Source organism: Cydia fagiglandana, chromosome 20 (assembly GCF_963556715.1).
Source record: "Cydia fagiglandana chromosome 20, ilCydFagi1.1, whole genome shotgun sequence".
Classification (NCBI taxonomy): domain Eukaryota; kingdom Metazoa; phylum Arthropoda; class Insecta; order Lepidoptera; family Tortricidae; genus Cydia; species Cydia fagiglandana.
Window position 1 is genome coordinate 10061273 of NC_085951.1, and position 60948 is coordinate 10122220.

The window sequence follows — 60948 nt, forward strand, 5'->3', positions numbered from 1 at the left end:
GATAAAATTAAAAAACAAAGTTTTGAAAACTATATCGTGTTACATATCAAAAGAAAGAGCTCATTTTGAGAATCTCAAATATATTTTTCTTATAAATTTACGATAAAAAGTTTAGAAGTTATTCAAGAAAATAGACAAAAAATGACCATTCCCCCCCCTCTATCTCCGAAACTACTGGGTCTAAAATTCTGAAAAAAATACACATAATAGTCCTTTACCTAAAGATGACAGGAAAACCTATCAGAAATCTAGAGTCAAGCGTGAGTCAGATTTAAGAACAAAAATGCGGTTAACGTATTTTAGGGACACAGCCGCAATGGTTTAAGTGAAACGTGATGTAGACAGCTATTGCGAAGGCCCTGGGCCGATATCCGCATAAGGCCGAAGGCCCGAAGCGTCCCAAAGAGGCGTGCCTTTAGCTTCAAGCGTGAGTCGGACTGAAGACAAAAAATGCGACTAGGCTGTATCTGGCACATAGCCGCAATGGTACTTGTAGTACAGTAAACAGCAGAAGTTGCTAAGCGGGCGAGGTATTCAAAATTACCTTGACATACTCTTATTGTCTTAACTATAAAGTCGCGTCCAGATCATTTTAAACCACTCGCCCGCTTAGCAACTTCTGCTGCTGACTGTACTGATTGATTAGGTTACTATTGTTACGTGTTTTAAAAAGCACTAGGTATACAGGGTGGCTAAAAAATAAACTAAGTGTATTCCCGTTGCCAACGTGCAAACCTGAAATCGCGAAGAAAAATTTGGCTGTTTCATACATTTTGGCTGGTCCGTTTTCTATGGGAGGATACTTCATTTTTCGCGATTTCGGGGTTGGTCCCATACTAAAAGTTGCTCAGTATAATCCCAAAACCTCCCTGGCTACGGGAATACACTTATTTTTTGGCCACCCTGTAGGTATTATCTCTCTTCGGCCTTCGCTTTTAAAACACTTTCGGAAGTTGTAGGAAGCGCGACCCGTCGGACGCTTGAGTTTTCAGCTCTACACATTTGCACACTTTTCAAGACGTTTCATTCACGTCACGTTTCACGTACAAAAAAAATTTAGAAAATTGTGTGATGTACGGAACCCTTGAAACGCAAGTCCGACTCGCACTTGACCAGTTTTTTTTTTCTTATAAGAGTTTGGCTTTTGGTACTAACGGACATGGACGCAAAATTGAAACCCATTCAAACTTATAAAAGTATGAAATTTTTGAAGGTATAGCTTAAGAACTGGGCCTTCTTTAGTGCAGGTACCTTGTTTACATTCATGACACCACCGGCTATTCAGACTAAAGGTGATATTCGGATAGCAACTGCAGCTGCATTACTCTGGCGGCATTACCGCTGCAGTGTGGATGCCGCTGCGATTATGACATTCCGTCATTCATTTTATCAAAGAAATTGACAGATACAGCGCCCGCGCCTTAATCGCAGCAATAATATCACAAGAATAATTCAGCTGCTATCTGAATGGTACCTTAACCTAGAAGACCGTTGACTAGATCACTGCTTATAATCTGTATCCGAAATGTACCCACCTGGTCGCGTTGATTTTATCGGCCTGGTTAAGAAACAGTAACCGTGTGATCTATTTTACTCGTCTGAAGCGCTTTTTCCCAATTCCGAGCGGCAAACAGTCCTAAATCAGCCAAGGACCAGCCACGTTACGACTATCATGGTACGAACAAAGATTTATTGGAACTAAATTTAGTTCAAACGAAATGCCCTGGGCATCGGCAATGCTGTCAGAACAATAGGTTTAAATTGGTGATTTAGGCCTTGGCCTGACTATGATCCTTTGAAGTTGCTGGTGAATTGAAATAGGCCAAGTTCGTACTGGCAAAATGTTTTGAACAATTGACCGAACGAGAGACGAGATCCCCGAGATATTTAATACGAGATCTTCGTTTCAGCTGGGACATAAAAGATTTCATAACCGAATATTGGAAACTCGAATAACCGGTTACGGTTATTTTCGGTTATTTATTTATGACTTAAATTATATGTTTTTATTTATCATCTAATGACTAAAAAATCCTGCCTTTTTCGGCTGTGAAGCCTGTGACTATATTTTTTATCATTCGTATACTTTAATAATGAAAATATACCAAATTTACTTCATCATCATCATCATCATCATCTCAGCCATAAGACGTCCACTGCTGAACATACAACATGCCTTTTTTGGGGAGTTAATGCCATAATCGCCACGCTTGGCAGGCGGGTTTGCGATCGCAGTCGAGTACACCGAATTTGAGGGACGCTGCCGCCCGTCCACCGGTGGCCTTGGACGTGGTTTAAGGAAATTTACTTCCCTTATTATGAAATATTTTTATTTATCACGTCCAAGGTCATATTTCGCATTATCTATATTTTGTGGGTTTTATTAAAAAACGAAGACTTAATATTATACTCACATTCCCTAATACTTTACCTTTATTTTCGTAATTTTTTAATTACTTTATTGTAAAATTATATTTTTTTGTTGAAAATAACCGTAACCGATTATAACATTTATAACCGATACCTATTCGGTTATTTTTCAGGCATAACCGTAACCGAAACCGGTTATGAAGTTCGGCCGGTTATTGCATTATATCTCTGCACTTTATCGTCCACGCCAGTCATTGTCTATCATCGCCTCACTGGGATTATCGCAATAATCAACCGCATTTCTCGTTAGTGTGGCCCCGGCATAAAAACAAAATAATGTAGCGTTTTAAAGACACTCTATTGTTGACGAAATCGCTAATAGCTATTTTTGCGTTTTTCGAGCGGACACGCGTACGCAACTGGCATGGTGAGACATCGGTCAACGTCTGCGTCTACCCTCTTTGTTCACTATGGTCGAGTAAAAACATGTATATTATTTTATTTTTCTCCAAGTTTTAACACTTGCTCTCTTCAGTCTTCATAAGTAGGCGTGTAAAGAGCTTTGATGCGAGTTTAATTTATTTTTATGAGTAAACCTGCTCCAGTATTTATGTGTTACTTGGTGTTACGTAAGGTGCTGTCAGTCTGTTATCGGCGTATGTATACTTTATAATGTAAGGGTTATTATCCTACAAATAGGTAGTATAAATATGAAAAACTGTTGATGTATGTTACTCCATCGTGATAAACGGCTGAAAAGATTTGAATGAAAGGCATATTATAACATAATCTGGTTTTCCTGATGCAAAGGCTGTCCATCGCAATCCGACGCGGCAACGCAGCGAGCGTGATGGGTAGGTACCTTTACGTCGCGGGCAGCCTGGGACGGGTTTCAGTAGGTAATTTATTTATGATTTGACGTACCTAAGCACTAGTTTTTACGAAAGCGACTGCCATCTGACCTTCCAACCCAGCAACTGGCAAATATCAAATGATATTTCGTACATAAGTTCCGAAAAACTCATTGGTACGAGCCGGGGTTTGAACCCGCGACTTTCGGATTGAAAGTCCCACGCTCTTACCGCTAGGCCACCAAGCGCTTCTTCCGTCGAACCAATATAGAAAAAATTGTTTATGTTGAAAAAGTGTTGTGTTTTTCAATTTACGTTTTGTTTAGAAAACGCGGCATATGAAATTTTTTATCAACGAAATAATCGCCTACGCCTATAATGGATCTCCCACTATTTCCCGCCCGGTCATCGTCCACCCCCCGCGCGGCACAAAAACGCCAATGACGATAATTCTCTGACCACCAAAAAGAAAGCAGACACCATGATGAGCATTGCCCATGTCCATTCATCACTCGATTTAGAACGTCCTCTTGCGGAAGTCGTACTAAGTAGATGTAAATATAGATCTGTCAGCGCGCCTGTTTTTAGGCCGATAATTTTGGCACAGTTGGGTGTGTTCGATTTTTCGCTATTAATCATTTATTGGCTAGTTTGTGACGCATTTTTTATACCACTTCGTCCACCACATCCACGTCGTCATTGTAGTGACCAACAAGATACCACAATATGGCCCGCCTGATGGTAAGCAGTCACGCAAGCAGTACGAGTAATTAGGGTTCCGTACCCAAAGGGTAAAACGGGACCCTATTACTAAGACTTCGCTGTCCGTCCGTCCGTCTGTCACCAGGCTGTATCTCACGAACCGTGATAGCTAGACAGTTGAAATTTTCACAGATGATGTATTTCTGTTGCCGCTATAACAACAAATACTAAAAACAGAATAAAATAAAGATTTAAATGGGGCTCCCATACAACAAACGTGATTTTTGACCAAAGTTAAGCAACGTCGGGAGGGGTCAGTACTTGGATGGGTGACCGTTTTTTTTTTTTTGCTTTTTTTTGTTTTTTTTTGCATTATGGTACGGAACCCTTCGTGCGCGAGTCCGACTCGCACTTGCCCGGTTTTTTTAATAAATTACCTAATGGTTTTGGTGGCTAAGAACCTAATGGTTCTAGAGTCTAGGGTGTAAGGAAAAACACCCAGCCTACTGAAGAGGCGGTGATAGAAAGCGGCCGATGGCATCATGTCATGTTTAATAGTTATTCTTCAGAGGTTTGGTTATTGTTTATATTGGGGTATATTTTCATTGGCCATGAAAATAAACACCAAAACTCCAATCATGAAATCAGCAACAGAACTGACGTGTAAAACCTTCTTATCTTACTTAACTTAGCGCTTTCAAGGATCCCCTTGACATGCTTATACCTGGAATTATCTACATCTTATAGGATTAGCTCTATTCACTGTTTTCATTTATCAAAGAGAAACTGGAGGCACCTACTTAAATAATTGATGGTATTTACATGAGATCTCAAGAACCTTAGATTATAATTATTATCAAAACAATGTAGCTATTCTCGTGGTTTTGAAAACACATGCCAAAATCTGCCTTTGTCAACCAGACAACAACTAGTGGTACTGGAAATTAACTATTTTATGGCTCCTCTACACGATGGGCCAACGCCGGCCACTCCAAAGGACGCAGCCATGCGGTAGAATGAGATAGTAATATCACTTTCTGGTACCTTGTTGTACATTTTGCTGCATTTGTCACCCTCTTTTCACTCTCTCCTCTCATCTACTCAAAGGTTAACTGGAAGAGATCCCTCAAAGGGATAAGTTCGCCTTTGTACTTCTTGCTAATTGTATGTTATTTTTAATATGTCTTTTTGTACAATAAAGAGTTTACTACTACTACTACTACTACTACACTTGCGTCCCTTGGAGTGGCCGGCATTGGCCCATCGTGTAGAGGAGCCATTAGAATTAGCGTAACCTTTTCATTACTTTCAACACTCTCTCGAAACTAAAGCGTCGTCAGTTTCTTACGCCTCTCTTTGATTACGTATCATATTGCTAAGTGCATAAGCTCTAAAATAGAGTGCGTATTATGAAGCTTGAGAAGTTTATAGCTTTTGGGTATTCGTATACCTAGGGGCCCGATTCGGATTTTGAAATAGACATCTATTAGATACCTTTTAGACATCACCAAGATACGATAACGATATGTTTAAGATCTAACCTGTCAAATTTGACATTTGCGCGATTCTGGAGATACTCTTGAACGATTTCCACAAGATACCTAATGACTTAGAGATCCAATTCACATCTAATAGATTATCTTTATTCTATCTAACGTGACATTGGTTGCCCGAATTGCGCTGCAAAAGAGAACTAGAGATATCTAAACTATAACGTATCTAGAATGGATCTAGTACGTGTCGTCTCTTGTGAAAATCTTGAAGTTCGAATACGGCAGTAGGTTAATGCAATAACCCTGTGTTAGTAAACATTTCAGCGTATAAAATGCGTTGTTAGCGTGGTTAAATGTCAAGGCTAAAATTGTTTTGGGTAACGCATCAAAGTTTCAAAGTGTTTCGGGCAGTGGCGGATTTCCCATAAGGCACAGTAGGCCCGGGCCTAGGGCGGCGAGATATTAGGGGCGGCAAAAAATTCGCTGATGATAACAAATAATAACTCAAAATTAAGCCAGGCAACGAATTATCAAAAAAAGGTACCTATAGAGGGAAATGCTTTAAACACAATTTTTGACTTTGTACCTAACTTTATTTGGACTATCTAGGTGAACATATCAAAAGTGTGTCAAAAGTCCCCGGCCGTAGCCCTTGAGCCGGGCGAAGAGAGAGGTTTGAAGGTTATTTAATTACATTTTTCAGTTTTTCGCTTATATCTCGGAAACTATGCGTTCTAACGACATGATCATTATACAAAATGAAAGTTGGTTAAATTTGCTACAAGCTACAATTTTTACGATATCTGGAGGGCCCTCCACACAAATACAAATACAAATACAAATACAAATATTTATTGATAACACCAATGTTACATGTCAAAGGAATTAGGTATACATTGTATAACTATAACATAATTATGTTGTTACATAATTTAAATTAATCATTAATTATCAGAAAATAATCCAATGTCAATAGTAATTTATTACATAATTTATGTGCATGGTAACTCAAAAAAGTCTCCCACGCTGTACAAAGTTAAATCAAGCAGCCACTTGCGTAGCCTAGTTCTAAATGCTGCGGTGGAAGCTGCATCTCGGATATACTGAGGTAGCCTATTGTACACCGGCGGGCCCATTATGTACACTTGTGCGCGAATCGCGGCGCGAAGCCGCGAACGCGAGTGTGGCGTCGATTTCGCATATTGTTGACGCCTTCGCAGTTTCGCACCTTGTTCCCCGTTTATAGGTTCCGTACCTCAAAAGGAAAAAACGGAACCCTTATACTCGAGCGTCTGGCTGTCCGTCTGTCACAGCCTATTTTCTCAGAAACTGCTGGACCAATTAAGTTGAAATTTGGCACACATATGTAAGTTTGTGACCCAAAGATGGGCGTGTAACGTAAATAAATGAATTTTAAATATGAAGGCCATTTTTGGGAGGTAAATGAGAAAATTTAAAAATAAAGTTTTCCAAACTATATCGTGATACATATCAAATCAAAGAGCTCATTGTAAGAATCTCAAATATATTTTTTTTTAATTTTAGGATAAATAGTTTAGCAGTTATTCAAGAAAAGAGGCAAAAAAAACGTTTTTCTTTAGTTTCTTTTTTAGATTTTTTGAATGTTTTTGTAGGTCAATGTTATTGGTAAAACTGTCACTTAAAATTAATAAGTATTTGCTTATTATTTCGTAAAAACTATGTTCCTATGATCATGTCACAAGTACGTATAGTTTCTGAGATATAATAAGCGAAAAACCGAAAAATGTGACCTTCAAACCAAACCCCCCTACTTTTGATATCCACCTCCTATAATGAGTCCACAAAAAAGTTACTAAGTAAACAATGTGTCCCAAGCATTTCCCTCTATAATATATCTTTTCGTTGCCTGATCTAAATGTAGTCAATATGATGGGTGCTGATGCTGAGACAGGGGCGGCTACAAAGCTTGGGGCCTAGGGCGGCAAAGACTGCAAATCCGCCACTGGTTTCGGGTAATGCAGTTTTGATTATTTGGTGAAAAGGGCAGACTAATTATAGTTTGTCAAAGACCTGTCTCCTTTCAAACAGACGGAGAGAATCATACTATCTTTGTCTTACACCAGTAATATCACCCAAAAGAAAAGGATGTTTTTAGTTCTTATTTACCTACTGACAAATTTGGTTTGAACAAACTATTTTGCGCCGCGCTATGCAAGCAATCGAAAAGCCAAGATACCGCGTAGTACTAGTGTTACTACTGCCACAGAATATATAATAGTGCCAGGTACAGAAGACTCACTTTCTAACAAAACGCGTCTGTTACGATCAGCACAGATATAGATATGGCCGCTATAGTCCGTTTTTTTTAGCATTAGAAAGAACTTCGCAGAAGTTCGCTTGTGATTCTAAATCTGGTACTTTTAGCGGTAACAATTTGAAGTAAATTATATGTATTGACCATGCTACATTAGATAATTCAATAATTAGTAACAATTAACAAGCCTGATAAAAACTGCACGCTTGCTTCTGCGGAGTTATTTCTAATGCTAAAAAAAACGAACTACAGATGGTGACAGCGCCACGCGCGGCTTATGGCTTTCCCCAAAATTGGGGTCGAACGGATATACTTTTAGCTACCTGTAGCAAATCGACGAAATCGCGGAGTGAGCCACGCCTGCTACTGCAGTATTGCGGTGCGACATTGCTGCCTGCTGTGTTACTGCCACAAATCTCACAACTCTGGCCAGCAACATTGATTTTAACATTTTGCAATGCAATGCAAGTTGAAGTCTATAAGGACTCCCAGCACAATAAATGGCAATACGTCAAAATCGGGTCATTTTCTGGCCCTGCTTCCAAAACTGATGAATCTAAGTTCAACTCCAGGTAAGGTGATTTATTATAGAAACAGAAAAAACGATATAGTACCTACATCCACATCTAATAATGACATTACTTGTGGGCGAACTAAAATGTGTACCTATAACACGTACGAAAATGAAACAGCACAAAACTGATTTTCCAATGAGCCCAAAATGAGGTGAAAAATAAATATTACTGATTTTAGTACATCAGTTGATTGAACATGAAAACAATAAGTTTCTAATTTATAAGTAGCCTAAAGTAACTATAATGACCTAGACTTATCTAGATCTCCAGTCACACAACTCACAAAAGAAACTGTAGTCGACTTTCTATTTTTAAATTCAAATTTGAATTTCGAATGATCCTGCGGACCGTTTTGTGCTAAATGCAGTTGCCAGTGCGATGTTGACACATTTCAAACTGAATTTTGTTTTATTTAGCAGATGCTAAGCAGGCCTAGCTTTTGTTTACTCTTAAGATGTACAATATACAGGGTGTTATAAAAATTGTACCGTTTTACTTAGAATTTTTTTTTTGGAAACACGGAGACGAATTTTTTTTTTGGAAACGCGGTAAAACTTCAGAATAAGGATACTAAAAACATTGACGGCATTTTTACACCACTAGGGTGACAAACAATAACCTATAGGTACTCTGTTCCAGTAGGACCTTAACAGAATGTAAACGAACAATAGGTACCACGGAGTGGGTAAAAAATTTCGTATAATTTCAAGGATGTTAGCGAATAGCGAACACCAGCGCCACACTGCGCACATAGCCAATAGACTCTCGTGTAGAATTTTATTGTAAGTAATGTGTTGTATAGCAGTACCTACAGACACATTTGGTCGAACAATGTTTGAATGACCTTGATTTTCCGCTCGCAGCCCCGCCGATCGCGTGAGTCCAGGCCGCAGCCTAACACAAATGCATAAAAACATTCACTGATGAATTTTTGTTCATAAAAACGGCGATTTAAAGTCAAATCGTTGCGAACGTCAAAACGTATAATTTAAATAAAGTACCAAGTACCTTTAATCTATGTATTATCATTGCAACAATTCGGTTTAATTCTAAAGTCAATCTTAATCCAACTGTATAAGGTCCAAAATCAAATAAAATTTGTTTTTCTGAAGAATTTTATAAGGGCAACCTATAGAATAATCGAAATGTATTAGGAGCGGACGGTTTGAATCATAAGTTTGAAGTTAGAATTAGGAATTATAGAACGGCATGTTTTGATTCTAAATTCGAAATTTGAAATTCTATTGACCGTTATTCCAATGTGGCCGAGGTTTAACGTCAGCTATTCAGTTATCCAGTAAATTCTGTAACTAATATTCTTCTCAAGGATTGAATTATCATAGCATCAATGACATCAGAGTAAGTAGGTAGGGACATAGTTACAGTTGTGTAGGTATTTACCTGTTATTTTCAGTAGGTACCTAAGTATTAGGTATAACACTTTAAACTCTCGCGTTTTGTACACATATTTAATTACACAAACAGGTCTACCGCGATATAATTTCATTGTTTTTACCTTAAATTCCGACGTTTCAGCTGAGTTGCACCAGCTGTGGTTGCGGAATTTAAGGTAAAAACAATGAAATTATATCGCGATAAACCCGTTTGTGTAATAATTACACTTATATTTAATTAATACTTATATTTTATTATTAAACATAAGGATTAGGTATATGTTAAAGAAGGTAATACTTATTTGTATATTTTTATTTGGACGCTCTTTCATCTCATGTTTGCCTATTAATATCAGCTGTAATGTTGCTTCAAACATCGTGGTAGGTATATAGGTACGTTTTTTGTTAAATTTAAGCCTGAATTGCTTTACTTATAATTGTACTTTTCTTTAAGTACCTATATTGTACTTAAACAAATAGGTACTTGGTTATAGACCCGGCTAGATATTTATAAAGGCGGGAATGCCTGGAATAAAGGTTGAATTATAAGCCTTAGCTTGATTCTGATTTTACATCTTGTTATGGTTTTGATACGACCTTATACGACCGTCTTGGTGATTTGGGGCGCATTTGACGCACACGACTTTCACTTCATTTTGCATGTAACAATCAGTGTAAGCGATCTTTAAGGTTAAGACAAAACAGGAGCTGAGTTTTAAACATTTAAGGTAAATATACCCGTCTCGCTAACGGAAGCGGATCCTAAAGCTAGAGCGATAAGAACAAAACGAAAAAACCTCCCCTAAAACTTAACCAATCGTAACTAAATTTGGAAATCTAAATGATTATAAAATTATCTGTGTCGGACCGATTTGTTTTTTCGGTTAATTGATATCAGTTTTAAATAATACGCCTCTCATTGCGGCATAGTCAATGAGGCCATTTTGGCCATTTTTGAAGGGCTCTAGCGCGTTAAAAAACAAAAATATCATAACAAAAATAAAAAAAAGCATAACGGTCCGACACAGATATTGACAATATTCATCTTTGTTGAAAAAATCATTGCTAGTATCAAAACCCACGGAGGAAACAGTCGAGTACGTTTGTATTGAGAAATGACTACTCCTGTTGGCTCTTAAAGCCGTATCAAAATCTTAACAAGTTGAATCTGGCTCCTGATAAGCGCCAATAACACCACTTACTGCGCAGTCGTGTTAAAATAATGGTTACGACCCAAAAATAACGTTTCAGTTCAGTCACATAAATATTTGATGAAACCCACGATTGTTTTCTAATCGGATGCTTGCCAAAATCCCTTTTAAAATGTGACAAGTGGTGTTGGTGAGTGTTTCACTAAATGTCATGTCAATTACGGGATCCATTTACCTAAAAACAAAAACAGGAAGGGTTAAATATACAAGAAACTGTTTTAGTGTCCAGCCAGGGAGATAATAATTATGATCAGACAATAAAAGTTTTTGTTGTTTAATGCAGTTTTGTTTCTTTTTAAAAATAAAGGAATGTCTCCTTTAAGTAAAATGAGCCAGCTTAAGGATTTAAGGTAGTTTCCCTCCAGGGCCCGACTTATCTTTCCACACTGTATATTTCTGAATACCACGGCCGCAAGTAAATCCCTGTGTAACAAATGACAGTTCGATATAAAATTTGCTGTAATGAGATAAACTACGGCACGCGTTACACGTGTAGGTATCATTTGTAGCAATCAATCATCTCCAGACTGTCTCCACCCAGATAATAAGTACTTATTCCAGCAAAATTTCAACCCTCCTGGTGCGATAAATACCAATAACTCCTTGGGACCGCAATTTTAATGTCACGTGTAGATATTTTCATTGAAAATTTATATCTATGAATAAACGAAAATCATCTCAGCTCGTGTACGCCTACGTAAACATTGCTGTGCAATTATGTGCAGGCGTTCAAAATAAATTTATTTTTTACGTTACTACATGCGTAGGTAGATAAGTACGGTCTAGGTGGTTAACTTAATAACATCTATCTATCAATATCAAATTGATCCCATGTCATAAGAATAATGATCTCTTACCGTTTTTTCCTATAAATGATTTCCAAGTGCTTAAAAAAGTGATTTTTAATAGTCATTACCTAGTCATTAAAAGCAAAAATTTTGCAATATAGCCGTGGGTTGGTGTCAAGTAAGACTGACTTCGTTAAGATAATATATGTGTTTCTCATTTATCGCGGGATAACGAAAACACAAGTGTAAATATTTAAAGTTGTATATTTTAAGCAGCAGCAGCAGGCACCTATAGGTAAGTATATTGGTTCCACATAAGTTTAAAAGACACCAAATAAAACCACGTAAGATTATTGTTAGATTTTATTGTAAAATCACACCGAACTGAAAAATGCTTAAAAATGATAAGTATTTCGAGTGATGTAGAATTACGTAGATATTTTCTGAACAGCTCTTGTTTTATGGGTATTACAATCAGCCTGCAACAAAACACAATATTTAATTACATACAAACATACGCGTCAAACTGAGAACCTCCTTTTTAAGGAGGCGGTTAAAAACTAATGTAAGTTCCAAGCTAAAGAGTCTAGTTAGTTTACATAAAAAACATTTAGAACGTAAGAAGAAAAACGTCCACCCCGCACACAGAAGATGGCTAATGACTCCGGGAAATGGCTATCGATTTATAGAGCAACGTTACCTATATGTCGATGGCCGATCGTAAAATCAGGCATATCGTGAAATTCCTAGGCATATCGTGAAAATCTTTGTCTTGTTTCCTGGGACGGTATTTCTGGGCAGTTTCTCAAGCAACCTAACGAACCCATCCTACCTATATATTGCTTTAATGTGACTATCGTCAAAACATTACACAGGAACATTACGATCTGCCTGATCTTACAATCGGCCGCCGACATATACACCGACACGGCGCCTTAAATGAGTCCTCGCCTGAGCGGTACGGGGGCGACGGGGTAGGACGACTAAGGGTGGCGGGGAAGGTACGAGCGGCAGGGGTACGGCGCCCTCGTCGCCCCCGTACCGCGCAAGCGAGGACTCATTTGACCCTTAAATGCATAGTGTTGCCAAATGTCTACAAACCATTAGACAGCTCACAGTTTTAAAATAAAAATGTTTAGGTACGTTCTTGAACTCACCTTTATACCAAACGTCAAGTAATAGGGTGATGATTTAAGGGTTAAATTTACGCAATATTTTAATTTATAAAAATTACATTCGCTTTAAGACGAAAAGTCGGCAAACTTGGAAAAATCCACAAGTTGATATTTTTAGTATGTGATTTTGAACAGTTTTTTCGGGGTATGTAATTATTTTATATTTAAAATAGGTATATCACAAATAGTGTACCTTTCTAATGGTAGTAAAAAAAATCATTTATATATTACTGAAAATTATATATTTACATAAATATGATTTAGGCAATTCAACTTCTAACACTGATTTCGCAGTGAAAATCGAAGTTATATTTTTTTTTACTATTTTTCATAGAATCGGCAAACAATTATGTGATACATATATAAATTTCGGGCGAAAAGAAAAAATCATGCATTTAAGGGTTAAGCGGTCGGTCTATAGTTAGTGTCCTATACTATCCTTATAATTTAATAAATAGTACCTGAGCCTCCAGCACCCGCGCCCGCTCCTGCGTTGCCTCCTACCCCGGCGCCGAAACTGAAACCGGCCCCAGCACTAGCTCCTCCTGTAGGTCAAACAACAAAATGAAAAAACCGGCCAAGTAAGAGTCGGACTCGCGCACGAAGAGTTCTGTACCATAATGCAAAAGGCAAAAAAAAACGGTCACCCATCCAAGTACTGACCTCGCCCGACGTTGCTTAACCTCGGTCAAAAATCACGTTTGTTGTATGGGAGCCCCACTTAAATCTTTATTTTATTCTGTTTTTAGTATTTGTATAGCGGCAACAGAAATACATCATCTGTGAAAATTTCAACTGTCTAGCAATCACGGTTCGTGAGATACAGCCTGGTGACAGACGGACGGACGGACGGACAGCAGTCTTAGTAATAGGGTCCCGTTTTACCCTTTGGGTACGGAACCCTAAAAACCGGCCAAGTGCGAGTCGGACTCGCTCACCGAGGGTTCCGTACTTTTTAATATTTGTTGTTATAGCGGCATCATCTGTGAAAATTTCAACTGTCTAGCTATAACGCTATTCGTCTCGCCAGTAGCAGTGGTGGTGGTAAAACTGCAATGGTCAAAGCGTTTTCACATTTATTGATACAAAATCGAATGTTGGATAGATGTAATATGTAGGTATATAAAATATATTAATCATTTATGAAATGAGACATACTCATACAGAAGCTAAGTCAAAAAGCGTTTTGCTACTAATATGACTGTCTCTATATATGGAACGTGGGCTCCGTCACTTCCGTCAGGCGTGGCTCACTCCGCGATTTCGTCGCTTTGCAACAGGTAGGTAGCTAAAAGTACATCCGTTCCACACCAATTTTGGTGGCTAGCCATAAGCCGCGCGTGGCGCTGTTGCCACCTAGCGGCCATATCTGTCCTGATCACAACTGACAGTGTTAGAGAGTGAGTCCTCTGTACCTATTAGTACTATTATTTATTCTGTGGCTCCGTGTAATTTTGCAACAGTAAAAAGTTACAAAAAAAGTTGACAATAGTTATTACATACCTCCAGCTCCTGCATTTCCACCAGTACCGGCACCTGCAAGAAAAATTATAAATTTTATTATTGCTTTCTGATACTTGGACTCATTATAGTTGTTTTAACTGCCCCAATAATTAATGTTTTTAGGTACCTATTAATGCTGAAAAAAAAATAACATAATTTTTTTTGTGCTGGTTCAGTATTAGAAGTCACGTTGCTGGCTAATTGTATACTTAAATGTAGGTACCTTAGTAGGTATAGCCTATCTATTGGAAAAATAGTAAAAATACGCATTAAAAATCATCAGAAACACGAAATGTCATAAAACTATCACTACACCTTATAAAACAAAGTCCCCCGCCGCGTCTGTCTGTATGTAAATAAGTATGTATGAATGTATTCGCGATAAACTCTTAACGGCTGAACGGATTTTCATGCATTAATTTTTGTAAGTATTGCAATGTTTTGCACTAACTTGAGCTATTGTAAGTGTATGCGTAATATTGAATACCGTCGCCGAACTGACCTGAAGATGATGACTGCGGTGCTTGTTGGCTCTGGAACAGAAAAAAAGTGAATAATAAAAAAAGTAAATAATAAAGTAAGTAATGCAGAAGGCGGTAATTTTGGACACGGCGCGTATAGTACGTCGGTTCATCACTCTGCGGCCCTGACCACCGGCAGCTTGGGCCCTGCCCCGCTGCTGGCGGCACCCTAGGTTAGGTTTTTTATAATGTGTTTATATGTATTTTTTATTGTTTTGTAAGTGTTTATATTTTACTTTTATATTCATATTATAAATGACCTAGCCTAAGAAGAAAGATAAATAAAGAAAATATTAAAGTAAGTAAAAAAAACATATGTTCGTCCTTGTTCTCTTTAGATCTTTCCTATCCTTACATGTCGGTGGATCAAAGTTTAAGCGACCAGATGAGAAGGGAGATTTTTAAATTTCGATCGCTCGATTTCGGCACCCACGAAAATAGGTGGAAAACGGCGAAATGTAATTTTTTTAAATACGAGAATCAATAGAAATTGGGAATCTAGTGGTAATGACCAGTCGTTTTCAATTCGATTAGTAAAATTTAAAAAATACCGTTAACTGGAACATAATATACCATGCCAAACCACTAGTGTGCGTAAAGAACCATACCCAAAGGTATCATACTACATTCATTGAATGCTGGCTATAAGAATTTGTTTGTCTTCCCCATACATTAGAACACAACTTGACCGAATCACTATAAACAGGGCCGTCTTTAACTATGTTGGGGCTCTTGGGCACATACAGGGTTGCCAACTTAGTGGTTTTACCACTAAATTTAGGGGGAAATAAACCAGCTAGGGGTTTTATTAAGGGGCTAAATATTTTTAGTGGTTTTTTTAGGGTTTTTATTTTGAGTAGAATAGTGCGGCAAATTTGAAAAAATGTAGGTGCGAAGAGATATCGTCTCATAGAAAATTTGAATTTCGTGCCTCTTTCTACTGACAAGATTTTCTTGACCATCTATGTATAACGTTCATATGTATGATCATTATGAAAATCTATAATAATTTCTTTTATTTTTTATTTAGTGGGTTTTCCAAAATAATAGTACAGTTTTAGAGGTTTTTAAGTTGAGCTCAGGGGTAAAAAAAAATTGGAGTTGGCAACCCTGGGCACATAAGAATTTGGGGCCCTTTTGGAAAGTAAAGAAAGTGAACTGAAGTAACATTTTTCTACCATGATCTACTATTTACTATGGGTAATTATTAATTAAATATACTGTTAAGTGTTAAGCCCCCTGCCTGAGGTTGGGGGCTCTGGGCCCGGGCCCCGTGGGCCCTTATGGTAAAGACGGTAGGTACTGCCTATAAACATAGAACAGCGATAATATTTTATACTTACTCCGCCAATCAGCAGCACAGCTACGAACAGCACCAAGAAAGATTTGAACATGTTGACAGTTAGCTTTGTCACGTTGGATTGACACAAGGATCGACGCACGCGTCCACATTTTATACCGCCCGCAGGGTTATTCCCAACTCAGCCGGCCTGGGCCTTATTACAATGGTAAAGAATACATTTTCTATTAAACGATTAAATGTACTGGGAATGACGCGATTACAGTGATGATTAGTATTTAATAGTCGCACAATTTTACGCTTACTTGCGTTTAAATTGTTGTTTACTATTTTTAAGGTCTCGGAAATTTTGATAATGAGATGATTTGGAATATGTTTAAATGAAATGGTATACTTATCTAAAAACCGACCATGTGCGTGTAGATGTAGCCTCCTGGGGGTTCCGTCTATCATAGAATTTTGACATTTCTTACAGGATTTACAGGGTACAGTCAACTGTAAAAATATGGGTGCACAAATCATCTCAAAAAGATGTCCCATAGCTCTTATGTCAGTGAATTAAGAATTATGGGACATATTTTTGAATAAGTTGGCTACATACATATTTTTACAGTTGACTGTACTACAATAGTTATTTTTAATACAGTTGCTCAAAAAGTGCTACTTTACGTAGCTGTTTAGCGTGCGGAAAGTTGGTTATCTCGAACTAGTGCTTTTTACTTTTCCAATTTTTTAAAATTTAATCTTGTTCCAATTCACGACTACTTATTGATGAGTGTTAATATTAGTTTCCTTTAAACGTCGTAATCAGCATAAAAACCTACCGTTATGTAAGAATACGAAAAATAATACATATTTCATATTTAATTACTTACCTCTTCATCATTATAACACGTTTATTTTTTAATATTCAATATTGAAAATTCCGTTCTTAATAAGTTGACTGAATGGAACGGAATAGCTGCCAAACGCCCATAGATATAATATACTTAAAGACGACGTCTAACCGAGCTGTCACTGTGACCACTTTTGTTTAGTGTACGATTAACAATGTTTTTCTTATTTTTTCGCAACTGTATTAAAAAACGACGTTCGATACACGTGCGGAAATGTCATTCTTCACTCGTCCCGAGTCTTGCCACTCGCCTGCGGCTCGTGGCAAGATATCTCGGTACTCGTGAAGTAATGACATACCTTCCGCACTAGCATCGAAATGTACTATTACAATACAAGTTCGGAAAGTAGTGAAATTCGCAATGAGCACTTTCCGTGCCTATGTCGAAAGTTTAAAGGGCCATATTATGTACTGTTATAGTCACACGTGATGTGCGTAGGTATAGGTAATTCGCAACTCGTGACTATTTATCGCCACTCGTTGCGAATTTCCTACTTTCCGCACTTGTACTTATCGTAAATAACTATTAACCAACTGCAAAAATAAAACATAGGAGCTATTAAAATGCATATCATTACAATGTAGGTACTCCGTTATCCCCTTCATATCTCAGTTTTACAAGTCAAATCCTTCATAATTTCAGGATTTTCTTCACAGCACAGAACTTGGCACCCATATAGATCTCAATTCTTTTGTCAGGCAGTCAACAACGACACAAAATCTTAATATTGAACTTGGCTCTCATTTCACAATTGTTTTTGTTGGGATTTTATTATGCTACAACCTTGAAGATCGCTCGCTCGTGGTGTATTCGAAGTGAAGCGAAAGTTCTCTGTGAGATGAGTCAATCAAAACCGTGTCAAAACCACAACAAATTCTTAAATTAGAAGAGATCTCGTCTCGTTTTCCCGCGTTTTATGGCGGTAATTTTCTTTGTATACCTAACAATTCCGTTTACAATAACAACAACACGTGACATAAATATCAACATTAAGCCCGCAATTTAAAATAAAATTTGTAGTTAACTCTAATAATGACGACTATCATCTAAAAATAGCGTAACATGTTTGTTTACATCATACTAGAGCTAGCCTATATTTTCCTTTTTTACGACCGTAAAACCACCCAACTGTTCAATACTTAAGCACCTGACCCATTTTATTTAAGGCCCAGTGCTTTTGAAAAGCCCACTTTTTAAAAGTTTTTATTTGACTTGCAGTGTACCTATATAACTGTTTGTATGGGTCAAACTTGCAAGTTGAATTTGAAGAAAATTTAATTTTGCAGATTCTGAAAACCGGGAAGTTTACGAAAAAGCTGAAAATTTGCATACATATATATATGTAAGTCGGTCGGGTGATAATACTACTCTTTGGACAAGACAATGCAATATTATGGTACAATCAACTGTAAAAATATGGGTGTAGCCAACTTATTCAAAAATATGTCCCACAGTCCTTAATTCACTGACATAAGAGCTATGGAACATATTTTTGAGACGATTATATTTTTACAGTTGACCGTACCATCAAGCTGATCTGATGATAGGGTGCTCCCTATTGTTATAGGAGGCGATCAGATTAAGAACAAACCGTCAAAAAATGAAACTACTTTTATGAAATAAACTCCTTTAATTACAGTCCTACTATTAACATACATATATCTATATACACAACACAACACATCTTCACGGCTTTAGCGGCGGCCAAAATAATGTCACCTCGTTGTGCGCTGATTCTGGCAGCCATTTTAGATACTCGTCAAGCAAATCTGAAACCAAACAATATAATAATTAAGCGATAAAATCAACCTTAAAAGGCCCACTTTTTTATTATTACCCTGCAAACCAACGTAACCCGACTACCAAAGATATATAACTCCGTATAAGATTAATAAAGTCTAAGAAAAACCTGCCCCCGAAATCAAAGTATGCTCGAAAGGATTGCGCCATTTTAACATATGAGTGAAAGAACAAAGATCATAGTCAAATGGCGTTCTAAAAGTTTAAATCCTGTGTCGAAAGAAGGCAATAAATTTACTGTGACTACAAAATTTACTTCGACAAAACGACTCTATACTAAATTTTCTTTGCGTCTATGGTCGAGGGAGGAGAGAGTAAAGAGCCCGCGTATTTCTTGAGCTTAGGGCCATAGTTGGTTTAATGGTACTTCTAATTCTACTTACAATGATTGCTCTGCTCTTCCCACATATTTAACAGCACCTCTTTGTGTTCCACTCTTCAGCATTATCTTCGTACGCGGCTGCAGCGTGGCCCAGCTCTTCACCACGGTGGAGGGAGGGGACAGTAAAGAGCCGGCGTATTCCTTGAGCTTAGGACCATAGTTGGTTTTACGGTACTTCTAATTCTACTTACAATTGCTCTGCTCTTCCCACATATTGAACAGCGCCTCTCTGTGCCCCACTCTCTTCATAATAAGCGCCTTTAGCATTATCTCCGTACGCGGCTGTAGCTTGGCCCAGCTCTTCACCATGGTGGAGGGAGGGGAGAGTAAAGAGCCGGCGTATTTCTTGAGCTTAGGGCCATAGTTGGTTATACGGTACTTCTAATTCTACTTACAATTGCTCTGCTCTTCCCACATATTGAACAGCGCCTCTCTGTGTCCTACTCTCTTCATAATGAGCGCCTTCAGCAATATCTCCGTACGCGGCTGCAGCTTGGCCCAGCTCTTCACCATGGTGGAGGGAGGGGAGAGTAAAGAGCCGGCGTATTTCTTGAGCTTGGGTACTACAGTGCCCTCTAGGAGGAAACGGGCGAACCACCTGCAGAAGAAACGAGCGTTTGAACGTTTTGAGAGAACATATTAGTTAATGGTAGATATTCTTCACGTTTAGTCTGATACGCTGCTTTTGATGCTGACTGTACCATCTCCCACACTGTTAACTGACAGTTCGTAAACCTTATTACAAAAGGCATAAGGACCACCGATGGACAGTTAAGAGTGTTGCTATTTGGACAACTGTGTCACTAACTGATTTCTGACTTTGTGACCCGCCATATAACGTTTACCAAAGACATATGTAACTTCGTATAAGATGAATAAAGTCTAAGAAAGTCTAACCCCCTTATTCATAAACGTTTACTAAAGTTATCAAGCCGATAATAATCGTTTGTCCCTTTCCGACGTATTGGTATGATGGAAAGGGACAAACGATTATTATCGGCTTGTCAACTTTAGTAAACGTTTATGAATAAAGGGGTAAGAAAAAAACGTGCCTCGGAAATCAAGAAAAAGTCATTCTCGGCTAGATGGCGTGACGACACCGTTTCATATTTAACAATTTTAACACATAGATATCAGTGAATGAACATGGGTCAAAATGATATAAAAATAATAAAATCATTAATCTATATATATTCGTTTTTTTGATAATTTATACGTATACGTATTTATTTTGAATTTTAGTCGTGTGTCAATAGATGGCAGTAAATTTACAGTGACTACAACATTTACTATGACAGGACCCCTCTATACTATCTATTCTTTTTGCGTTTACATAATAAATCATAATTATTTTACTTTTTAAATCAATTTAATGCCAATGACGTAATAAATGTGAAAAGGTTTCACAGCTGGTCAGCAACCAAGTTGTTCGAACGTACACAGAGTTAGACCAAGATAAGACTGCAATGATTTTGATAGCACACGCAGTGCAAGTGTTATTTATACGTCATAATAATTTCATAGAAGTATGCCGTTTAAAATAACACTTGCACTGCGTGTACTATCAAAATCGTTGCAGACTTTTCTTAGTCTAACTCTACCCCATTTCTAATAGTTGTAGTGGTGAATGTCCTGGTTACGTTAAAATACAATTCTTATATAGATTTTAATGCTTTTAATACAATAGATCAGCGGTCGGCAACCTTTTAGCAGCCACGAGCCACATAGTAGTTAACGGGGGTGACGCGGGCCGTACTTTGTTAATATTTATGACTTTATGAGACATCGTCGTTTGTCACTATTACATACAAAATAGCCAAGGCGGCACTCGGATCGCAAGTGACAGTTTCACGAGCCGCATGCGGCCCGCGGGCCGCAGGTTGCCGACCGCTGCAACAGATGGTGCTATTAAAATTTTCTCGAATTTTCAAGAACGTAACTACCGTAAACGTAGCTTATTATTATACCTGTATCTCTCGATTTTGTCCGGAAAGTCTATTTCGACCACGGGTAGTTCCCAGCCAGCCTTACCGAAGGTGCCTTTGAAGTGGCACTTCACTCGGCCGGACTTGTCATCGAATCTGGGCTCCGGGTCCGTGAGAGGATCCCCTGTCCTTAGCGCTACCATCCGTCCGGGTTTCCCCGGATTTGTTCTAGTCCAAAGACCGTCCGAGGGGCTTTCAAAGAGTGTCCGGGGAAATCTCGGGCACTTTTATTGTGAGGAAACACCTTATTGAATTAAATTATTTACCCGCTATTGTGTACAAAGTAGGTAAAAACCGTATAAATACACGTCCAGGGAAAAAATGCGATTTACCCCAAATGTCCGGGTTTTTTTAGTCCGGGTCCGGCAACTTTAGAGATGCCAGCACCTGTCCTGTGGGAGGTAATATAAATGTTTGTAGTTACCTGTATCTCTCGATTTTGTCCGGAAAGTCTATTTCGACCACGGGTAGTTCCCAGACAGCTCTGCCGAAGGTTCCGTTGAAGTGGCACTTCACTCGGCCGCACTTGTCATCGAATCTGGGCTCCGAGTCCGTGAGAGGATCCCCTGTCCTTAGAGCTACCATCCATCCGGGTTTCCCCGGATCTGTCCTAGCTTGGAGCACGTTCGAAGGGGTTTTCAAAGGGTGTCCGGGAAAAACTCGGACACTTTTATTGTGAGGAAACACCTTATTGAATTAAATTATTTACCCGCATTATTGTGTACAAAGTAGGTAAAAACCGTATAAATACACGTCCAGGGAAAAAATGCGATTTACCCCAAATGTCCGGGTTTTTTTAGTCCGGGTCCGGCAACTTTAGAGATGGCAGCACCTGTCCTGTGGGAGGTAATATAAATGTTTGTAGTTACCTGTATCTCTCGATTTTGTCCGGAAAGTCTATTTCGACCACGGGTAGTTCCCAGCCAGCCTTGCCGAAGGTGCCTTTGAAATGGCACTTCACTCGGCCGGACTTGTCATCGAATCTGGGCTCCGGGTCCGTGAGAGGATCGCCTGTGAAACACAAGAAGAAATAATTTCGTCCGCGATTTCGTCGCTTTGCTACAGGTAGCTAAAAGTACATCCGTTCCCCAATTTTGGGGAAAGCCATAAGCCACGCGTGGCGCTGTCGCCACCTAGCGGCCATATCTGTCATGATCGTAACAGACGCGTTTTATTAGAGAGTGAGTCTTGTGTAACTAGTACTATTATTTATTCTGTGACGTCAGTAAAAACAGCTCTTACCAAGGTTACACAGCTGCGGCACATAGCTCGGGAGCCACTCCGGTTCTATAGCCGTAACGTTCTTCATCACCATTTTCCGCTTATCCTCGCCTCCAGTTTCGTATAGCTCCTGATACACCACCCATTCAGGGATGGTGCGGCGAAGTATGGACTCTGAATGGAGGTGGACCGGCTCTTCAAGGTCGCCGCAGTGGTATGCGTATTTGAATTTGCGCTTGTCTTCGCCTGGAAAAAGTGAAAACTATGTAAAACGATTTTTTTTATATAAATATTTATAAACTCCTTTACTAGCCAGACTAATCGATGTGATTTTTAACCTCATAAGTCCCCGCGTACGTGTATAAGTACAAATCAAATTCGAGTTATGAACTCTTATAGAAATAAAAGAAAGTTCCAAATTCAAAAACGCTAAAATTGACTTGGGTTTTACGAAGATAAAGGACATTTTCCATTCTTACCAAGTTATGAATATTTATTTACTTAAAATGTGAAACAAAGGAAAATCAACGCTATTTCCTAAATAATTTGATTTAAATTTCAATAGCTTGCACCGAGTATGGTGGGCAGGACGAGGCTAGGTAGCTATCAGCTCGGCAAAGGCCCCTTCAGTCATCTCCTATTAAGGTGAGAGTGGTGGCCAAAGAGCCAGCAACGCAACCTAGCTTAGGACTGTTAGGGCTACTTTCACCATTCAGTAACCGGTTAAACCTGGAGTTATCATGGTTACCAGTACAATTAGACACTGGGTTAACGGTTTAACCGGTTAACCCCGGGTTAATGCTAACTCACTTAGCAGCAGTTGTCGTAGTAAGAGGCGTCTATCATCTGCTGGAGCCCTGCTAAGGTCTACATACATAGATCTACAAGCACGTCTAGAAAAACATACCTTCCTTCACCTCATCAAGTCCAATCTTCCTCCCTACTTGGTCTACAATTCCACTGAGTAACAGTTGTCGTAGTAACCGCGCCTGCCTATCATCTGGTGGAACCATGCCAAGGTCTACATACATAGATCTACAAGCACATCTAGAAAAACATACCTTCCTTCACTTCATCAAGTCCAATCTTCCTCCCTACTTGGTCTCCAAGTCCACTGAGTAACAGTTGTCGTAGTAACCGCGCCTGCCTATCATCTGGTGGAACCATGCCAAGGTCTACATACATAGATCTACAAGCACGTCTAGAAAAACATACCTTCCTTCACCTCATCAAGTCCAATCTTCCTCCCTACTTGGTCTACAATTCCACTGAGTAACAGTTGTCGTAGTAACCGCGCCTGCCTATCATCTGGTGGAACCATGCCAAGGTCTACATACATAGATCTACAAGCACATCTAGAAAAACATACCTTCCTTCACTTCATCAAGTCCAATCTTCCTCCCTACTTGGTCTCCAAGTCCACTGAGTAACAGTTGTCGTAGTAACCGCGCCTGCCTATCATCTGGTGGAACCATGCCAAGGTCTACATACATAGATCTACAAGCACGTCTAGAAAAACATACCTTCCTTCACCTCATCAAGTCCAATCTTCCTCCCTACTTGGTCTCCAAGTCCACTGAGTAACAGTTGTCGTAGCAATCTCGCTTGCCTATCATCTGGTGGCGCCATCTTAGGGTCTACGGATACGTCTACGTTGGCTACGCTGAGATTGATCTCTGAGGTCAACTGTTTGCGAAGTTTGCGGATTTCTTTGATGGCCTGGAAGTAAAGAATTATTTAAAACTCACAAAAAAAATTAAGAAATATAAAAAAAAGAAGTGGTGATGCTAGAAGTATTATTTTAGGGGAGTCGGTTCTTTTTAGGGTTCCGTACCTCAAAAGAGAAAAAACGGAACACTTATCACTCGTGCGTCTGTCTGTCAGTTTTTTGTATTCTCATGTTTGTGAATGTCATGAATGTTTTTTTTCTAAGGCAGTAGCCGAATTAAAGTATGAGGTTGCCGGACAACCGAAACTGTTTTCACGAGGCGAACGACCCACTGTGATTGCACCATATTTTGACATAAGGGCTGATTGAGACGGCGCTAAAACTCGTACGCGATTTTAGTTACATTGCGGCCTGTTACATTACGGAGTATTGAAACTCGCATGCGAACTCGCAGCGTCTAAATGAGCCCTAATCGACCTTGTGGAGAAGACTCACCTTCTCTCTGAGTCCGTGTTTGGCACAGAAAAGTTCCTCTTCGCCATTGGAGTGGGCGTGTTCCGCCGCGCCCACAGCCCGCAGCAGCACGCCCGGGTCGCCGAGTAGCTGCAAGTTGCCAGTCGCCGGCCAGTTGTCCGGTTTACCTGACATCACCTGAGGAACCATTTATTATATTAAAGGAAAAAAATAAAATTTTATTAAATTTAACGCACCTATATTCATCTCAAAATTCAAAGTCGCTCAACGAGCTATCGAGAGGGCTATGCTCGGAGTTTCTCTAGCGTGATCGAATCAGAAATGAGGCGATCCATAAACGAACTAAAGTCACCGACATAGCCCACCGGATTAGCAATCTGAAGTGGCAATGGGCAGGCCACATTGCGCGCAGAGAAGATGGCCGATGAGGTCGAAAAGTGCTCGAGTGGAGTCCACGGACTAGCAAGCGCAGCGTAGGACGTCCACCCACAAGATGGACGGACGACTTTGTTAAGGCCGCCGGAAGACGCTGGATGCGGGTCGCTTCCAACCGGTACGAATGGAGGTCCAAGGGAGAGGCCTATGTTCAGCAGTGGACGTCTTATGGCTGAGATGATGATGATGATGATGATGATGATATTCTTGCTCAAATACTAAACGTTTCGTTATTTTTTAAATAAAAATTACTAAATATGTAATATTTTACGTGTTTTAAGAACCTAATCTTGACATCCACTTCCGCGTCTTTCGCGCTTTCGTATAAAAATCTGCATCCGCAACATCCCTGGTTGACACTGTTGACTGTTATTTACAATTAAAAACCGGTCAAGTGCGAGTCGGACTCGCCCACCGAGGGTTCCGTACTTTTTAGTATTTGTTGTAATAGCGGCAACAGAAATACATCATCTGTGAAAATTTCAACTGTCTAGCTATCACGGTTCGTGAGATACAGCCTGGTGACAGACGGACGGACGGACGGACAGCAGAGTCTTAGCAATAGGGTCCCGTTTTATCCTTTGGGTACGGAACCCTAAAAACGCAGTAAGTATGTAACTGCTTACCTCAGGCACGGTAAGTGCGGACACTAGCAGAATAGTGTACGGCAGGAGATTCTGTTGGTGGCTTAACGCCAGCATTTTACCGTAGCGGGGGAGTATCGGGAAAGCAGACACCGCCTTACCAAGAGGCGTCACTTTTAGCACCTGAAAACCAAATAGTAAGTAAGTAAGTAAGTAAATATTCTTTTCTCCAATATGCTCGGAAATGTTCACCTTACTGTAGCAAAAATAGTACGGGAAGTTCTTCGTTAATGTCAAACTCTAACTAAAAAACAGCAAACTATCGCTGTCCTGTTCTAGCGGACGGGAAGTAAAAAAACACTACAGTAATAACTTATTACTGTAGTGTTTTTTACTTTTAATAATAAAAAACGCAAACAGCCAATTATTATTGCCGCGAGCCGCTTCTACACGACCCGATCAGCTATAATTTCACGTGTATGATCGTGCGAATACTGCTTAATAAAATCAAAGATTATTTTTATATATTTTTTAAATCTCATCCGTGTTCATAAAGCTTACATAGTTTGTCAAAGGACTTTCTCATTTCAAACATAGACAAAGAGAATCATACTATCTTTGTCTTACACTAGTACTAGCACCCAAAAGAAAAGGATGGGTGTAGTTTTCCTGGTTCTTACTGACTGAAAAGTTGGTTTGACAAACTATATTGCGCAATTATATTGAATGAACGAATATTGAATGGTACTGAATGGCAGAATAAGTTTGTGCCTTTAACTTTTAAAAATTAATTAAAGAGGGAAATTGTTTTTGACATTTTGGATGTGAAGGTTTGATTTGAGTGATGCTTGATGCTTAAATAATAATTATTTTAGCTTATTTCCTCGCATGTTTGGAGAAAAGCACTATATATGCCTCGGCAGGAATAGCAATTCGTGGATTCGGCTTCGCGTCGTCCGACAAAATCGAAACTCATCCGCGAATTGCCCTTTCCCGGCCTCTGCAATAATGTACTATTTCTCAAAAATGGACGGCAAAGTCGACTTCGCCGTCTAAATAATAGGTCGCGAAGCGCTTAGTTTATGGTCAGTCAAAAATTAAAAAGTTAAAAACATTGCAGTCTCGATTTTGGGACTGCAATGTTGCATACAAATTCCATTATTTGTCGAGTTCCAAACTTTTTAAAAGTTGAAATGGCCATATCAAATGAAGGCACATCAGGCCCACTAAACAGCCAAACAGATGATTAGTACCGCGACTATTTAGTTGTCTCAAATAGGTTGGCGTATTTTCGGTAGAAAAATACACTTCTATTTTTTTTATTAAATAATAAAAAGGCGGCAAGGGCTTTCTTCTGCGAAAATATATACCGTAACAATGTTGGTTTTGTAAAATATTTCTATGATATTTATATTGCTTGCACCATTTTTGAGAAAAGCACTATATATGACTCGGCTGGAAGGCTACTTGCTGGCTTCGGATTCCATTAAACGGACTCCCAAGGTCGTCCGTTTAAAACGAATCCTCAGCCTGCAAGTAGCTACTTCCGAGCCTCGACAATAATGTACTATTATTGCACCAATAATCATACATCTTACATACATGTAAAATTACAAAGAAATTTTAGTGGAACAATAGAACCCGGTAACAACAGGCAGTCTTATCGCTAAAAAGCGATCTCTTCCAGACAACCTTTGGGTAGTATAGGTAGAGTAAGAATAAATATCTGAGAGACCGAGCTTTGATCGGACCACATGTAAAAACTCAAAAATGCGCGTTTTCCCAGAAATAAGACCTAGCTACTTAACTAGATCGATTTGTCGCCCCCGAAAACCCCCATATTCCATCGAAATCGTTAGAGTCGTTTCCGAGATCCCCGAAAAATATAAATATACAGTATGTATCTGAACGAAAAGCAATTACCCACACCCGTTAATGTTTAGGTCATACTGAGCAACTTTTACTATGGGACCAACCCCGAAATCGCGAAAAGAAAATTGACTTTCCCATAGGATATTTCAACATCAGACCAGCAAAATGTATGAAGCATCCAATTTTTTTTCCGTGTTTTCGGGGTCGGTCCCATAGTAATAGTAGCTCAGTATGACCTATAACGTTAACGGGTTTGAGTAATTGCTTTTCGTTCAGATACATACTGTATATATATAATATATGAATTGCACTCGTTTAACGCATTCACTGCCAGGGGGCGTGGCCTAGGAACAAACTTGTATGGCGGTGAACGCACACGTGCGTCGGGGGCAGTGAATGTGTTAAAGGTATAAGATTACGCAAAACACTCACTTCTTCACCGTCTTTCCTCTTGGTGTCCACCTTCTCCAGAATACCCAGCACCTCCAGCCGTTTCTCCGCCAATCGGAGTTGCATTCTGTCTGGCGCTGTTGGGAACGGGAAGTTCACCACCTGTTGAGTTGAAAGATATTTTTAATCTTAAAATCAATCTTAGATTCGACGCGCCAGGCGCTTGCGCCAGTTGAATGGTCGTACACACTAACCCCCTTATTCATAAACGTTTACTAAAGTTGACAAGCCGATAATAATCGTTTGTCCCTTTCCATCATACTAATACGTCGGAAAGGGACAAACGATTATTATCGCCTTCTTAACTTTAGTAAACGTTTATGAATAAGGGGGTAAATCTTTCGACGAAATGGAACATCCATAGAACGCCTAGTTGTTAGGGCATGCTCCCGAGAATTCCCGGTTCTCATATTCCCGGGAATTCCCGGGAATTTTATAGTGTCAAAAGAACCGGTACTGAAGACCCGGTACCGGTACTTCCCGGTTCTCATCATATTACTATTTATTCCCATTTCAATAGTAGTTAATATTTTAGTACTTTAACTCGGGACATTATATAAATTTTAATAATGGTGCTATGAAATGGGAGACACCAATAACCCGACAAACTAACCTAGTAAAGTAGGCTTTCGTGCAGGCAGGCCGTGCCGTCATAGTGCTGAGTGCATCGACTACGCTACGGCCGTGTGGCTCGGCCCAGGCGGAGGCAAAGTGTGCCGGTTAATTTCGTAAAATAGATTCGAACGCCAATTAAGTGTTTGTTTATAATAAAATAAGTCATTTATTAATTTTTATGCAATTATTTATATGAAAATAAGTCATTCATAAAGATTGTACGCTAACACAAACAATTTTATAAAGTAATCAAAAGATGCCTTGAGAACCGGGAAGAACCGGGATTCCCGGTTCCGGCCATGCCCAGAACCGGGAAATGAAATTCTTGGTACCGGGACCGGTACTGCATGCCCTACTAGTTGTGCAAGGAAGAGTGGGAGGGGACAGGGCTAGAGGAAGATCGCCAATTTTTTTTTTTTTTTTTATTATGAATGGGCTTACTCATGGCCACAGACTAGCCGAGGCGTAGACGTGGCCTACGATGGAGCGAGCTCGCCCAGAAGGTGCCTGTTCACTCTTGATTTGAAGGTTGCCGGGTTATAAGAACACGGAAATAGGCAATGAGATGGAACGACCAAATCAAAGCCAGTGTGTCGGCCACAGTAAGCGAATGCTCACGGAAAGCAGCTCTACGGGAGGAATGGCGACGTGTCGTTAAACAAGTCGCTCTAAAGTCTACATAATGGCCACGACCACTCTGTCAAGAGGTAAAGAAAAAGAAGAAGACGCTGATTCGGACAGGAACATCATTATCATCATCATCTCTTAGCCGTTTTCGGCTACAGCGACTGCTATGCTACAGCTGAGAGCGTCGCTGGTGCGCTCTCAGGTGACTGACGTAGCCAATCATTGCAGCAAATCATCATCATCATCACCATCAGCAACATCATCATCATCGCCTCACCTTGTCAATGCCCATGCACTTCATCTGCAGCAGCAGGTCGTCGACCGGCCTGCGGCACAGGTCCGGCGGGTGCTGGTCGGGGCAGTCGTGCTGGAAGACGGCCGAGCTGTACAGCCGGTACGCGTGGCCGGCCGCCGTGCGGCCCGCGCGGCCCGAGCGCTGACACGCGGAGGCCTGCGACGTCCAGACGACGCGCCAGGCGCTTGCGCCAGTTGAGTGGTCGTACACGCTAAAATAAAAAATATATAAGTATACGTAATATACTATAGTTTAAATAAAATAAATATCAGGGGTCATCTTAATCTTAAACAGATCAACCTAGCCCCAAACTAAGCAAAGCTTATAATATGGGCACAGACAAAACATCTTCCAGACTGAGCATAGTCGCGCTATCCCCTCTGCCACGCATATGATAATTTTACTCCATGCTCGGGTCTAAAGTGTCTTTGTGTGACGTACGTGTCTTTGAACGGACCAATCACAGCACGGGACTTCGCTCACCTCGTCCCACGCACCCCCGCATTTTTGGCATCATCGGTTGCATGAAATAATTGCTCTAAACTCGGTCTAGAGGATTCCTAGTCTATGAATATGGGTGACGATATACATTACTTTTATAGATAAATACATACTTATATATGACACCGTAAGATTGTGAACCCGTTAGTTTACAATCTAACGTAGGTTAGATTGTAATCTCCCTACCGTCAATGTATAATTTAATTAGCGAGATTATAAACTGACGAGTGTTTATAATTTTACGGTGACACGTGCATAGACAAAAAACCATGACTCGAACCCAGGACCATCGGCTTCACAGACAGGGTGACTACCCACTAAGCCAGACCGATCGTCTAGTTTAGCCCTGGACTGTCTCATTTCAAAAATAGACAGCGAGAATCATACTGTCTTAGTCGTACGCTAGTACAGTCAGCAGCAGATATACCTGAGCGGGCAAGGTGTCCAAGAAATAATATACACTTCAATCGTCACAAAAATAAGGACATCTAAGATGTCATTTTCACGTAGGCTTTCAGTTCGTCACAAATACCTTAACTTCTGAGTTTTTCTTTAACACATATGTACACCCTTATTTAATCACAATGACAATAACGGTTAAAAAGTCAGTGGTAACTAAGCAATCAAATTCAAGCTGCTGTCATTAATACCTACACGCACTGCCAATCATGTACGTCAGCAGCCAGGGTGCCACCAGTTGCTAAGCAGTTGTTATTTCAATGGTAACTAAGCATCAACATTTTATCTGTTTAACTTTAAAATAAATACTGTAGCACTACGAATTGACACCTCCTTTCTTAAAGAAGTATTTTATCGTTAAGTGTCAAACTTATACAATAAATAAGTAGGTTCTACTAGAATGATCGGTTTTTTTTTATTTTAACTGTCATATGCGGCTGTTCTTCCAAACCGTTGATCATATTATATACCTATGTTAATATATTTATTTAGCCCACTTATTGTAGTAAAATATACTATACAGGGTGGCCCATTTAGATCGGCCAGTATGGGAAAATCTGATACTATAAGATATACACCGATCTCTTCTTAGGAATCATGTCATGTGCATGTCATCGATTTTAGTAACACGAAAAACTGCATTCATACATTAAAAAAATGTGTACTCAGCTCGGGAATCGAACCCCGAACGTTTTGAAAAATAAAACTAAGACTATTTCTATTTAGATATCGATTGTGTAGGTCTTAAGCATTAAATGTTACTATGAAACATGATGTCTGAAATTAATAAAATGCATTGTTTTCATATCCTTTAATTTAATTTAGTCAGTTTTCGAAGAGACCAGCATTTTTAGGGTTCCGTACCCAAAGGGTAAAACGGGACTCTATTACTAAGACTCTGCTGTCCGTCCGTCTGTCCATCCATCCGTCCGTCCGTCCGTCTGTCACCAGGCTGTATCTCAGGAACCGTGATAGCTAGACAGTTGAAATTTTCACAAATGATGTATTTCTGTTGCCGCTATTATAAGTAACAAGAAATACTAAAAACAGAATAAAATAAAGATTTAAGTAAGGGGCTCCCATACAATAAACGTGATTTTTGAGTAGTAAATATCAAATGGCATTCCGCACAGGAGTAATCTAAGTAACGCCCACTGCGGGTTCAAACCTACAACGTCCTGATAGAAAGTCGTACATACGCTACATGTGACATTATCTTCAAAAATTATATAAACTAATGCGAAATTAACATAAAACCAGAAGACACAAATTAATAATAGAAATGAAACCCAAAAAAAAACAAAAAGCTGTAATATCTCTAGGTGCGTACGACTGAGATTTGAACCCGCGGTCTCTGCTTTGAAAAGCAAACGCCTGTTACTGAGACCACGACTTGCCTTGACAATTGGCTCTAAATTCGGCTTCAGTTAGCTTTTGCTATGTGTCATTCGTCTTGACGATTATGTTAAAAGAAATAGTTTGCAGTAAGTTGACCGAGAGGCTCCTGTCAAATGGTTGAAGGGCAAAACGTGAGATAGATGTATGTGATGACAAGACTGTACTGCTTTCGATGATTGTCAAAACGCTTTACCTGAAATTAGCATGGCTATCTTTTATTCAATATTCGACCATACTTGTATGCTTTAAAGTCTATTTTTCCATATTGTTCAGATATATTTGACACGTTGACCGCTTAGATACCATTGGTTTTTTGACAGCTAAGGTATCAATGACTTGTTGTAAGTGTAGAAATTAATGAATAGCGACTGTTAACATATTTGTGACACGTTGAGCGCTCACAAGTAAATACTACCATGACAGTCAACAACTTTTTGACAGTTTAAACGTTTACCTCTCTTTGAGCACCTGGAGTGTATAGCGACTTCTGCTGCTGACTGTACTAGCACCCAAAAGAAAGGGATAAGTATATTTTTGGCAATGGGCCATATCAATATCCACTGCCCCCCCACCCCCTAGCCTATCAGCTGATGGCCCCTTAGTTCTGATGCCTGTACTTACCGCATCTTTTTCTTCCCACTATCAACAATATATTTGATCGCCGGTATGGTGAGCGAGGTTTCAGCGACGTCCGTGCTAACAATACATATTCTAGCACCAGGGGGTGCTGGCTCGAACACTCTCGCTTGTTTCGCTGAAGATAGCATGGAGTATAGGGGTAGCACCCATAGAGGCTGCCTGCAGGATTTTATTGCTGGTACTAGGGTGTCTTCTTCCGCATCTAAAAAGCATTTTGATTTTAAAATAGGTACGTCAATATATTACAAGCGATAATGAAAAATTACAAATCAATTTCAACCGCAAAACCTGAGGAATGAGATAATAAATTATAAACTGAAATCAGTTGCGTAGCGTTAACCAATCTAGCCGTGATCAGTCAGGCCCTTTTCAATGTAATAAAAACGTTGGCTTTTAAGTACGAGGCCGTGGGCAAAGGTCCTATTCGCCCACGCCTAGCTACGTCACTGACTGAAATAGATGTCATACACTAAAGAAAAAGTGACCAAATCAACCGGTAGCCGAAGCCGGAAAAAACCCGGCGTCTTCAAAAAAAAAATGTTTAGTTTGTTTTTGCCGCGGAAAAGAGTAAAGTATTAAAAACAGCAAAAAATCAAAAACAAATTGGAAAAATTCAAATTTCTATACAAAAATAAACATCCAGTCCCTAAAAACAAAATATTTAGTTAGGTATATCTTTTAAGGGATATGTGAGGAATTGGAATTAGTCTGATGCCAATTATTGTTGTTCCACTTTGATTTAGGACCCTGTTTATTACACTATAGGGTGAGTTATTGACTACTCCATAGTAAGTGGCTACTCTTAGCAATAAGACTTCTATTGCCTTGGTTTTGTTGCTAAGAGTAGCGACTAATTACTATGGAGATTCCAATAACTATGTCATGACTGCCATAGGGTGACCCCATATACCTGAATCGCTCAAATGCCCCTCGCTATCTTCGTCGCTCCCAACCAAGTCCGCCTGTCCATCGTCCTCGGGCATCTCGTAATCGTCCAAGTTAATCTTAGGCAGCTCTTTAGACTTCTTCTTCGCTTTCTTTCGGGCTTTGCGAGCTCGTTTCATTTCTTTTTCAACCTAGAAAACGGAAAAGGGAAATTTATTAAATGCATTAGTTATTATTAGGAGTTAAAGTCTCTCGTGATCAAAAAGATCCTGCAGCTGTTTGATGTTGCAGGTTTGGATCGAGAGTTGTAGTAGGTGGCGATCACAATAGATCAGGGATGGTCGCAGTGATACATAGGCTTTGGAGCCTTATATAGCCCCTAACACGAAGAAGAATGCATTAGTTCCTTTTGGTTAGGATGTTTTAGCACAAGAATTATCGAATTATGCCAGTGGGGAGACACTCCTTCTTTCGGGCAAACTCGGCTCTGTTCGGCTCGGCATTGCTCAGAGCAATTACTAGGATTTAAATTAGGCAACATGGGGGCTATTCATAAATTACGTCATTTCTAATTAGGGGGGGGAGGGGCTGGACATGGGATGATGGTAGCATGAGGTAGGAGGAAACGGGGTCATTCGAAGCATGATCAGAAATCATATTCAATTACACAAACGGGTCTACCGCGATATAATCCCGTTATATCTCCGTTGACATTTGTTGGGACGTCAGTCTTTCCGTGACCACAGCTGGTGCAACTCAGCTGAAACGTCGGAATTAAAGGTAAAAACAATGAAATTATATCGCGGTAGACCCGTTTGTGTAATTGAATATGTGTACAAAACGCGAGAGTTTAAAGTGTTATGATCAGAAATCGTCAGAAATCGTCAAAAATACATGACGTTTTATGAACAGCCCCCATGGCGCGTGATCATATATTCCTGGTCAGGCTTTTTGTAAAGCCTTGCCTTGTTTTGTTGGTTTTTTTTCTTGTGAAAATGTAACTGAAAATAAAAATTAAAACATACCTCGTCATCATCAGACTCGATGTCCTCAGGCTCAGAGTCCAGAGCCGCGTCTTCTTCGCTCATAACCTTCTTCTTAGTGATCAGCTTGGTGTAGTCCACGTCCTTACGGTAGGGGAACGAGGCTCGGAGCTTCCGGACCAGGTAGTTTACCTTAAATAATACAAAATTGTGCTCTGCATGATGGGGGGTGAATGCCATAATCGCCACGCTTGGCGGGTTGGCGATCGCAGTCGAGTACACCGAATTTGAGGGACGCTGCTGACCGGCCACCGGTGGCCTTGGACGTAGTTTAAGGGCATACCCGGGTCCAAGGGGGAGGCCTATGTTCAGCAGTGGACGTCTTATGGCTGAGATGATGATGATTAGGGTGGTTCACGTTTGTATGGGAAAAATTCAAACTCTAGTTAGAAGAAGCGCCACCCTCTCATTTTGTTACACTTGTTCTGTTGACTAAATATGCCAAGTTTTGTAATCTTATCTCAACTACAAGGGGGTGCTCAAACGCTTTGAAATTTTTCAAAGTTGTATGAAATTAAAAAAAATCAAGTTATTATTTTTTTGAGTTTTATGTACATAATAGTTTTCACATTATTTGAAAGTGTGATTTAAAAGTTATTTGGTGAAAACCCATTTTTATTTATATTTTTAGTGATTTTTTTAGGTGAAATTCTAAAAATCTTACTTTTGAAAAATTATAAAAAATAGAAATAAAAATGTTTTTCTACTTAAAAACTTATAAATCACATGTGCAAATAATGTGAAAACAGATACTTAAATAAAATTCTGAATAATAAATACTTGTTCTTTTTTGTTTTCATACAACATACAAAATTTTCAAAGTGGTTGAGCACCCCCTTGTAGTTGAGATAAAATTACGAAACTTGGTGTATTTTATCAGCATAATAAGTGTAACAAAATAAGGGGGTGCCCCGTCGGAAAATAAAAAAAAAAGTTTTTTGAACCACCCTAATGATGATGAATACAAAATTACCGATTAAAGTTATAATATAGCTGCAGGGCTATTTTAAAAGCAAGTAGCGTAGTAATTGTGTTTGAAAAATCACGTTTGTTGTATGGGAGCCCCATTTAAATCTTTATTTTATTCTGTTTTTAGTGTTTGTTGTTATAGCGGCAACAGAAATACATCATCTGTGAAAATTTCAACTGTCTAGCTATCACGGTTTGTGAGATACAGCCTGGTGACAGACAGATGGACGGACGGACGGACAGACGGACAGACGGACGGACAGACGGACGGACGGACGGACGGACAGCGAAGTCTTAGTAATAGGGACCCGTTTACCCTTCGGGTATGGAACCCTATAAACAGAATAAAATAAATATTTAAGTGGGGCTCCCATACAACAAACGTGATTTTTGGCGGTTTTTGGCGTTATGCTACGGAACCCTACGTGCGCGAGTCCGACTCGCACTTGGCCGGTTTTTAATAAATTTTATTTTTACATTTTTATTATTTTGTAACGTGATGCTGATGTCTAATGGGTTTTTAAGACCTATTTTTTTTAAAAGACACTGTATTCGTATTTTGAAACATTGACGACGTGTAAATACCTCTTGTTGTCCAGTGACGAAGATCAGAATGCCACCTTCCGGTAGTCTGGTGTGTATTTTGACAGTCTTCTTAAACGCCTCTTTTAGGTAATCGCTGTATGTGTTTTTATTGAAATGCACTGTTACTGGAAACTGCCTGGACTCGATCTGAAAAAGAAAGAAAAAGTATAGGTTATAGAGTATTCAAAGTAACACGAATACACATCGCTGGCTCAATGTTACAAAGTTCTATATTACATTTTCAGGATAGTTGAAATTGGACTTGATCGTAAGTAACTATATGACAATGTTCAATTTGCAACGCGCTACAGAAGCGATGCCAACGCGCTACAGCATCGCTACTAACGCGCTACAGCATCGCTACTAACGCGCTACAGCATCGCTACTAACGCGCGTTAGTCGCATTTGCAACGCGCAACAACATCGCGACTGTATCGATGCAAACGCGCGACTATGTCGGACGACATACATAGCTTTACTGAATCTCGTTTGCATCGCGACAGACGCGCGACGATATCGCGTTAAATAGCATCGAGACAGAAGTGCGACAGTATCACGTTTGCATCGCGACAGAAGCGCGACGATATCGCGTTAGCATCGAGACAGAAGTGCGACAGTATCACGTTGGCATCACGACAGAAGTAGGGCATGCAGTACCGGTCCCGGTACCAAGAATTTCATTTCCCGGTTCTGGGCATGGCCGGAACCGGGATTCCCGGTTCTTCCCGGTTCTCAAGGCATCTTTTGATTACTTTTAAGAAATTGTTTCTGTTAGCGTACAATCTTTATGAATGACTTATTTTCATATAAATAATTGCATAAGAATTAATAAATTACTTATTTTATTATAAACAAAGACTTAATTGGCGTTCCAACCTATTTTACGAAATTAACCGGCACACATTGCCTCCGCCTGGGCCGAGCCACACGGCCGTAGCGTAGTCTATGCACTCAGCACTATATGACGGCACGGCTTGCCGGCACGAATGCCTACTTTACCAGGTTAGTTTGTCGGGTTATTTGGGTCCCCCGTTTCATAGCACCATTATTAAATGTTATATAATATCCCGAGCTAAAGTACTAAAACATTACTACTATTGAAATGGGAATAAATAGTCATATGATGAGAACCGGGAAGTACCGGTACCGGGTCTTCAGTACCGGTTCTTTTGACACCATAAAATTCCCGGGAATTCCCGGGAATATGAGAACCGGGTATTCCCGGGAGCATGCCCTAGACAGAAGCGCGACGGTATCGCGTTTGTATCGAGACTCGATCGTGGGCGTGGGCACACAGCTAGCGACCGCATCGCGACTGTATCTATGCGAACGCGCGACAGCATCGCTAGTGCATCGCTACAAAAAGTCGCCGTGGGCGAGGGGCCTTAAATCATTGGATACAATAAAAGTGAAATAATCAAATAATTAAAACATTGTATTTACCTTTATCACCGGCGGTGGTTCCTTAAAAAGCCTAGTATTCTCCGTGAAATCTTCGACCCGCAGCGTAGCAGACATCACAATGAGTCTCAGCGGGCTGCCCCTCTTTCTCCTCAGTGGGACGATCCTTGAAAGTAGGCCTAGTAGTATGTCCGTGTACACGCTTCCTATATGCGCTTCGTCGGTTATAAAGACAGAGTATACGATGTTGATTTGTTAACTTACTTTAATTACTGGCGGTGGTTCCTTAAAAAGCCTAGTATTCTCCGTGAAATCCTCGACCCGTAGCGTAGCAGACATCACAATGAGTCTCAACGGGCTGCCCCTCTTTCTCCTCAGTGGGACGATCCTTGAAAGTAGGCCTAGTAGTATGTCCGTGTACACGCTTCGTATATGCGCTTCGTCGGTTATAAAGACAGAGTATACGATGTTGATGTGTTAACTTACCTTAATTACTGGCGGTGGTTCCTTAAAAAGCCTAGTATTCTCCGTGAAATCCTCGACCCGTAGCGTAGCAGGCATCACAATGAGCCTCAGCGGGCTGCCCCTCTTTCTCCTCAGTGGGACGATCCTTGAAAGTAGGCCTAGTAGTATGTCCGTGTACACGCTTCCTATATGCGCTTCGTCGGTTATAAAGACAGAGTATACGATGTTGATTTGTTAACTTACTTTAATTACTGGCGGTGGTTCCTTAAAAAGCCTAGTATTCTCCGTGAAATCCTCGACCCGTAGCGTAGCAGACATCACAATGAGTCTCAACGGGCTGCCCCTCTTTCTCCTCAGTGGGACGATCCTTGAAAGTAGGCCTAGTAGTATGTCCGTGTACACGCTTCGTATATGCGCTTTGTCGGTTATAAAGACAGAGTATACGATGTTGATGTGTTAACTTACCTTAATTACCGGCGGTGGTTCTTTAAAAAGCCTAGTATTCTCCGTGAAATCCTCGACCCGTAGCGTAGCAGACATCACAATGAGCCTCAGCGGGGTACCCCTCTTTCTCCTCAGTGGGACGATCCTTGAAAGTAGGCCTAGTAGAATATCTGTGTACACGCTGCGCTCGTGGGCTTCGTCGATTATTACTACTGAGTATTTGCTTAGGAGGAAGTCTGATTGGATTTCTTTTAGAAGAACACCTGGAAAATGAATCGTGATTAAAACCGAACTGTGATCTAATTCTGCAAGTACGGTTTAATACGTAAGTATTAATAGCAATGTCCTTTTCTGTTTAGTCTGAGCTTTTTGATTCCATTTCAATTTATGACAATATTTTGCCCCAAAACTGCGTCATTAGCCGGGTCCACACAGTGAGAGCATACGCGCAAGGCAATTTCCTCGCGCACAAAACGGCCAGTGTAGACGTGCTTCGCGCGTATGCTCGCTCTGTGTGGACACGGCTATTCATATACCTAATATGTACTAACCTAACCTAACCTAACCGAGTTAATTTAGGACCATATTTGGGAGATTTTGAAAATTCCACAAAACAAAATGTCAGAAAAATTCTAACTACCTAACCCGCTCACAAAATTTCACGAGAACCGGTTAAGAAACGCGACAAAGAACATCCGGCCATATGAAACGGAGACCTTCGCTAACGGTCGATTAATTAACAGCCAGACGCCTAAATAATAATTATCGACTCACCATCAGTCATAAACTTGATCCTAGTATCCTTAGTGACGTTTCCCTCAAACCTCATCAGATACGACACCTCTTTGCTACTCAAACCCAGCTCGTAACCAACTCTGGCCGCCATGGCAACCGTCGCCACTCTTCTCGGCTCTGTGACTGCTATCATTTTATGCTCAGCGTACCCTGCTTCGTAGAGGAACTGGGGTATTTGGGTGGTTTTACCGCTTCCTGAAATTAAATTAAATAGTTGCGTCTATTTAATAACCTGCATCAAGTTAAAATATAAACTGTGTATTTATTCGTGTCGTTTTCTTTTCTTTTTTTTCTTACCATTAGAATGAAATTAGCTTGTATCTTTATACTAATAACCTTTCAAAGTGCCCTTATTGTAAGTGACTAAGCAAAAGGTACCTTTTGCTTGAACACAAAACAGTAACTAACAAAGAAAAGAAGTAATAATAGAAGCAAGTCAATTGTCTATAATAGCATCCTTAAATAGACCCAGACGTGCAATACACTTGTTTACCACTATTATGGTTAATAAAAAAAATAAAATAAGAAAATAACTTACCAGTTTCACCAGCAACTACCAAAAACTCATTCTCATTGACTAATTCCATGATTCTCTGCTCTTCGCCCAAAATCGGAAGTTTCAGCCTTGCTACCTGAATCTTAGGATCTCTTTTTACTTGAACAACAATTGTGGGATGTTCTAGAACTGGTTTCTTCACTTCTTTCTTAACTTCCTTTGATTTTTCTTGATTTCCCTCATTTCTTGACACTTTATGTCCTTTCTCTGTAGAATCTTGTATATTTTCAGCATCAATTTTATGTGCTTTTTCATCATCTTTGATTATTACACTTTCATCTTTATTACCATCATTTAAAGTTCCATTTTGAATGTTCTGTTCTTCTATGATTTCTGGTTCATCTTCAGATTCTGAACTTGATCCTTCAGAAGACGATCCTTCAAGACCAACTACATTGGGGTCATATTTAGCTTTCTTTTTTTTCTCCCCACTATCAAGTTTTAGAAGGCGCAATCGTTTTTTTGCCCCTAAAATATATGGAATATTAATATCATGTAAAAATATATGGAATATTAATATCATGTAGTAATTTGCAACCTATCAGTTCCTACGAATAGGACTTAATGGCATATAATGAAGTTTTAAAATTACGTATTATTCAATAATTTATGGTGGTTATTTGTAAACATTTTTTTTTACTTGCTATTATTTCGGTTTAATCATTAGAAAGCAATGTTCACAAGATAAATCTAATAGTCCCTGGCTCAATATTACAGAGTTCTATGTTTCACTTTTATCTAACTGAAATTTGAACATTGTCATAGTGACATTAAGTTTGATTTACTATCTTGAAATGTAACATACAACCCTGTAATACTGGGCCAACGGGTGCTAGACTGACTGCCTAGTTCTTGACAGATAGTAAAAAATTCAATTATACAAATTATTTAGCAAATTATTAAAACAACTTTTACGTACCAGCAATACTACTAAATTTCTTCTCGCTTCCGCTAGCATCAGCTTCTTGCACGGGCACAGCAGTACTAAAATCTGTGAGCCTGCGTAGACCCAGAGTCTGTACAGTGGAGATAGTTGTCATCTGATTGACCTCTTCCAGCGACGCTTGGACTTGAGCAAGAGATTCCAGAAGAGCTGATCTCTGTAATTTCAATTTATAAAAATATGTTAGAGTTAGACCAAGTTAAGTCTGCAGCGATTTTTATAGCCCACGCAATGCAAGTGTTAAGGTTTATACCTCTATATCTGTAACTGGGTGTTGACATAATAGTTGTTAACACTGATTTCGACTGATGATGATGATGATGACTCCCATACAAAAATCAGGGACACACATATTTGTATGGGTACTTTATTCTGCTGCGTTACTATACAAAATGTAACTTATATCTGATCAAGTTGTTAATTTCTATGTGTTAATTCAATACTTATGGATCTAATGATGCCCCTGTAAACAATAAAGTAAAAAATCAACACGGTTTTTGAAAAATCAATTTTTCTTTGCTAGTGAGTCCAGGGACACAAAATCAGTGTTCTAATAGTTTATTCACCAAGCTATGTTTAAACTATGTTAGACAAGCTTAATCTGCTTATGTAATTATAAGTTATTACGTCTTTCAGTGACTAATACTAACTACATATTTAATGCTCCAAAGTCTTTTCTTTGAGTATACCTATGTTACTTCCTGTGGGTAGTTATTATTTGTACATGATACCCGCATTCATGTGAAATAAACAGTTGCTGTTTTATACTGACGTGTTTCATTACATGGTGGCAGCGGTGTTAGTTATTTTAAATAATTTTGTGGTGCAACGATTACAAATAAGTTGAAGTGCAGTGCCCAAACACCGGACAACTACAGATAACAAAGTTCTTTTGTGTAACACAGTGTTATTGGCGTAGTTAAAAAGATGGAACACGCCAGACCACCACCTGAGTTAAACATGGAGGGCGGTCCCGTTACGCGGGCCGATGCGTGGAAAAGGTGGAAACAGCAATTCCTACTTTTTGTGAAGGCCTCCGGTGTGAGCAGCGAGTCCGCCGCAGTACAAGCCAGCCTGCTTGTTAATCTGATAGGTTCAGAGGGTTTCGATGTATTTCAAACATTTACATTTGACGCCGACTCGGAAAAAGACGACGTACAAGCCATAATTAAAAAGTTTGACGGGTATTTCGGCGCCAAAGTAAACACAACGCTAATGAGGTACAAATTCTTTACACGTAACCAGGAGGAAGGCGAATCGATTCAGGCATATGTGACAGCGCTGAGGCTGTTAAGTAAAAACTGCAATTTCGGTACGCTGGGCGACGATTTTCTTAAGGATCGCATCGTGTGTGGCGTTCGGAACGTCACCGTACGAGACAGGCTTCTACGCTGTGAAGACTTAGATTTAGACAAAGCTATGAAGATGTGTCAAGCCGAGGAAGCTTCCAAGGAAAGCGGTAAACAATTAAGTGTCGCGAGTGAGGGTTCCAGTAGTGCACAGGTACATGCGGTGGAGCGGCGACGGGCGCGCGGCGGCGCTCGGGCCGCTCGGCGCGGCGGCGGCGGCGGTGCGGGCGGCGAGCGGCGCGCGCGCGGCGGCGGGCGCGCCCCGCCCGGCCCGGCGGCGGCGCAGCGCCAGTGCGCCGGCTGCGGCGGGACGCGCTGCGCCAACCAAGAATGCCCGGCACAGTACGTAACATGTTTCTCTTGTGGTCACCGTGGACATTTTGCTCGTATGTGCAGATCTAGGTTTATCAACGATGACAATGGAGTGAAACGAGTGTATGAAATAGAAAAACATGGTTCCGTGAGTAGCGATTCCGATGAACTTGAACCATTTTTTATAGACATGGTTTCGTCTTCGAGCGGTAAAGGGCGTTGGATGGAAACTCTGTTTTGTGAACACGGTTCTGAACGATTTAAACTCGACTCGGGGGCAGATTTTAATGTTATGTCTTTTGATAAATTTATATCACTAGGTTTCGACGAAAGTATGTTAAAAATACCGAAAATAAATCTTGAATCGTTTACTAAACACAAAATTCCTATAAAAGGTGTGTGTAACTTAATATGGTGGTATAAGGAAAAAAGTTATAACTTGCCGTTTGCGATTGCCGATATGGAAGTTGGAAGCGTGTTGGGACGAGAGACATGTGAAGATATGGGCTTAGTAAAAAGAATTAATAGCATACAACTAGATGATTATTCTGATCTATTCACGGGTTTAGGGTGCCTGCCAGGTAAATACCATATAGTTGTAGATAAGTCAGTCCCGCCGGTCATAAGCGCTACTAGGAAGATTCCGTTAGGCCTGAGAGATCGACTGTATGACGAGCTCAAAAACATGGAAAAGATGGGGGTAATCAGGAGAGTGACGCATCCTACTCAATGGGTGCATCCCCTAGTTTTAGTTGCCAAAAAGAATGGCGGCATACGCATATGTCTTGATCCGCGCGAGTTAAACGTGGCGGTGCGACGCGCGCACTACCAGCTGCCCTCGCTCACCGAGCTGGCCACGCGCCTGCGCGGCGCCACCTGCTTCTCGGTGCTGGATGCCAACTCGGGCTTCTGGGTCGTACAGCTAGACGACGAGAGCGCCGACCTGTGTACGTTTGCTACACCATTCGGTAGATGGCAGTTTTTGCGCTTACCTTTTGGTATTAATTCTGCTAGTGAGGTGTTTCATGGTAAGATGCGACAACTTCTAGAAGATTTAGAGGGAGTAGACAGCTTTATCGATGATATTATCGTATGGGGAAAAACTAGGCGCGAGCATGACGAGAGACTAGGCGCGCTTCTGAATAGAGCTAAAGAGATTAATCTTAAATTTAATAAACAAAAATGCAAAATAGGGGTACAGTCAGTAACATATTTAGGGCATATTTTCGACGCAAACGGAATGCGGCCTGACGATAATAAGGTTAGGGCAATAAAAGAGATGCCGACGCCACACGACAGGAAAAGTTTGGAAAGGTTTTTGGGGGCAGTGAATTATCTATCTAAATTCATACCAAACCATTCGCAACGTGCGGCGCCGTTGACAAATTTGTTAAAAAAAGATAATGACTGGCGATGGGAGCAGAACGAGCAAAAGGCATTCGAAGACTTAAAAGAAGTAGTGTGTGGGGCAGGGGTATTGGCTTTGTACGATGTGGAAGCGCCGGTGCTGCTGTCGGTTGACGCGTCGCGTGACGCCCTGGGCGCCGTGATCATGCAGGGCGGGCGGCCAGTGGAGTTTGCTTCGCGTACCCTAACCGACGCGCAGCGCCGTTACGCACAGGTGGAGAAAGAGCTTTTGGCGATAGTGTTTGCATGCGAGCGCTTTCACCAGTACATATTCGGTAAGGAAAGGGTAGTCGTAGAATCGGACCATAAACCCCTAGAGAGTATTTTTAAAAAGCCGTTAATGTCTGTCCCAGCACGCTTGCAGCGCATGTTGCTGCGATTACAACACTATGACTTGCATGTCACTTATAAACCAGGAAAATACATGTATATTCCAGATACCTTGTCTCGTGCCTCGCTGCCGGATCTTTACAGTGACGATGTGCATAAAAACAATATATGTCAAGTAAAATTACTCGTGGGTAATTTACCAATGTCAAATAACAAACTTTCGCACATTAAAAAAGAAACCAAACGTGACTCTGATTTTTTAAAATTAAGCGAGTACATAAATAAAGGTTGGCCAGATCACAAATCTGAGGTCGTGAGCGAATTAAAATTGTACTGGTCATTTAGAGAAGAGCTATTTATAGTGGATGGAGTAATATTTAAAAACAACTTAGTATTAGTACCGCGAGCGCTAAGAGCAGATATGCTCGAAACTATTCACGAAGGTCACATGGGTATTGACCGGTGCAAGCGACGCGCGAGGCAAGTCGTATTCTGGCCTGGTATCACGCAGGATATCGAGGCATTTGTGAAGCGCTGCCGCACCTGTCAGGAGAGTCTAAACGCTCCCGCGAGAGAACCACTGATTCCAGTTGAGATTCCTGAGCTGCCATGGCAAAAAATCGGCTCCGATATATTTGAGTTACAGAAGAAATATTTTTTAATCATTGTAGACTACTACTCTAACTATGTAGAAGTATGTAATTTGCCAAATATAACTTCTAACTTAGTAATACAAAGCATGAAAGAAGTTTTCTCTCGCCATGGCATCCCAGAAACCCTGATTAGTGACAACGGAACTCAATATAGCAGTCGAGAGTTTAAAATGTTCGCTAGACAATGGGGGTTCAATCATGTGACGTCATCGCCAAACTATGCACAATCGAACGGTAAGAGCGAACGCGCGGTGCAGACAGTAAAATCTCTTCTTAAGAAAGCGATTAATACAAACGGCGATTTTTATTTAGCCTTGCTAAACTATCGTAACACTCCCAGGGACGGTTTAAGCTCTCCTGCACAGCTTCTGATGGGTCGTCAACTTAAATGTAAGCTCCCGGTGCACCCTAGGTTGTTGACCCCGCGGCCAATTGACTCATCAGAACATTCGACAATGTTGCGTAATCAAATAAAGGTTAAAGAATATTACGATAAACACACAAGGACACTTCCTTCGCTTCACGCAGGCGATGAAGTCGTGTGTATAGACGGAAAGACGAGAACTCGAGCTACCGTTGTAGGTAACGCCGAGACTCCTCGCTCATATATAATTGAAAATAAGCTAGGTGGTAGGTTTAGGCGCAATCGACGCCATTTAATTAAGTGCGAAACTAGTACTAATGCACCGTCCTCGGATTCGATGCAGCCAGTGTCAGCTGATGCCGACGACGAGTTCAAGGACGCGTGCGAGGAAGTAGGTCAAACAAGTAAAATTGAACCTAATGCTGTCGACAATAAGGTTGATAGCGGCAGTAGGCCTACTGTTATAATGACTCGTAGTCGAGCCAAACTTATTAATCAAAAATAATCATACAGCTAGACTAAGTGAACATAAACGATTACATATTTATTTAGAAATATAGTAAACAGCCCATTTTTATTTCATTAAAATTAAAAATACAAGAGTTATGAATATGTAATCGTTATGTCTCGATCGCATATACTTACCTAAGTATTTTTATTCTGATAGTCTGTAATTTTTCTTTTGTGTACCTTTTACCTAGTATTTTAAATAAAATTATGTAAAGGTGTGTTAGGTACGAGTATGTCATATCTTTGGGTAGCAACAAAGATCTAACATGCTAATAAAGGAACACAACAAGTGAATCAGTATAGTCGCCTTCCTATGGATATAATTAATAATTTTTACCATCGAAGTTTCACTGATTCAATGGTCTGTGAACCTTATTGCTATGAAATAAGGTCTTGTCATGATCGATTAAGAGTGTTATCGTGTGTACGTACGTAGGAAATAGCGTAAACTAGACAGATAAGTATTAAACATAAATATCCTTATGTACCTAACGTTATTTTAAGGGGAGGATAGGATGGTAGTCAAGATGCAACAAAATATAATATCGTATACATATATGTTTTATAAGACTACTGCTATCTACATTCTTATGTTCATGTCTAGGCCGTGTTTATGAAATGTAAAATGGATAACTTAACTTAACTGTATTGCATAACTTTTTGGTGTTGGGTCTTATGTATACCTTTTGGGGGAGATGTTGTGGGTAGTTATTATTTGTACATGATACCCGCATTCATGTGAAATAAACAGTTGCTGTTTTATACTGACGTGTTTCATTACACTTCCCAACATTACATTTTTCATTTAATATTTACTTCGGGTTGGTGTGTTTTGTGTTTCACTCGGGGGCAAATTTTATTTAACCGCTTGTGCTTTGAAACCCTCGCAACATCCATTCATCGCAAATTCCATTTTTAAAAATCACTCGCTACGCTCGTGGTTCAATTTTGCAGTCTTCCGCTTGCTCGGGTATCAATATTAGCATGAACTATTAAACAATAACTTTGCCCCCTTGTAAAACAAATAACTATTAATTCAGAGCACAACTTACGTTTTCCTTCTTCTTTTTCTTGTCAACAATTTTTTCAAGCCGTTTCCTCTGCTGTTTTGATAGAAATCGGGTTTTCTCCTTCTTTTCATTGATAATTTTTGTCTGTCGCTTCTTTGCGGGCAGAGCGAGGATGTTACTCGCATCAGCCGATCCATATTCGCTGTTTGCAAAGTCAAGTTTGATCTGAAAATATGAATCAGAATAATTATTATTTGGATAACGTTTCAGATGTATAATTATGAATATAGCTAAAAAGAACCTTTACCTCGTTGGTTTTGCTGTTATCTATGCTAGTTTTAACAACTTGGCGCGCCTTAGCGTTATAAACACGCTTCCCCATTTTAACCACAATATTATAGACTTTCTGGATGGATTTTAGGTTTTACATTTTCTCTTAAACATGTAGAAATAATGAAATATTAAAATACTATAAAAGTAAAGTACGTCAAAGAAACGTGTTTTTGTTATGACAGTTACATGACAGTAACTTTTTTTTTAAATATTTAAGACAGTTTTAATAAAGCAAAAAAAGAACATAAATTTGAGCGTTTTGAAACAAGGCTCAAATGTCTTACAAGAGCGTTCAGAAACTTTTTGTCAAGAAGTTTATTTTGATACAAGAAAATACATTTTGCAAGAAAATGAAAGTAGACGAGAATTGAAATTTGCTATAAGTTTGTAAAAATTAGATTTAAAAGTACCTTTTCATCAGCAGCTTTAAATTAAGAATCCTAAATTATGTGTTTCTATAGAGGTTTCTGAACGCTTCAATTGATCAGAACTGTCATTTTTGACCTAAATATTTTGAGGTTACTCATGTGTTATTGTACTTATTGTATCGTTTTGCCAGGCGTTATGACTATTTCAAGGCTGATTTAAGAGGACTTTTCAAGAGTATCAGCAACACAATGGCACAATCTGCTTTAAGTGAAATATCGCGATTGAAAATTCCCATCAATAAAGGTGATACGCCGCATTTAAGCTGGGAAAATTCTATTTTAACATTGTACTCTGAAAAAACTGTTACCATTTTCAAGTTCACGCACAATGTTCAATGCATGGATAAGAAAATTGATTGGACTTTAACTGATATCCCGTGCCCAAAGACAAGCCCGGCCACAAGCTTGTTTTCCAAGAAAATAATGAACCAAATAAACATTAAGAACATAGACTATATACAAATGATGCTGAACCCAGCATTGTGGCCCCACAACGTTCAACTGATGGAGGAGTTGGCTAGTGTGGTGTCTGTTCAGTGGTCACCACCTAATTTCGTGCATAACAACGAAAGTGTTATTGCAATTTTGAATAATGTTGGTAACATTGAGCTTTTTGCACCTGCCAGCTGTGGTTACTTGAGCCTTCTCAATATTTCATCTATAATTGAGAAGCAATATAGAGATACTTTTGAGGGAAATTTACCTCACATGGTGGAAGAAGTGAAAAAAATTGCTGATGCATTAGAAACATGTGCTTGCTGTTGGGGCACTCAATATAATGACACATTTAATTTTGTCACTGCACAGAAAAATGGCGATATTCATTTCTGGAAACTTCAAGGCGCTGATAAATTAAGTATTGAAAAATTAACAACTGAACATAGTGATGCGGGTGAAATTGTAACTATGCAATGGATTCCAATATCAAATGACGTGTTTCTATTAGTATCAGCAAATATATTTGGGCAGTTGTATGTATATAAGTATCAATGGGAGAATAATTGTCCTAAATTAATTAACTGTGACTGCCCATGGCCACATAAGGACAGAATGGTTATAAGACACCTAAAATACAGAGTTATTAATGACAAAATAATATTAATTTGCAATAAACATAGACATTTACTTGTCCTGCTAATAGATGATACTTGTAATAAAGTATCAGAATATTTAAACAACCTAAATGATTATAAAATTACAGTTATATCGGAAACTAACAAATATTTCTACATCGGTACAATAAACTGTTCAATATACAAAGTTGATATCATGCTTACGGATGGAACGCTAAATGTGAATGTGGAAGAGAAAACATTCAAAGATAATTTAGCTAATCATGATTTATGCGGACTTGGTTTTTCCAAAAACGGTGTTATATGTGCTTTAGCTGTTCGCAACAGAAAAATAATGTTTAGGAAAGAAAATATTGCACTAGATGTTATTTTCCTTTGTGAAAAAGAAAGTTACGGAAGAGAATTGAAATTACTTCTTGAAAACCCGACAGAAAAGTTGACGGATTATTGGGACTGCTTGGAACTACTAAGATGTAAAGCCTTGAGACTAAAAACACTGCCTGCGGCAAACTATAGTCAACTTTACTTTAACCACAATATCTATGGAAATAAGTTGTATTTAATTCTTTTGAATTATTACCATACTTTAACAAACCTTCTTAAGAATAACTCCAGCGGCTGTCTTCCAGAGACTTCTCTAGAAGTAACGAAGGAGTGGATTTTTGCTATACATGCAAAAAGGATGATTTCAGAATTTGCAGATATTTGTGAAAAAAAACAAAATGGTGACGTTTTGACCGATTTGGATACACAAACATACTCATGTGCGAAGAATTATATCAAGTATTATTGTGACAAGTATGAGAAGAACCTTGCCGAGCTGGTGCCTTCAGGTTTTGATAATGCTAAGGACAATTTTGAATATACCTGCCAATGTTGTGATGAGAACCTTAAAGGATTCTCGTGTCCAAACGGCCATATAAATATGTTTTGTGGCTTAACTCTGACTCCTATAGAATCTAGTGACTACCTTAGTTGTTCTGCATGTGGTCTTATAGCGAGGAAAGAACTGGAACCAGAGAATCCAACCTGTTTGTTTTGTGACATACATTTAAATAGTTATTTTTTACCAACTTAATACACATACAATTTGGAATTTGGTTGTTTTATTGTAAATTGTATTTCTGAGTAACAAAACTTAATCTTGGGTATAGACTTAATTTATCTCTGTCGTAAGTTACTCCAGAACCCTCCTGAAGGGGCCCACTGATTAACAGTCCGCCGGACAGTATCGGCCTGTCAGTTAGAACAAAATTTTTACAGTTCCGAACAACTGACAGGCCGATACCGTCCGGCGGACTGTTAATCAGTGGGCTCCTTAAGAGGTATAGGCCTCTTCCATACTATATAAAGATTGTTGTTGTTTAAAATTTTGTTTGGTATGGTATTTCTTGGTTTCAAGGTTGTGGTCATTTTCCCCCACGGCGACCACTTTCCAGCTTGGGGGGTTGTTTTATTATAAATCTAAATAAAATACAGTTGGCATAAAAAATATTTGTAGTGGACGTGTTAATATCCGTTCAGACAAGTTTGTCAGTAGAATAAGGCGCGAAATTCAAATTTTCTATTTTCTATGGTACCGATAACCCTCCGCGCCTAATTTTTTTTTTAAATTGCCGCTCTTTTCTACTGACGAAAGCTTTTTTTCGCTATGTGGGCATGTGGTAGCCCTGCGTTATAGCGTGTTCACATTATTAACATTGTGAACACGCTATAACGCAGGGCTACCATTTGTGTCGTTCTCCCACATGTACCACATTAACGCTAGTCATAAGGACGCTCTGGCAGGTTATTCGTATAAAGACACAAACAAATCACGTCCTTATGGTATGGGACAAAGTGGTACCTTTTGCTTGAAAAGGTCACATTTGTTATTTAGTTACCTACGTACATAAATTCGAGGGATGGACGGTCAAACCCGATAAGTCTAGATAGTAGGCAGGTACCTACACGTAAGATAACATTGCTTGCGGTCACAGACAAAACATCCTCCAGACTGAGCATAGTCGCGCTACCCCCTCTGCCACGCATACGGTAATTTTACTCCATGTTCGAGTCGAAAGTGTCTTTGTGTGACGTCCGTGTGTTTGAACGGACCAATCACGGCAGGAGACTTCGCTCACCTCGTCCCGCGCACCCCCGCATTTTTGGCATCATCGGTTGCATGAAATAATTGCTCGAAACTCGGTCTAGAGGATTCCTAGTCTATGCTTGCGGTCTTCTCTTTATCTAAATAGTAGTATTAGTCAATATCCAGGCTCTTGATTAGATACCTAGTGTCGCGGATGCAACATAGGCTAATCTTCGCCTATCACAATACAAAGTACCTGGATTACAAGCAATAAACACAAGAAAAACAAAAAAATATAGATTAATACTAGAGACACGTGAATAATAATGATTGGAGTTCTCCGATACCTTACCTACATGAATACTTAGGTACCTGTACCTACCTAGTTCACAACGAGCGTCCGTCGAGTAGCTCTGTATTAGTCACCATTTTGTATGCTACTCTTTGAAGGCCGCAAAAATATGTGACAAGCTCTTATGGCTCTACAAATAAGATCGTGTCAGATATTTTTGCGGCCTCCATTGTGGAACATTTTATTGCAGGTACCTAAAGTAAATGTTAAGAAACAAGATCACCGGTTAATCAATTGTTTCTTTTCTTTTGTATCATTTTACTGCCAAGATGTGTGCCAATAAAGAGTAGGTATTCTATCACCTGAAATAGGGGTCCCTTTGTTTCACATAAAGTTTTAAGCCATAATGTATTGTTTCTCGGCTAGGCCCCCAGATCAGTCGCTCAACTTCAATAGGTAGCAGAGAGGACTCTCATTCTTTTTATGCATGGGTCATAATAACGATTTTATAATCTGTCCCTCTGGTAATATGGAACAATCGGAACATTGACTGTTTTTATTATTTACTTGTCTCTGCACGCACGCTACAAACAAATAAATACAGATTAATATTACTTTATATAAGCAAGTGTTCTGAAATATAAGTTGTTTAGGTTCATCGGAAGAGCAAAACGGTCGCCATGTCGTTCTTTGGGAAGCAGTTCAAGAAAATTAAGGCAGAAAATACTTTGGAGGTCCTTGGGAAACTAAGTGAGTTGGATAATACATAAAGAGTAATTATTGAAATTATCATCAGCGATGATAACCTTCAAAAAGTTGCTGCATGGCAGGTCCACTCCATGAAATTTGTGGTTTCCGAGAGAATACACTTTCACTAGATTTACCTACTTATATCAGACCGGGATATGAACTGTGACTACCTTCTGTATTGTTTTTGAGCTCCCGATATAATTTCGACGCAGTTACATTCATCTTGTAATTGAACGACATCTTATGGCTCCTCTTCACGTTGGGCCAACGCCAACGCCAACGAGGGACGCATTTATGCGTTAGAGGGAGCAAGTGATATTGCTATCTCATTCTACCGCATGGCTGCGTCCCTCGTTGGCGTTGGCGTTGGCCCAATATGAAGAGGAGCCTTTAGCGGCCGGCAGTGTTCGATTGAATATTCTCGACCATTAACCAGTACAAATTGAACCGTCAACTGTAACCGTCCGTTACCGTTTATGGTTCAATTTGTACTGGTTAATGGTCAATTGCAATTAACGTTCGGCCAACACTGGCGGCCGGTAACGTTCCTACTTGCAACTCCTCTGGTGTTGCAGAGGGGCTACCGCGACAACCGAAATTCGCAAATTGCGGGGATCTTTCTCTTATAATCCAATGAAGGCGTAATTAGAGTGACAGAGAAAAATGCCCGCAATTTGTGAACTTCGATTTTCGCGGTTATGGCCCGTGTCTGTGCCGTAGGTAATTGCTTACCAGACTATGCGCTCGCGGTTTTCCAGTTAAAAAGAATTTGCATCCTTGCAACGGAGCGGCTACCTGGCTACCCGCAAAGCGTTCAAACGAATATCGCCCTAAGGCAGGGGTGCGAAACTCCTGACTTCGGTCAAACTCGGCTCCGCTCGGCTCAGCATTGCTTCGAACAATTATTAGGGTTGGCACCACTTGACTTCCTTTTGCGTGCACGACCACAGATAAGATAATCACTTGATTTTTGACAACCCTAAATAGCCGAAAGGGATAGTGCCATATATTAGAAAGGGACAGCATGATTCGACCCTGAACCGCTGTCAAACTTCGGTTTTGTAGGAAGTTTCCTTTCTGTATGGTAGTACTATTAATTATTCTGTGCCTAAGGGTGAAACAACGCGAACGCAGGTGATTCTGATTGTACATACTTAAACCATTTTCCAATTCCAGCCCTCTCCGCGCAAACTCTCGCACTCCTGCGCAGTCCAGACACCATTACCTCCTTCACTAAAAACGCCGACGGTTCCCTCCAGTACGTCGTCAAAGACGGCACTGGCAAGACCCTCGTCGACCAGAAGATCGTCCTTTCAACCCTCACAGACTACAGAAGCCCTGATGGCATGGAGACGAAGGTAAAGTTTGAGCTGGCCGGAGACGTCTTGAAGTCGGAGATGTATTTGCCTGATGGGAACGTGGTACATATGGATAGATATTTTGAAGCTAATAGCTTGAAAATGGTGAGTGGATTTTTATTAAGTTGCTTATTAAAGTGAAAGTGTAATTCCTATGCAAATTCTCTAAAATAGCTTAAATAATTAGAATTTTTTATATTGTCCGAAGTATTTAAGTAAGTACCTACTCTTCCTGCCCACCTATTAGTTAAAGTAGGAAATTAACTGCAGTGGTCATCTCAAGACTCTTTTAAGTAGATTATTTATATTTGCCGTAACGACCATAGGAAAACTCATTCAATTCTTTAGTGCAGCGGTCGGCAACAAGCGGGCCGTGTGCGGCCCGCGAGCCTCCCTGGCTATTTTGTATGTAATATTGACAAACGTCAAAGTCACAAATATTACCAAAGTGCGGCCAACTTTGTTAACTACTATATGGCCCTAGGCTGCTAAAAGGTTGCCGAGCGCTGGTTACTGAATTTTCACAAAAAAAAAACAATTTCAAACTAGTTTTTAACGACTGTTCATACTAATTAGCTAGTTTATAAACCTTATTGTCTTGTTTCAGGAACTGTACGTCCAAGGTGTCGCTGAAAAAGCCACTGTTCATTACCAGGCTCTCTGAACAATCTTCACATATAATTATTTTACTTTAAGTATTTTATAATAATGTTATTGTTTTACATATATATAAGTATATTTAAAAAAAAATACATTTTATTACTCATGTTTTATTCAACCCGTAACCGTCGTAACCCATTCGTAACCTCACACAAATATCGTAAGGTAACAAAACCCAAATCTAACGATACCTATTATAGTTACCTCTCTGAGTTACAAGAATACCTACTTTTTATCGCCTACAAGGTACAGTCTAACCCCCTTATTCATAAACGTTTACTAAAGTTAGCAAGCCGATAATAATCGTTTGTCCCTTTCCATCATACCAATACGTCGGAAAGGGACAAACGATTATTATCGGCTTGTCAACTTTAGTAAACGTTTATGAATAAGGGGGTAAAAGTTTCCAGCCTGTCATATAAAATAAGAGCATACATTTACGAAACTATTTTTATATTTAGATAATAATATATTCCCCTTCTATATGAACACAGTTTTTAAATCTTACTTTGCTTTTCTATCCCCTTGTAAAAGTACTCTGAAAGTTTGTCCTCAAAATGGGCGTAAACCGCATGGGTCACTTCATCATCTGAAGAAATCGTCTTCCCCTTATAGTCTGCTTTAAGTTTCCAAAACAAACACCAGTGTTTTGTTAAAGAAATCATTGACAACAGTCTAATGATTGAAAAATAATTAATATCAGTTCTAAAATAAATTACTTACACCTACCTATATCAGCCAATGGAAAGATACAGTCACCAATCTTATCATGTGCGATATCTTCTGATAATTCGTACACACCTTAAGTAATATCAGAGTTCTCATTGACCTTGTTTGATGTCGACAAAGAAACAGACAAAGAACATTGTTTTAAGGGTAAGTACTTAAGGACGAATCACGTTAGACCGGGCCGTGTCCGGGCCGGAGCTTCCGGCGCTTACTTTTCTATGACATGACATGCGATCACGATGCTTTCCATAGAAAAAGATGCGCCCGAAACTCCGGGTCGGATACGGCCCGGTCTAACGTGAGTCATCCTTTATACGGCTTGTTTTACGAAGCAGTTTGTCAACCAGACATCTGTCTATAGGTACCTATACGCAGGCACCCTAACTATACCGTCATGCATTGGCAATTTGGCGGAATTGTCCACCAAACACATTCTGCTGCCTTAGGAACTTCTTGCTAGGAGGGCTAGGAATTATTCTTTTTAACCAGGTTATTTTACTCTACTATGGGGGGCTAGCCAAGATGACAAGATGAAAAATGTATCGGGATGACACAATGATAGGCATACGATAAAATGATGGGTATATACTTACCTCAGTACTTACTCATTTGGGCGTTTTCAGAAATACATATTGAAAACCTGATTCTTTCACATCTGGACGTTCTTGGGCTCATTCTACTCAGAATCAGCATTCTCCATCCCACCATCAAAAAAAGATGTCCCAAAATGTCCATTCCATTACGTCACGTTTTAGTATGAACATTTTTTTTACTTGTATGTGCGTGACGTAGTGGAATGTACTTACAATTTTCATACAAATTTTCGGGACATTTTATTTTATCATCAGAATTGAATATGCTAGTGATTCTGAGTTGAAAGAACCCAAAAACACCGGGATCTGTGAGAATCGGGTTTTCGATATTTATTTCTGAAAACGCCTATATCGCCGTGTGCCTGCTATACTGCCACAATTCAAAATTTTTGATTTTCTGGATTATTGCAGATTCGTATTCAAAATTGTTCAATTTACGACCTTATTTCGAGAGCCATAGCAAAAAAGGTCTTTAAGAGCCTTTTTCTCACAAGTGGCCTTATGCATTTGACCATAAATTGTCAGACAATTCCCTGCAATACAGCCACTTTTGAGTTGTGGCTATAAAGCACACGTTTTAAATGAAGCTTTTGAGTTGCGTCCTAGAAAATAATAATTAGCTGAGTTACACATATTATTATTATCGCGTACAGTGATCTTGTTCCTATCAAAGTTGATATAAGTTCAAAAACTAAAACCCGACTACTACAAATCGCGCTCTAAAAAGTATGAAACAAGATAGAATTCTGATCTGAAGTTATCAAACAGGAAATATTATAAATGTTATAATTTTTTTAATAAAAAAATACAACGTAATAAAATGTATTACATTTTTGATATATTTACAGAGATATTCAAAGGATCGCCGTGCATGGTCGTATGCCACGATTATAAACTTTAAGGTAAAGTGGCATACGACCACAGCTATCCTCTGAATCTCTGTAAAAATATAAATAATGTAGTAAATTAAACATATTACGTTGTATTTTTTTATTAAAAAAATTATATCATTTATAATATTTCCTGTTTGATAACTTCAGATAAGAATTCTATCTTGTTTCATACTTTTAGAGCGCGATTTGCAGTAGTCGGGTTTTAGTTTTTGAACTTATTTTTTATTTAATTAATTTTGGGGTCATGACTTCGTTACAAACTACCTATTCGAAGTCACTTTATATTACTTTTTCGAGGGCATCCCCAGTACAGAAATACACGCAGAGCGCCACATATATCGGGCTGCGCTATCCTTTGGCATGGAGGCGCTTTCGGCGCCCAGCTTTGGAACGTGTACAGTGCGCCTCCTACGTCGGGCTACGCCCGACTCTATTACTATGAGGGCGCCGAAGGCGCCCGGCTTTGGAACGCGTAGAGCGTGTCTTGTACGTCGGGCTACGCCTGACTCTTTTAGTATAAGGGCGCCAAAGGCGCCCGGCTTTGGAACGCGTAGAGCGAGCTTCGTACGTCGGGCTACGCCCGACTCTTTTAGTATGAGGGCGCCTTCGGCGCCCGGCTTTGGAACGCGTACAGCGAGCTTCGTACGTCGGGCTACGCCCGACTCTTTTAGTATAAGAGCGCCCAAGGCGCCCGGCTTTGAACGCATACAGTGCGCCTCGTACGACGACGGGCTACACCCGACGCGTTGAGTATGAGGGCGCCGAAGGCGCCCGGCTTTGGAACACGTACAGCGTGCCCGCACGTCTTTTGTACGGCTGTTTCATGCATTTGCCCGGATTTGGTAAGCGTCCAGCGTGTCACGTATGTCGACACTTTTAGTATGAGAAAGTCGAAGTCGCCTGGCCTTGGACTACTTGCAGCGCGCCACGTACGTCAGGCTACGCCCGACTCCTCTAGTATGAGGGCGCCGAAGCCGCCCGGCTTTGGTACGCGTACAGCGAGCTTCCTACGTCTCTTGTACGGCTGTTTCATACATTTTGGCTGATCTGGACTTCTATACCTATTCACGTTATAAAATATTGCAGGTCATTAAAAAAAACACTATGTTAATAGCGGCCAAACAAATTTATTTTGCAAATACCTTCTTGTATCGCCGTAGTCGGGTAATACGCGGATAGAATCCAGAGCGCTTGTAGATTCGTAGTTCGAATTACCTACCCGATAAATTAATGTTTCATCGGGTGCATGCAAGCAAAGCCAGTCGCAAAACCTAACAATATTTATATATTTGAAATGTGCTAACTGAGCTCTTTCAAATGATATACATCACGTAATCATTACTTATTTTTATTTTTTTCGTTCGTGACTTTATGACCTCTAGAGGACGCCTTGTTAATTTTTTTGTGACTTCATATAGCCTATAACCAGCGGACGATTAAGATAATTCGAATGACATATCGTTTGTCAAATTATAATGTGTACTTTAGAAGTTATGAGGGAACAAATGAACATACATACATACATACATACATATCCACATACATACCGGTCAAAATCATAACCCTCCTTTTGCGTTGCCGTAGTCGGGTAAAAATAAAGGGATTTTAACTATTTTGGTGTTTTTATTTATATTTGCATGGTAACCTTTATCCAATAATTTTGTGTTTAAATTTGGCCGCATCTCAAAATCTTTAAAAAAACGTTTCTGCAATACGGCCACAACTCTAAATACCTGTCTTTCGGGCCTTGTTTCTTAAAAAATATACATTTCTTTTAAAAAGTGGCGTGGTCATAAGGAAGGTTATATCATTCCGAGTAAAAAAAGCTAAATTTTAAATTCATAGACCTAAAACTAAAGGAGTAAGATCCTATTAAACACCCTGAACTATACTCTCAAAACTTTGAGACGCGATTTCTCGAAAAAACGGTTTTTTGAGATGTGGCAGTGTAGCAGGCACACGGCGATATATGACTCATTTGTTAGAAATAACTTAGGTTTCTTATCAACACACTTCTTTAGAAATTGATTTCTTCCAAAAGTTCGCTGCAAATTGTCACTTATCTACAGATATACCTTTATATCGGCAAATTAATCTGATATGATAGAAAATATATCTTGATGATATATTATATTATTATATTTTGAAGTAATATAAAGCCCACTTAAAAAAAATGTTGAGCATTGAACTGATTGCGGACAGTTGAAGTGTACGAAAATGGCGTTCTACGGGAAAAACTTTAAGAAAACCAAGTTTGAAAACATTGATGTGCTCTTGGACGCGTTTAGTAAGTGCATTATTTTAACTATTTGTTGTGTGTCTGCGTTATAATAAAAACCGGCCAAGTGCGAGTCGGACTCGTGCACGAAGGGCTCCGTACCATAATGCAAAAAACGGCAAAAAAATCACGTTTGTTGTATTGGAGCCCCACTTAAATATTTATTATATTTTTTAAGTATTTGTTGTTATAGAGGCAATAGAAATACATCATCTGTGAAAATTTCAACTGTCTAGCTATCACGGTTCATGAGTTACAGCCCGGTGAGAGACAGACGGACAGACGGAGAGACGGACAGCGAAGACTTTTGGAGTTCCCTGGTGGGGCAGTACCGTTCATTAAATAGGCAAAGGTCTACCAAACTTAATATTTATTACAAATTCCAGAGGCCCCCGACAGTGTCCGTGGCTTAGTCAAGAACACCGACAGCGTTTCCCGTTTCGAGAAAAACCCCGACGGCTCCGTTCAATACATCGTCTCCAAAGATGGCCAGGAACGCTTCAACCAGAAGATGACTCAGGGTGCAGAAGCCGACTTCACCACTCCTGATGGCATTAAGACTAAAGTCAGCTGTCAGATCAACGATGATGGTGTGCAGACGGTCATGACTTTCCCTGATGGCGCTAAGCTTCATATGGACAGGGTGTTTGAAGGCAATACCATGAAGCTTGTAAGTATAAGCATATTGACAAAGATTACCTGGGAGTCTAGCCAAGATGACAATCGTTGATAAGAAATGCTAATCAAAACTTAATTGAGTAAATAGTCACGTGACTTATCGTAGCTTCTGTCATTCCGATTTTTTTAAATCGTTTGTTGATGTTCGATATTGTCATCTTGGCAAAGCCCCCTGAGGTAATTCTGTTGGATTCAGTACGATTCCTCTAGTGATTATACCCATAAAGGACAAATATAAATATAATTATAAGGCCGATATAGAGGTACATATATATGTATATGTGTTTGGGCGATATATAGCCGCCTAAAACTATCTGCAAAATTGTAAAATCTGTATTTATAAGTACCTAGGTACATGAAGATTTTGTGAATAGGTAGATAATTTAACTATGACTTTAATAATTGGACATTTCAGAATAAAACTTAAATATAATAAAACTATCAAGTAAGTAGGTATTTAATACCAAATGTAGCTGTATGAATTTAGGTATATTTTTTTCTTTCATTTTACCATTATTCAAAAAATTGTGGTAGGTAAATAACTTCTTAGATTTCATCAGGCAGGGCAGGACGGTAAATTAGCACACGAATGTCGTCAATTTCGTCATTTGTTTTAAGCAAAGGTCACGAAAAAACTAATTTCCTACAAAGAATTTCAAATGTTTTCGCTACCCCTTGCTGCGCCTGTAGAATACAAAAATTATTTGACAGGCTCATTTAAATACAAATAACTTTTTGTTTCAGATCATTTATAAAGAAGGTTCTGACCTAAAAGGTACTATTTTCTACGAGCAGGTTTGAATAGTTTAAAGCAAGTACGTATATTTGTTATTTTAAGTACGTACTAACAATACTATGGACCTTGTTGTCTGAAAATAATCGCATTTTATTTATTTATTTATATTATAGATAACATTCTACCGCATGGCTGGTCCCTTGGACTGGCCGGCGCTGGCCCATTGTGTACAGGGGCCTTTAGACATAAGTAGGTACGTTTTTTACTAGAGACAGAAAGGTTTTGAGTGTTATTTTTCAAATCTACTACATATATAATAACAAAAATGCACGTCACGTACCTATTTGTATACTAAGAAAACTACTGCATTAAGTTATATAATTAATTAAATTATGATTTGTAGTACCATTGTTTTATTTTAGTCTATAGCCTCTAGCCGCCCAGAGACCTATAAAAAGGTCTACTGTTCCATTCTAATTTGAACTTTGTGTTGACGAAATAAAATTTCATTTTCCTTGGCAAAGTTTGACGTATGGGCGGCTAGAGGATAGTGTACATACAGTGTACTTATTTTATAGGCTACTAGCGACCAACCTCGGCGTCGCACGGGCTTACAATACAAATTATATCTCTCCTTATAACCATCTAGATAACAACGTTAAGGCCGGGGTCGTTTTCACCCGCCGCCCGCGGCCGACAGCGGCCCGCCGCCCGCGGCGTCTGAATACTCTGAATGGTATGTTCGGGAATGCTCGGGAGTGGTCGTTTTCGGGGGGACGCCGCACGCGGCGGGCGAAAACGACCACTCCCGAGCATTCCCGAACATACCATTCAGACGCCGCGGGCGGCGGGCCGCTGTCGGCCGCGGGCGGCGGGTGAAAACGACCCCGGCCTTAACGTACCTACCTACCCAATTCAATTTTCAAAAGTAGAATAGACGAAGGAACTTATACCAACTTGAAAAAAAAAGCATTTAAACGAGAACGACGACAAATTCAGGAGCTTTTGTCGGTTTAATATTCATGTTTTAGATATTTTAAATATTGACATAGCCTCAAAACCACATACGATCGCGCAGACGTAGCACGGCCGCTATCGCCGAGCGACACTGACGCGGCGCCACTGTCGCTGCGATAGTGACGCTGCGCTCGGAAGTAAGTTCATACATTTCCATACTGCATAATACTGTCGCTCTGTCGCCGCGTCAGTGTCGCTGCGTTAGTGTCGCCGGAGCCGCTGTGCTCGGAAGTCTACCTAGCGAGCAGATTACCAGTTAGCCGGAAGATATCAGCCTGTCAGTTAAACGCAAAATTTGACAGCTCCTAAGAACTGACAGTCTGATATCGTCCGGCGACTTAGGTAGTCTGTGGGCCCCTTTAGGTACGCCCAGGCTCCGTGGAGCATGCGTTAGTAGTAGTAGTAGTAGTAGTAAAATACTTTATTGTACAAAAAGAAACATAAAACATGAAAGAACACACATCATTAGTACAAAGGCGAACTTATCCCTTTCAGGGATCTCTTCCAGTTAACCCTTGAGCAGTTGAGGGAGAATGAACGGTAGACATAAAAGCTGT

At 39.8% G+C, this 60948-nt stretch overlaps 5 protein-coding genes across 6 annotated transcripts; 3 read left to right on the forward strand and 2 right to left on the reverse strand.

The window, feature by feature from the left end:
* Positions 1-12093: 12093 nt before the first annotated feature.
* On the reverse strand, positions 12094-16282 carry LOC134674293 (uncharacterized). The gene is made up of 5 exons (XM_063532322.1): positions 16223-16282; positions 14810-14891; positions 14359-14391; positions 13317-13394; positions 12094-12159 (listed from the first exon to the last, which is right to left on the reverse strand). The coding sequence occupies exons 1-5, from the start codon at positions 16271-16273 to the stop codon at positions 12155-12157; spliced, it is 249 nt and encodes an 82-aa protein (XP_063388392.1). The 5' UTR covers positions 16274-16282; the 3' UTR covers positions 12094-12154.
* Positions 16283-18694: 2412 nt separating this feature from the next.
* On the reverse strand, positions 18695-46985 carry LOC134674621 (probable ATP-dependent RNA helicase kurz). 2 transcript variants are annotated; one of them, XM_063532738.1, is made up of 19 exons: positions 46810-46985; positions 46545-46727; positions 40544-40724; positions 39607-40092; positions 39048-39263; positions 38295-38536; positions 35964-36110; positions 34392-34541; positions 33392-33557; positions 32464-32683; positions 29467-29695; positions 27930-28049; positions 25668-25808; positions 24628-24783; positions 23987-24182; positions 22485-22709; positions 21225-21366; positions 19653-19855; positions 18695-18844 (listed from the first exon to the last, which is right to left on the reverse strand). In XM_063532738.1, exons 1-19 carry the CDS (start codon positions 46882-46884, stop codon positions 18762-18764), a joined length of 3561 nt encoding a protein of 1186 aa, XP_063388808.1. In that variant the 5' UTR covers positions 46885-46985; the 3' UTR covers positions 18695-18761. The 2 variants fall into 2 exon arrangements, with proteins under 2 accessions (XP_063388808.1, XP_063388807.1); XM_063532737.1 differs by lacking the exon at positions 21225-21366 and adding an exon at positions 22112-22253.
* A 371-nt stretch (positions 46986-47356) lies between these two features.
* LOC134674301 (uncharacterized) lies at positions 47357-49432 on the forward strand. Its single transcript, XM_063532329.1, has one exon. The coding sequence runs from the start codon at positions 47453-47455 to the stop codon at positions 49412-49414; it is 1962 nt and encodes a 653-aa protein (XP_063388399.1). The 5' UTR covers positions 47357-47452; the 3' UTR covers positions 49415-49432.
* Positions 49433-51311: 1879 nt separating this feature from the next.
* LOC134674508 (uncharacterized) lies at positions 51312-53485 on the forward strand. Its single transcript, XM_063532601.1, has 3 exons — positions 51312-51449; positions 52626-52912; positions 53415-53485. The coding sequence occupies exons 1-3, from the start codon at positions 51380-51382 to the stop codon at positions 53469-53471; spliced, it is 414 nt and encodes a 137-aa protein (XP_063388671.1). The 5' UTR covers positions 51312-51379; the 3' UTR covers positions 53472-53485.
* A 4377-nt stretch (positions 53486-57862) lies between these two features.
* Positions 57863-59456, forward strand: LOC134674443 (uncharacterized). Its single transcript, XM_063532517.1, has 3 exons — positions 57863-57969; positions 58347-58630; positions 59383-59456. Exons 1-3 carry the CDS (start codon positions 57900-57902, stop codon positions 59437-59439), a joined length of 411 nt encoding a protein of 136 aa, XP_063388587.1. The 5' UTR covers positions 57863-57899; the 3' UTR covers positions 59440-59456.
* Positions 59457-60948: the final 1492 nt, after the last annotated feature.

What these genes read in the sequence shown, in the direction of transcription:
- LOC134674293 (XM_063532322.1), bottom strand. Translation starts at nt 16,273, where the DNA reads ATGTTCAAATCTTTCTTGGTGCTGTTCGTAGCTGTGCTGCTGATTGGC. An exon ending in CTGTGCTGCTGATTGGCGGA is followed by an intron (nt 14,892 to 16,222) that starts GTAAGTATAAAA and finishes TTTCTGTTCCAG; the next exon opens with AGCCAACAAGCACCGCAGTC. An exon ending in ATACACTTACAATAGCTCAA is followed by an intron (nt 14,392 to 14,809) that starts GTTAGTGCAAAA and finishes TTTTTCTTGCAG; the next exon opens with GTGCCGGTACTGGTGGAAAT.
- LOC134674621 (XM_063532738.1), bottom strand. Translation starts at nt 46,884, where the DNA reads ATGGGGAAGCGTGTTTATAACGCTAAGGCGCGCCAAGTTGTTAAAACT. An exon ending in TCGAGTCTGATGATGACGAG is followed by an intron (nt 33,558 to 34,391) that starts GTATGTTTTAAT and finishes TCCGTTTTCTAG; the next exon opens with GTTGAAAAAGAAATGAAACG. An exon ending in GACAAAATCGAGAGATACAG is followed by an intron (nt 19,856 to 21,224) that starts GTATAATAATAA and finishes TTTCTTCTGCAG; the next exon opens with GTGGTTCGCCCGTTTCCTCC.
- LOC134674301 (XM_063532329.1), top strand. Translation starts at nt 47,453, where the DNA reads ATGGCACAATCTGCTTTAAGTGAAATATCGCGATTGAAAATTCCCATC.
- LOC134674508 (XM_063532601.1), top strand. Translation starts at nt 51,380, where the DNA reads ATGTCGTTCTTTGGGAAGCAGTTCAAGAAAATTAAGGCAGAAAATACT. An exon ending in GGAGGTCCTTGGGAAACTAA is followed by an intron (nt 51,450 to 52,625) that starts GTGAGTTGGATA and finishes TTCCAATTCCAG; the next exon opens with CCCTCTCCGCGCAAACTCTC. An exon ending in AAGCTAATAGCTTGAAAATG is followed by an intron (nt 52,913 to 53,414) that starts GTGAGTGGATTT and finishes GTCTTGTTTCAG; the next exon opens with GAACTGTACGTCCAAGGTGT.
- LOC134674443 (XM_063532517.1), top strand. Translation starts at nt 57,900, where the DNA reads ATGGCGTTCTACGGGAAAAACTTTAAGAAAACCAAGTTTGAAAACATT. An exon ending in TGTGCTCTTGGACGCGTTTA is followed by an intron (nt 57,970 to 58,346) that starts GTAAGTGCATTA and finishes TACAAATTCCAG; the next exon opens with AGGCCCCCGACAGTGTCCGT. An exon ending in AAGGCAATACCATGAAGCTT is followed by an intron (nt 58,631 to 59,382) that starts GTAAGTATAAGC and finishes TTTTTGTTTCAG; the next exon opens with ATCATTTATAAAGAAGGTTC.